The sequence below is a fragment of the Rutidosis leptorrhynchoides genome, chromosome 1 (genome assembly GCF_046630445.1).
Source record: "Rutidosis leptorrhynchoides isolate AG116_Rl617_1_P2 chromosome 1, CSIRO_AGI_Rlap_v1, whole genome shotgun sequence".
Taxonomy (NCBI): domain Eukaryota; kingdom Viridiplantae; phylum Streptophyta; class Magnoliopsida; order Asterales; family Asteraceae; genus Rutidosis; species Rutidosis leptorrhynchoides.
Genome location: NC_092333.1, coordinates 424,015,728 through 424,087,816, shown reverse-complemented (window position 1 = coordinate 424,087,816; position 72,089 = coordinate 424,015,728). Strand labels below are relative to the sequence as shown.

The following is a 72,089-nucleotide window of genomic DNA, read 5'->3' as shown; positions in this document are numbered from 1 at the left end:
CTCCGACACTACTTGCTCTGCCATTACTCGTTCCGACACCATTTGTTCCTTTCATTCTGTTAACCCCTGGTCCGTAGACCTCAAACTTCACCGCGCTATGACCATTTCTTTTACACTTGTTGCAAAATTTGGTGCAGAACCCCGAGTGATACTTTTCACACCTTTGGCATAGCTGCTTCTGATTGTTGTTGTTGTTGCGGTTGTTATTGTTGTTGGGATGATTGTTGTAGTTGATGTTGTTGTTGTTGTTGTTGTTGTTGTTGTTGTTGGGCCGTTTGTTGTAGTTGCGATTGATGTTGCGATTGTTGGGATAATTGTTGCGATTATTGTTGTAATTGCTGTTGTTGTTGTATTGGTGATTCTTATCACCGTTTTCCTCCCACTTTCTTTTAACTTGCTTCACATTGGCCTCTTCAGCAGTCTGTTCTTTAACTCTTTATTCAATCTGGTTCACTAGTTTGTGAGCCATTCTACATGCCTGTTGTATGGAGGCGGGCTCGTGTGAACTTATATCTTCTTGGATTCTTTCCGGTAATCCTTTCACAAACGCGTCGATCTTCTCTTCCTCATCTTCGAACGCTCCCAGACACAATAGGCATAATTCTGTGAATCGTCTTTCGTACGTGGTAATATCAAATCCTTGGGTTCGTAACCCTCTAAGTTCTGTCTTGAGCTTATTGACCTCGGTTCTGGGACGGTACTTCTCGTTCATCAAGTGCTTGAATGCTGACCATGGTAGTGCGTAAGCATCATCTTGTCCCACTTGCTCTAGATAGGTATTCCACCATGTTAACGCAGAACCTGTGAAGGTATGCATAGCATACTTCACTTTGTCCTCTTCAGTACACTTACTTATGGCAAACACCGATTCGACCTTCTCGGTCTACCGTTTCAATCCGATCGGTCCTTCGGTTCCATCAAATTCCAAAGGTTTGCAGGCAGTGAATTCTTTGTAGGTGCATCCTACACGATTTCCTGTACTGCTAGATCCAAGGTTATTGTTGGTATGTAGAGCAACCTGTACTGCGGCTATGTTTTAAGCTAGAAAAGTACGGAATTCCTCTTCATTCATATTCACGGTGTGTCGAGTAGTCGGTGCCATTTCCTTCAAAATAGTCAAATGGAACAAGTTAATCATACAGAATATTAAGAGTAGTTAATAGTATTTCGTAGCATAATATGAACTCATTTATAAAAGCTTTTTCTTCATATTAGCATTTTATAAGTTTAAATTCGGGTAGTACCTACCCATTAAGTTTATACTTAGTAGCTAATATACAATTCAACTACTACAATTCTATATGAAAAACTGATTATAATAATATTTCGCGTTCAAACTTTTATACAATATTTTACAAACTTACAATACCGCTTATTTTACATAAAGCATGAAATATAGCACACAATAACTTTGATACAAGATAGTTGTAAAGATAATTCTAGCTAGTACACAAGTTGTTCAGCAAAAGCAATAAAGACACGTAATTCATACGTCCAGAAACAAGTCATGCATTCTGGTTTTACTAGGACTACTTCCCATCCTTGGTATTGTGGAACATAACCATTATGGCCGTTGATAAGACAGCGTGTTGTAACGTCGTCAAAGGGACGAGGGTTACGTAATGTCCAACAGTCCCGTAACAATCTAAAAACCTTGTTTCTCACCCCAACTACTGAGTCCGTTACTTTTGGAAATGTTTTGTTTAATAGTTGTAGCCCGATGTTCTTGTTCTCACTTTGGTGAGAAGCGAACATTACTAACCCGTAAGCATAACATGCTTCTTTATGTTGCATGTTAGCCGCTTTTTCTAAATCATGAAGTCCTATGTTCGGATACATTGAGTCAAAATAATTTCTTAACCCGTTGCGTAAAATAGCACTTGGGTTCCCCGCAATATATGCGTCAAAGTAAACACATCGTAACTTATGGGTTTCCCAATGTGATATCCCCCATCTTTCAAACGAAAGTCTCTTATAAACGAAGGCATTCTTGGAACGTGCTCGAATGTCTTACAAACTGATTTCGCCGTAAATAGTTGTGCCGAAGAATTCTGACCGACTCTAGACAAGATTTCATCAATCATGTCTCCGGGTAGGTCTCTTAAAATATTGGGTTGTCTACCCATTTTGTGTTTTTATACTGTAAAATAGACAAGAGTTAGATTCATAAAAAAATACTTTTTAATACAAGCAATTTTTACATATATCATAAAGCATAAGCACACTATATTACATATATTACACCATACGAATACAACTATCTTATTTCGACTCGCTCGTTTCTTCTTCTTCGGTTTTGGTTCGTTTTGCCAAGTTTCTAGGGATATATGATGTTCCCCTAATACTAGCTGTCGTTTTCCACAACGGTTTAGAAAAACCTGGTGGTTTAGAGGTTCCCGGGTCATTGTTACAACTTAAGGACTTCGGGGGTTGACGATACATATAAAGTTCATCGGGGTTGGAATTAGATTTCTCTATTTTTATGCCCTTTCCCTTATTATTTTCTTTTGCCTTTTTAAATTCAGTTGGGGTAATTTCTAAAACATCATCGGAATTCTCGTCGGAATCCGATTCATCGGAGAATTGGTAATCCTCCCAATATTTTGCTTCCTTGGCGGAAACACCATTGACCATAATTAACCTTGGTTGGTTGGTTGAGAATTTTCTTTTACTTAACCGTTTTATTATTTCACCCACCGGTTCTATTTCCTCCTCCGGTTCCTCCTCTTCCGGTTCTGATTCTTCTTCCGGTTCTGATTCTTCTTCCGGTTCCTTTTCGGGAACTTGTGAATCAGTCCAATATATATTCGACTCTTCGTTATTATTAGGTGAGTCAATGGGATTTGTGCTAGAGGTAGACATCTATCACACAATATCAAACATGTTAAGAGATTAATATATCACATAATATATACATGTTAATAATATATAGTTTCCAACAAAAATGTTAAGCAATCATTTTTAAAGAAAACACGGTCGAAGTCCAGACTCACTAATGCATCCTAACAAACTCGATAAGACACACTAATGCAAATTTTCTGGTTCTCTAAGACCAACGCTCGGATACCAACTGAAATGTCCCGTTCTTATTGATTAAAAACGTTCCATATTAATTGATTTTGTTGTGAGGTTTTGACCTCTATATGAGACGTTTTTCAAAGACTGCATTCATTTTAAAACAAACCATAACCTTTATTTCATAAATAAAGGTTTAAAAAGCTTTACGTAGATTATCAAATAATGATAATCTAAAATATCCTGTTTACACACGACCATTACATAATGGTTTACAATACAAATATGTTACATCGAAATCAGTTTCTTGAATGCAGTTTTTACACAATATCATACAAACATGGACTCCAAATCTTGTCCTTATTTTAGTATGCAACAGCGGAAGCTCTTAGTATTCACCTGAGAATAAACATGCTTTAAACGTCAACAAAAATGTTGGTGAGTTATAGGTTTAACCTATATATATCAAATCGAAACAATAGACCACAAGATTTCATATTTCAATACACATCCCATACATAGAGATAAAAATCATTCATATGGTGAACACCTGGTAACCGACATTAACAAGATACATATATAAGAATATCCCCATCATTCCGGGACACCCTTCGGATATGATATAAATTTCGAAGTACTAAAGCATCCGGTACTTTGGATGCGGTTCGTTAGGCCCAATAGATCTATCTTTAGGATTCGCGTCAATTAGGGTGTCTGTTCCCTAATTCTTAGATTACCAGACTTAATAAAAAGGGGCATATTCGATTTCGATAATTCAACCATAGAATGTAGTTTCACGTACTTGTGTCTATTTTGTAAATCATTTATAAAACCTGCATGTATTCTCATCCCAAAAATATTAGATTTTAAAAGTGGGACTATAACTCACTTTCACAGATTTTTACTTCGTCGGGAAGTAAGACTTGGAAACTGGTTGATTCACGAACCTATAACAATATATACATATATATCAAAGTATGTTTAAAATATATTTACAATACTTTTAATACATTTTGATGTTTTAAGTTTATTAAGTCAGCTGTCCTCGTTAGTAACCTACAACTAGTTGTCCACAGTTAGATGTACAGAAATAAATCGATAAATATTATCTTGAATCAATCCACGACCCAGTGTATACGTATCTCAGTATTGATCACAACTCAAACTATATATATATTTTGGAATCAACCTCAACCCTGTATAGCTAACTCCAACATTCACATATAGAGTGTCTATGGTTGTTCCGCAATATATATATATATATATATATATATATATATATATATATATATATATATATATATATATATATATATATATATATATATATATGGGTCGACATGATAGGTCAAAACATTGTATACGTGTCTATGGTATCTCAATATTATATAATATATAATATAAGTTGATTAGGTTATGGTTGGAATAGATTTATTACTAACTTTCACGTAGGTAAAATGAGTAGTTTTTATCAATCTTGTTTTACTCACCATTTCTTCGTTTCTAATCCGTTTTGAGTGATTCCAGTGGCCACAGTTTCGTATTGAACTTAACTTTATGAATCTAAATAGAAAAGGTATAAGTTTATAGTTGGAAATACAAGTTACAAGTCGTTTTTGAAAGAGGTAGTCATTTCCGTCGAAAGAACGACATCTTGATGACCATTTTGAAAAACATACTTTCACTTTGAGTTTAACCATGATTTTTGGATATAGTTTCATGTTCATAAGAAAAATCATTTTTCCAGAAGTATAGCTTTTAAATCAAAGTTCTTCTTAGCTTTTAATTATCCCAACCAAAACAGCCCCCGATTTTACTACGACGGCGTATATCCAGTTTTATGGTGTTTATCGTGTTTCCGGGTTTTAAATCATTAAGTTAGCATATCATATAGATATTGAATATGTGTTTAGTTGATTTTAAAAGTCTAGTTAGAAGGATTAACTTTATTTGCGAACAAGTTTAGAATTAACTAAACTATGTTCTAGTGATTACAAGTTTATAACGTTGAATAAGACAGCTTTTTATGTATGAATCGAATGATGTTATGAACATCATTACTACCTCAAGTTCCTTGGATAAACCTACTGAAAATGAGAAAAATGGATCTAGCTTCAAAGGATCCTTGGATGGCTTGAAAGTTCTTGAAGCAGAATCATGAGACGAAAATAATTTCAAGTAAGATTTCCACTCGAAATAAGATTGTTATAGTTATAGAAATTGAATTAAAGTTTGAATATGATTATTACCTTGTATTAGAAAGATAACCTACTGTAAGTAAAAAAGGTTTCTTGATCTTGGATGATTACTTGGAATGGATTTAGAAAACTTGGAAGTAAACTTGCAATCTTGGAAGTATTCTTGATTTTATGAAACTAGAACTTTTGGAATTTATGAAGAACACTTAGAACTTGAAGATAGAACTTGAGAGAGATCAATTAGATGAAGAAAATTGAAGAATGAAAGTGTTTGTAGGTGTTTTTAGTCGTTGGTGTATGGATTAGATATAAAGGATATGTAATTTTGTTTTCATGTAAATAAGTCATGAATGATTACTCATATTTTTGTAATTTTATGAGATATTTCATGCTAGTTGCCAAATGATGGTTCCCACATGTGTTAGGTGACTCAAATGGGCTGCTAAGAGCTAATCATTGGAGTGTATATACCAATAGTACATACATCTAAAAGCTGTGTATTGTACGAGTACGAATACGGGTGCATACGAGTAGAATTGTTGATGAAACTGAACGAGGATGTAATTGTAAGTATTTTTGTTAAGTAGAAGTATTTTGATAAGTGTCTTGAAGTCTTTCAAAAGTGTATGAATACATATTAAAATACTACATGTATATACATTTTAACTGAGTCGTTAAGTCATCGTTAGTCGTTACATGTAAGTGTTGTTTTGAAACCTTTAGGTTAACGATCTTGTTAAGTGTTGTTAACCCAATGTTTATAATATCAAATGAGATTTTAAATTATTATATTATCTTGATATTATGATGTATAAATATCTCTTAATATGATATATATACATTAAATGTCGTTACAACGATAATCGTTACATATATGTCTCGTTTCAAAATCATTAAGTTAGTAGTCTTGTTTTTACATATGTAGTTCATTGTTAATATACTTAATGATATGTTTACTTATCATAATACCATGTTAACTATATATATATATCCATATATATGTCATCATATAGTTTTTACAAGTTTTAACGTTCGTGAATCACCGGTCAACTTGGGTGGTCAATTGTCTATATGAAACCTATTTCAATTAATCAAGTCTTAACAAGTTTGATTGCTTAAGATGTTGGAAACACTTAATCATGTAAATAACAATTTCATTTAATATAGATATATATATATATATATATATATAAACATGGAAAAGTTCGGGTCACTACAGCCTGCCTGGCTCACAAATGGCCTGCCAAACGACCACAGCAAACGGGCACCTTAAACGGCTTGACTTGCCAAACGGCCCCTGCAAACGGCTTGCCAAACGGCCTGCCAGCCGTTTGCAGGCAAACATCAAGTCTATTTAAATGGATTTCTCCATCCATTTCAACACACACTCAATTTGTAATTCACTTTATATTTTCAAGCTTTTAGTTAGTTTTTAGTAGTAGTTAGCTAAGCTTTTATCTCCCGGAGGATATCCCGGCGAGTCCCTGCGATCTCAGGCAGATTTCTTCGGCCTTTTCAGGTTTTTATCCGAAACGCTTGTCTCTTATATTAAACATGTGTTCTTACTTTTTATGTTTAATAATGCGTTCCAATATTACCATGATAGCTTAATTAATTTGTATGTTGCCATGATAGAAGTTTGAGCTAGCGTAATTATGTTAATTTAGTACGATTACTGTTATAATACTGAACTAGGAAGTCTGATAGATTTGTATGCTAGCATCTTAAGGATTGACCAACCTTGGTTATGATCAGGACTTGTCCACCTATATGAAATTAGCTACTTCATAGGATTTAGACCCCTGGTCATACTGTATCTGAAGATTCTATGAACTCGGTATGGCCGGAGTTCCCGAGAGGCATTTAATGCGCTTTTAGGACACGAAACTTAGGAATTGAGACATGAATGACCTAGTATGCCTATTGATTGTTTCAAAGAGACCTCTTAGGAGCTATTAAGATCTAATTAGTGCCTTTACTGTGTGACACAAGCCTATTGCATGTTCTTGTTTGATTGTTGCCTTAGGACTTAGTTATATCAACTGTTTAGGTACTCATTAGGTTTCTATCTGCTTTACTATCAGTATATCAACTGTAATGATGTATAATGTTTGAATTGATATGATCTCATTAGTATGATGGAATGGTTGTTAGTTTTCACTTAAAGTTTTGCCAACTTAAACCGGCGGATTCCTTTCGTTTGTGATCAGTGTTCATTCAACACGGCACGTTGTTATTCAGTTAACTAAACTGATAACGAGGGTTAGGATTAGAGCTCAACTCACTAATAAACCTAGTACTTTACTGAGGAAAACCTCCGAGGTACAGCTACCTTTCAATTATACTACCAAGTGACATACTTCTCACTGCTCAAAGAGAACTCCGAGAGTTCAGAGACAAGTAGGTCTGTGTAATTGGCTCATTCAACCAGATCTACATCATTCTAAGCATGGCTTTAACATAAGCATAATTACCTTTCCCTAACCCAACACTGATATCTTGGTCAACATTTCCCTGATCTGCATACTCCGGATATCCTTCCACTTATTTACTTTTCCGCACGTAGGACTTTTAGCTTAAACCAACTACTATCCTTTATCTAGGTAATTTAACTAAAAGATAAGTATCCACTTGATCTTCAATTCGTTAATCCATAAAAAAACACGACACTAGGTTAACTTACACCTTCTACACTTTAGAAAGTAAAAGTAAATTTAGGCCCCGCACAATATAAATAAACAAAACCATTGTGTGCTACATTGTTCCACCGAACCGGACGTTCTGCGGCCTAACGACACCGCACGAATAAAACCGTCAGTTAGTAGCATATCAAAGTTTTTTCTTGGCGCCGCTGCCGGGGATCGAATATTTTGATCGAGAAAGATTTTAAACAGACAAATGTATTGTTTGGTGGTGTCTAAGAAAGACAATTATACACGGACTTGGTTGTTGGATTTTTCGAACAGTCTCCAATTATATTGGAACCAAAAGGATCCTGCCTCTCCGTAGTCGGTCTGGCCACCTAGATACAAGTAATCTGTAAGAAATCCTATCAGTTAAGATATCCAATTTGGTTACCGACCGAATTGTAAGAATAATTGTTTTTATTAAATTATCGATCCTTTTAGTAAATTAATATTTTCTAAAAGTTACTTTTAAGTCTTTTAAACAGGAAATCTAAAAAAATGGAACGACAAGATACCCTTGCTTCTATGCATAAGTCATGCTTAGAGGAAAGAGGAGGACTAATCACCTTAGGAACCGAAGGAATTCCTGAAATTAGTTCACACATGATTAAACTAGTCAGTATGATCTGTAAATTTCAAGGATTACTGACTGACGATCCAAACTTTCACTTAAACCAATTTATCAGTCTGGTTGACTCTTTTAAGAAAGAAGAAAACGAGAAAAATATTTTTAAACTTCATCTTTTTCAATATTCACTTTCTGCACACGCTTTAGCATGGTTTGACGAACTTAACCCGAATTCAATACATTCATGGGAGGAACTAGCCGCCAAATTTCTAAACAAATTTTATCCACCCTCTCTACAAACCTGTTTAAGAAATGACATCACGAACTTTTCTCAAAAAGAAAATGAGTCATTGTGTCTAGCATGAAATAGAATAAAGATGATGCTTAAAAGATGTCTGAATCATTCGTTAAGTCAGGCAGACATAATCTGTACGCTTTACAATAGTTTGACCAATGATGATAAGTCTCTCTTAGACATGGCCTCACAAGGCAATTTTATGTCCCGAACAGCAGACGAAGCATGGAATCTCTTGGACACAATAGCTGCACAGCAGGAGGATTGGAGCAATGAAGCTGCTGAGAAGGATGACGTCTTCGCTCATACGGTAAAAATTCTGGAAACCAGGTTACAAGATCTCACCCTCACTCTTCAAAGTTTACCAATTCCTAGAAACTCCGATGCTACTAGAACCAATCTAAGGTATCCTTACCCTAGATGGGCACATAAACAGCAAAATAGCTCGGATCATAATATAGTCTTCCCATTACACAAACCTACTCTCCACTCTAAGGAAATTTTAGTTGAATTTATGAAAAAGCAATACATAATAAATCTTCAAGTCATTGAATGTCAAAATAAGTTCGACACTTTGATAAAGACTTTTGAAGATTAATCATAAATTTTCAGCTTACGCTTAAATGTTTAACCACTAAAGTTGATATAAAGTGTAGTGAGTTTGATGCCCTAGTAATTACTAGAGGAGGGAACGAAAAAAATGTCAATATACCCATACAAGATTTTTTTCGATAAGGAACCTGTGCCAATTGACCCAGTTGTCAATCCACCGGAACCTATCTCTCCTAAGGCCCCGGAAATTATTTCGCGCACCCGCATACCTTTTCCAGGTAGGCTTAGGAAGAAAAAACAAGAAGCGCAAATCGCTAAGTATTGGGATATTATTAAGAATTTGCATTTGAATGTACGACTAGTAGATGCTTTAGTAGAAATGCCAAACTGCGCTAAATTTTTTAAAGAACTGCTTTCAAACAAAGAGAGATTAAGAGAGATAGTTAGCTTTCCCTTAAGTGAAGAATGCTCGTTAGTGTTACAATATGAAATTCCCCCTAAGTTAGGAGATACAGGGAGATTTACGGTACCTTGCTCCCTGCAAGATGTCCAAATTAGCAATGTGTTAGCAGACTTAGGAGCCAGTGTAAACCTAATGCCCTATTCGTTATTCAAAAAGCTAGGATTAAATGACTTAATGCCTACCAGAATGACTATCCAACTCGCGGACAGATCAGTTAAGGTTCCTCGAGGAATAGCTGAAGATGTCCTAGTTAGAGTGGATAAGTTCGCGTTTCCCGTTGATTTCGTCATTATGGATATTGAGGAAGTTTGAGCTGAGTTGAGCTGAGTTGGTTGATCATAGTTAATCGAATTTGGTGATAATCGAAAAAGTGTTAAAAATGTATCAAGTAACTATTCACCCCCCCTAGTTACTTATAATACGATTATATAAGCGAATCGCCGAGTTGGAACTGAACCAACAACGATTCCCTGCGCGCTATGATTCGAAAAGAATCGATTCAGAATCCATTTATGATACTGAACCCGTCTGTGATACAGATGATGAAGATGGAGAATCCACCTATGATACCGAACCCATCTATGATAATGATGGTGAGGAATCTTTTTCTTTTTTTAAATCTGGTTATGAAAGCAATTTTAAGGTCGTTACTAACAAAAACACCAACATGTACAATGAAGATGTTGATGTTCATTTGAAAAACGATTTCAAAAAAAGTGATATTGGCCTGAAAAATATTGGTGTTGAGGACAGTCTCCATGTTGCAATACTTGATACTTTCAATGATGATATAGATATTTCAGTCCTTGAAGTTGTAGACTCGAGGACGAGTTTTTTCGAAGAATGGAAGAATGATGTAGAAACAAAGGTGGATCAAGGCCCAAATATGTTTACTTACTTTTGTAATTTGGGTTTGGGCCCAGGAGCCAAAGAGTGAGAATCGGTTAAGCTACAACAACTTGCAGGAAAAGAAAAGCATAATGAGTTGATTTTGTTTACAATTTGGTTCCTATTTTTATTGGTTGTTAGTTAGGAATTATTATATTATATTGTTTCCTTACTTTTATCTAGCCTATATATAGATGAGATATAGGATGAAAAAAGTCACTTGAATTATTGATATTATTATTTTACGTGAAGTATTAAAAATAAGCCGTAGGCTTTTGTATTATTTTAGAAAGTTACATCAAAAAATTTGAAGGTGAAATTTTTCCCACCAAACTTTACATTTACATTTCAATTATTTGAACCCTCAATCTTTTATAGGTTTGACAGAGTCAGTCGCCCACTAAAGACACTGTCGGTAGACAGTGTAAGGTTGATGTAAGTTGATCTTTGACCGAATATCGCTTCAGACAGTATATAAACGGGTTTCGTTTTCCATTTATTGTTTTCACACCCTACATACCGTAATCGTGCCCAACTGGTCTGCTATCGTATCCTACCTCCAACCCACCGAATAACACATTGTAGGCGCCGTTCTAATCTAGATTTAGGTCTAGGTTTGACTATTGAGGTCTCGTGAACAAACCGTTATTCAATTAAGCTTAGATTTATTGTTTTTCGCTTTTAGATCGAGTTAGAATGATTCTAAGATCCATACATAGCGTCTACATTAATTTTTACCTGGATGAATGAAAGAGTTGTACATGTAGGTTTCTAAACTAAAACATATCTCAAATTATACAGTCATCGCTGATGATATGTAGTATAGAATGCCATATATATCATGTTTTTTTATAAGCGTTATATTGTCAAGCATAGATATAATCACCAAATTGGCCCAACATGATCCTTGTTCTACAATAGCAAAAGAGTGTAGACCTTATTGTCCCACTTTTTCAAAAAATTTTGAAAAGGTTAAAAACCTAGAACGTGACCCAAAAGTACGCTGTTGCTAATCCAAGCTTTCAAAGAGTGCTAAGATAAATAACTTAAAGTCAAAATCTGGTAATCTTAACAAAGAGGCTTTCGAACCTAATTTACAAACTGTAAACGAAGAGGACGATTCTGACGGGTTCCCGGATGTAAAATCTAGGCACAAAGAGTCTAAACCAATTGGTAAATTGGTCAATCCTAACAAGCAAATTATTGAAATAAAAAGTTACGATGACTTTATAAGCGAAATGCACAAATAAGGTGAAACACCCCCCCCCCCTCTCCAAAAAAAAAGAAAAGGCTTGAGGATGAGGCTAGATTCATGAATTTAGAAGGGCCATGGTTGAAAGGGTAAGTGTAGTATGGTTGGGCGTATGGTAGTCAGGTATCAAGCTCGCCATCCACGAAATGAAAGTGAATGATGTTGGGGCTCCGGTTATGAACGATATTTGAATGTTTCATGTTTATAAAGGTGTGCAAGTTCCGTATGTAGATCGGTGGGTTATTTCTATATGGAGGAAAGATTTCTTCAAGCTTATCGAAGTTACTTTCGGCCAAGCATGGGTTTCATTTTTTTCTTTTTTCTTTTTTGAAAAGCCAACAAAATTATTAATATTACTTAAAATAAACATTACATGGTACAACCCGAGAAAGAAACATAAAGAAAAAACTCGAAACATATACATTTGAGAACCTATAATTCTATAAGTATGCAAAGGGAAACTCGAAAATTACAGTGAGGATAACTCAAGTATAGGTGTATGGGTGCAGGAAAAAAGTTTCGTCCATGGATAGATGTCTAGGAGTAGGACAACTTGTATAAAAACAAGCCGGGCAAGAGTAACACTCACAGAGTTGAAACCTCAACGACAAAGCAAGTGAACCCTCAACCCACTTAGCCCACGACCAAGAAAAACTACCCGAGGACTAGGCAAAAACCTGCATTAGTTAGCCAACACCTACCTTTGGGGGAGGATTAACATCAAGACTCCTCGGGTTGAAAGCCCATTGATGCCAATCAAGAGAACCTTTTTTCTACCGGCACTTTAACCACTCGAATGATTTGGATTGAATATCGGCAAAGATTTTTGGGATGCTTAGGATATTGTGCCCGAATACATGGTCGTTTCTATTTTTCCAAATGAAATAGCTAGTCGTCCACACTACCTCATAATGGGTTTCTACCATTATGATACAAAAGAAGATCAATTTTAAGTCTTTCAGACGGGTGTTTGGAGCTACGTGTTATTTTTATCAATTATATGTGTGATGACCCGGAAAATTTCAACTAATTTAAACCAATTCTCTATACGATTTATTATTTTGGCACGTTAAACAAAGTCTGTTAGATTGAGTCTCAAAATTTTAGAACTGTTCATATATACAATTACCTTTGATTACTCTCAACGATTCATGAACAATTATATGTATGTATATATATATATATATATATATATATATATATATATATATATATATATATATATATATATATGTACAAGTAAAAACGACTTTCCTACAGTAAAACCCTAGTTGCTACAGTAAAAATGACTTTGCTACAGTAAAACACTATTTGCTACAGTGAAACCGTATTTTGCTACAGTGCTACAGTGAAAACGTATTTTGCTACAGTAACACACTATTTGCTACAGTAAAACACTATTTGCTACAGTAAAACACTATTTGCTACAGTAAAACACTATTTGTTACAGTAAAACACTATTTGCTACAGTAAAATACTATTTGATGTCGACAAACTAGCAAACAAAAGGGGTTCAGGCGGCCATGCGATCGCATGGCAAAAGCACTGAAAATCCATGCGATCGCATGGGGACCAAAATCAGGAAACATGCCTATAAAAGGCCAGCTTACTCGACGAAATATAATCACTTTTTCTTTCTTCTATAAATTTATATTTATATTTATAATTATAATTATAATTTTAATTTAAGTTTAATAATAATAAAGTATATTTGAGGGTGTTTTAATTCGGGTTTCAAACCGCTTTAAGCTAAGGAAATATTGGGTATTGTTCGGGGTATTGTTCTTGAATCCAAGGCCAACCATACAGTCGTCTACCATCATTACGTCTACGCAATTTGCCTACAATATTGAGTCTCAATATTGAACTGTGAGTTTATGTAACAACCCAAACCAAAACCACGACAATTCCCGTTAAATTTCACAACTAAAAAAAAAAATTTCTGGTGCAGTTCATTTGCGCGGCGCGCCAGGTGGGTGCGCGGCGCGCCAGGTGGGTGCGCGGCGCGCCAAACCACCTGGACAGCCCGCTGTCCCCGGAAGTCAATTTAACGAAAATGTTTGACTAGTTCCCGACATTTTTAGCCAAAACGCTTTTAACCATAAATTCATATATATAAAACTAGCACGTTTAATTAATAAAATTAAGTTTACGAAGCGGGGCCCACATCGACCCAAATTACCCTTTAAGTATCAAAATACAATTATTGACCATAAGACTCTTAATACGAAACAAGGCCGAGCATGGAGATTGGGGATACGCTACCCAATCCTAAACAATCCAAAAGCAAGCCTCTAAAGCAACTATGCAAGTCTTCTAGTCCCCGCGCTTACCCGAGCCAACGTCCGCATGCAATCTATAAAAAGAGTCAACAACGAGAGGGTAAGCTAACGCTTAGTGAATGATAATATACTACATACATATATATGCATAAAATGGACACGCCACATAAATAAACAAATACCGCATACCGGAGCGTCCAAGCCTAAAGGCAAGCTAATCTAAGTATACCATACGATCACTAAGCAACAAGCTACTAATACCATCAATAAGGTAAGTTCACCAACGTCAATGTGAACAACGCCAATAACTACCCCCGGAGGGTTAACTACATCACGACAACACAACATTAATCACGAATTAGCAATTCGACAATCATGCAACATATCGTGCATATACCAATAACCGCAAGTCCACAATAGCTAGCAATACCAAAAGCATATAGTTCATAATTAAATATGCCAATACATAACTCATACAACCATGGTTAACCAAGTACACAAGAGAACGGTACATGAAAGTCCGTTGGAGTTCATAACATCCACTAGTGTTACTTACACACCGCGTAATCACTAGTCCCCCGGGTGATGTCTTAAACACCGCGACTAACTCACCCTTACAACAATGTGGCGTCTTAAACACCGCGACGAATCCACACTTCATTCAATACAATGAGTGGTGTCTTGAACACCGCGACACTTCCACTCCCATGACATTGTGGTGTCTTAAACACCGCGACAATACCACAAGTCAATTACACAATGAGTAGTGTCTTAAACACCGCGACAATACTACTCGTCAATTCCACAATGAGTAGTGTCTTAAACACCGCGACAATACTACTCGTTTCATAGAACGTGGTGTCTTAAACACCGCGACAATACCACATTCGTACAACACAATTAAATACATTACATACATACACGCATAATTATTCCACTCACAACCACGTGTGATAACGTACACCCAAAATGTGTACTTTGCCAAAGGTAGTCAACCAAGACGCACAACCGTGCCAATTGGACCTATGCACAAGTCCATCAAATCCACCTATATGTGAAGTGAGCTCTATAGCCGAGAATCACTTCACCGACCCGCACCCATCCTACACATACATATGCATATAGGATATTAACACTCACCTTGAAGTCTTGATGAAAGCTTCCAAATAATCTGCAACTCGCCAATGGAAAATACCTATTCCATTATCATAATTACAACAATACACTTAGAATGGATTCACAAATCAACCCAAATTGACACTTAGTGCAAATTTGACCCAAATGCACTTCCAAGTACAAAACGCGCCCAAAATTAACCAATAATCACTAACACAAGTGAGAATGGTCTTAATACGCCAATTAAACCCGATCATAGGTGTTAAACACCTATCTTGCCCAAAATGACACTTAAACCCTAATTTTGACCCATAAAGGTCAAAATCTCATTCTTTACAAGTTTTGACACCAAAACACATTTAACTCGGTTTTATACTTCAACTTAATCCATTTTAAGTTTATAAACTTCATTAAATCGCCAATTGGGTCATAATCACCACCAAACCCTAATTTGACCCAAAGTCAAAGTTAGTCAACCAAATAACCCTAAATGGGTTCCAATACTTCCATAATCACTAACTTAAGTGATTAAACTAAATTTCAAGTTCTAAACATGGCCAAATAGTTCACCAACCCGAAATCCACCAACAATTAACAACAAACCCGATTACTAGCATCACTAAACCCATTTCATCACCTAAAAGGGTTTTACAACAAATTAACTCAAACCCTAACTTGAGTATCAAATCAAATAATTGAAATTCGGAGTTTGAGCTTACCAATACTATCACCGCGTAGCCAAGAACGAAAGGAACAACTTTAGAACCCGAGCTTTGGTGAGAAATCGACTCCTTCTTCCCCAAATCAAGCCCTCTCTCTCTAAACCCTTACTCTCTCTCTAAAAATGGTTGAGAGTGTTTTTGGTTGGTGAGAATTTGATCCAAACTGATCAAAGGATCAGTTTTGATGACCCTAAACCGACCCCAAGTGAAAAGACCAAAGTACCCTTCATTTAAAGCCTTTAAAAAGGCTGAAAATTGCTTCTGACCCATTCGGCGCGCCGCGCCACATGGTGGAGCGCCGCTCCAACCTACAGTTCAGTTTTCCGAAACTTGTTTTGGCCATAACTTTTTGACCGTAGCTCCATTTTCGATGAATCAAATATCGTTGGAAACGTAATAAGATTTCCTTTCCAATGGTAAGGCTTTGAAATATCAACACAAACTTTATTTGGGGTTGAAAAGGTACGTACACACCTTGTACCTCAAACAACGTCCAGTTTCCTTCGACGGTCGAGCAAGCAACACCTACATGCTGTGCACACTCCATACACACATAGTACACCTTAAATACATTATGTACAATAAATATTTGGGTCTTACAACTCTCCCCCACTTAGAATCGATCACGTCCTCGTGATCCTCGTCACTTGACCAAACGGACCACACTCCACGGTCCTCAACATAAGTCCCAATCCGACTTTCCTAAGCAATTCTTCCCGACGAATCGCCTTCCACAACATTAGGTGCCTCTTTTATACCTACTAGCGTGGTGTTCGACTCCGATTGTGTTGCGGTACGCTTTCGTTCAAAGTGTATAAGGATTGGTTAAAATCCTTCGTGAACTCGAGGTTAGAGCGAGATGTGGTGATGGGTCGTGTGTACCCAATCGTTGGTAAAGTCTACATTTGGTAGCACTGTACGGTAGTACGAGTTATGGATATGGAACGTAGTTCCAAGTGGGGGAGTTACACTCCCGCACGAGGAAGTTTTAGGGTGAGATTTCGGATAGTGCTTATGGTAGATCCGAAACTTGTGTTGGGACCTAGTTTTTGGTCGATTTGTGGTGGAGTACAATTTTGGTTCAAGTTGTACTATTGGTTTGGATTTAAATTACCACCGAGGTGGTAATGTGGTAAATCTCATTGAGAGATAATGGATGTGTTTGGCGAGCAAGGTGAAATCCCTCGGTCAAGGGATGTGTGTGTGTCGGATTCTCTTTTAGAGAATTATTGTTTGGTTCCTATGTTTGATATAGGTGGTTCTTGCTCGATTGTGGGTGGTTAGTGGTATCCGTTAGGGTTCACTATAGTGTAGCGAAGCGCGATGTTGCACAACTCGTTGGGTGAGGTATTGTTATTATGGTGAAGCATGACTTTCGGGTCCGCTGACTTCATCATGAGGTATTGTTATCATGGTGAAGCATGACTTTCTGGTCCGCTGACTTCATCATGAGGTATTGTTATATCGGTGGAGCATGACTTTCGGGTCCGCTGACTTCATCCAGTGTTGAGTGATCTATCAGTTGTTTTATACTCCTATGGTGGGATCGTGAGGACCGTATTGTGTGATTACTGATGCGATAGCCGTATTTCGCTCACATGTCGTTACGGGCGTGACAATGGTCGATTTTGTACGCCTAGGGTTTTAAGTTGTTATAGTCGATTGGACGCTAGTGGTTCTAGTCGTTCGCTTATGATGTTACGGTAGTTGCGTATTGGTCGTATTGCGCGCTACAAGGGATGTTTAGTGATTGGTGTTATCCACGGTCAAAAAGTTATGGCCAAAACAAGTTTCGGAAAACTGAACTGTAGGTTGGCGCGCCGCGCCACATGGTGGAGCGCCGCTCCAACCTACAGTTCAGTTTTCCGAAACTTGTTTTGGCCATAACTTTTTGACCGTAGCTCCGTTTTCGATGAATCAAATATCGTTGGAAACGTAATAAGATTTCCTTTCCAATGGTAAGGCTTTGAAATATCAACACAAACTTTATTTGGGGTTGAAAAGGTACGTACACACCTTGTACCTCAAACAACGTCCAGTTTCCTTCGACGGTCGAGCAAGCAACACCTACATGCTGTGCACACTCCATACACACATAGTACACCTTAAATACATTATGTACAATAAATATTTGGGTCTTACAACTCTCCCCCACTTAGAATCGATCACGTCCTCGTGATCCTCGTCACTTGACCAAACGGACCACACTCCACGGTCCTCAACATAAGTCCCAATCCGACTTTCCTAAGCAATTCTTCCCGACGAATCGCCTTCCACAACTAAATCGTCATCCACGATTTTTTTCTCAAATCCACAATCCGAGCACTAAAACCATACTCATTCCCTCGCATCGGGAAACTCATCACATTTCTAACCGAGATATCACTCCTCTAGCGTACCATTACCAAGTACCGTGCTAAAGCAACCAAGTCTCAACCTAAGGTCAACAACCCGAAACGATGAAGACCGAACCAAACGAATCCTTACGGATAACACCAATCACTAAACATCCCTTGTAGCGCGCAATACGACCAATACGCAACTACCGTAACATCATAAGCGAACGACTAGAACCACTAGCGTCCAATCGACTATAACAACTTAAAACCCTAGGCGTACAAAATCGACCATTGTCACGCCCGTAACGACATGTGAGCGAAATACGGCTATCGCATCAGTAATCACACAATACGGTCCTCACGATCCCACCATAGGAGTATAAAACAACTGATAGATCACTCAACACCGGATGAAGTCAGCGGACCCGAAAGTCATGCTCCACCGATATAACAATACCTCATGATGAAGTCAGCGGACCAGAAAGTCATGCTTCACCATGATAACAATACCTCATGATGAAGTCAGCGGACCCGAAAGTCATGCTTCACCATAATAACAATACCTCACCCAACGAGTTGTGCAACATCGCGCTTCGCTACACTATAGTGAACCCTAACGGATACCACTAACCACCCACAATCGAGCAAGAACCACCTATATCAAACATAGGAACCAAACAATAATTCTCTAAAAGAGAATCCGACACACACACATCCCTTGACCGAGGGATTTCACCTTGCTCGCCAAACACATCCATTATCTCTCAATGAGATTTACCACATTACCACCTCGGTGGTAATTTAAATCCAAACCAATAGTACAACTTGAACCAAAATTGTACTCCACCACAAATCGACCAAAAACTAGGTCCCAACACAAGTTTCGGATCTACCATAAGCACTATCCGAAATCTCACCCTAAAACTTCCTCGTGCGGGAGTGTAACTCCCCCACTTGGAACTACGTTCCATATCCATAACTCGTACTACCGTACAGTGCTACCAAATGTAGACTTTACCAACGATTGGGTACACACGACCCATCACCACATCTCGCTCTAACCTCGAGTTCACGAAGGATTTTAACCAATCCTTATACACTTTGAACGAAAGCGTACCGCAACACAATCGGAGTCGAACACCACGCTAGTAGGTATAAAAGAGGCACCTAATGTTGCATCATGTAGACTCCATTACCAACACACATCGAGATTAAAAACACTCGATCTCAAGGGTTCCAACCACCCGACGAACCTCATGGTTCATCACTTCAACATAAAAGCGAACACGCGCTTAACAATCGAACACCAAAACCATTTCCGTGGCTTGGTAGAAACATTTCTCAAATATCAAGGAATGCTTGGTTGCACCAAGTCTTACGCCCTTCGCCCGACAATCAAACGTCACCATAGGGTACTTCCATTAGGAACGTCACCCATAACAACAATAGGCACAACACAAGGCATTTAACAACTCAAACTTAAACGGCATCGAACATTCCCAAGACTTGTGACCCCTCATGCCACCATTGTAACATCTAGACGCGCTAGAATTCGATATACTCGTCCGCGTACCACCCGTGCTCACACTCGGACCCTTAGTCCTCTTACTCGGAGCACCATAAGAAACAACCCTTCTATCCCTTGAAGGCTCACCCTTCTTCGCTCGTGTATGCGACTCGAAACCCCTAGCCAAGTCGAATAATTCCGAAAACGATTTCGCTTGACCACGTCTAATTTTTCTTTTCAAGTCGTCATTCAAAGTCCGATAGAAATCCCCCATTAACAAACGATCACTTCCCAAATACTCCGGACAAAACGAGCCTTCGCCATAAAGGTCGTCTTGAGAGTACTCAAATCCATAGATCCTTGTCGCAAGTTTCGCAACTCATTACGCAATTCCCACAAATCGGCCGAAGTCCGGAACTCCTCGAAGAATTCCTCCTTAAACTCGTCCCACGATAAAGCCATAAACGTTTCACCACCGACAAGATCAATCTTACCATCCAACCAATCCCTCGCCCTACCCCGCAACAAACTCGTAGCGAGTCTCGTCTTTCTCTCGGGAGGACAATCAATAGTACGGAAACACCCTTCGACGTCCGAAATCCAAGTTGTGCTCACCAAAGGATCCGGTTTCCCGTCGTACATCGGTGGTTAAGTCCTCATGAAGCTCTTAAGATAACGCTCCATTTCGCCACTACTTTGAAGTTTGGAATACTTCCTATCCCTTTCTTCTCGAAACGCTCTCATTTGCTCCGCAACGGCGGCCGCAACTCTAGCGTTAAACTCCACGTTATTCGCCTCGATCTCGTTTCGCGTCGTCAATCTCAAAATGCAAAACGATTAGATCACGAACGTATAAAATCGCACGCACAACTCCGTCCCATCTTGCTAAACACTCGTCGTACATCACTCGTTAGACGCGATTTGCACCCGTAATAAGGTTTGCAAGTTCTTATTACGCACACACGCCGCATCGACTTGTTAGTACAACGACCGTCTCGCTCGATGATATAAACAAACACAACAAGATTCTACGCGATACAAACATACGCGAGAATTATTTTCACAACACAAATAACATATTAATAATATCCGTATTACTAATACAAACGTTAGTCAACCTATAACAAGGCACTAACTAAACCCATTCCGACCCGTAATCCTACAAGTCCCGCAACAAATTAAGCACACACAAAAGTCTAAGTCTAGGCACCTATCTCAAGTCACCTAAATCCCTTAGACCATGCTCTGATACCACTTGTAACAACCCAAACCAAAACCACGACAATTCCCGTTAAATTTCACAACTAAAAAAAAAAATTTCTGGTGCAGTTCATTTGCGCGGCGCGCCAGGTGGGTGCGCGGCGCGCCAAACCACCTGGACAGCCCGCTGTCCCCGGAAGTCAATTTAACGAAAATGTTTGACTAGTTCCCGACATTTTTAGCCAAAACGCTTTTAACCATAAATTCATATATATAAAACTAGCACGTTTAATTAATAAAATTAAGTTTACGAAGCGGGGCCCACATCGACCCAAATTACCCTTTAAGTATCAAAATACAATTATTGACCATAAGACTCTTAATACGAAACAAGGCCGAGCATGGAGATTGGGGATACGCTACCCAATCCTAAACAATCCAAAAGCAAGCCTCTAAAGCAACTATGCAAGTCTTCTAGTCCCCGCGCTTACCCGAGCCAACGTCCGCATGCAATCTATAAAAAGAGTCAACAACGAGAGGGTAAGCTAACGCTTAGTGAATGATAATATACTACATACATATATATGCATAAAATGGACACGCCACATAAATAAACAAATACCGCATACCGGAGCGTCCAAGCCTAAAGGCAAGCTAATCTAAGTATACCATACGATCACTAAGCAACAAGCTACTAATACCATCAATAAGGTAAGTTCACCAACGTCAATGTGAACAACGCCAATAACTACCCCCGGAGGGTTAACTACATCACGACAACACAACATTAATCACGAATTAGCAATTCGACAATCATGCAACATATCGTGCATATACCAATAACCGCAAGTCCACAATAGCTAGCAATACCAAAAGCATATAGTTCATAATTAAATATGCCAATACATAACTCATACAACCATGGTTAACCAAGTACACAAGAGAACGGTACATGAAAGTCCGTTGGAGTTCATAACATCCACTAGTGTTACTTACACACCGCGTAATCACTAGTCCCCCGGGTGATGTCTTAAACACCGCGACTAACTCACCCTTACAACAATGTGGCGTCTTAAACACCGCGACGAATCCACACTTCATTCAATACAATGAGTGGTGTCTTGAACACCGCGACACTTCCACTCCCATGACATTGTGGTGTCTTAAACACCGCGACAATACCACAAGTCAATTACACAATGAGTAGTGTCTTAAACACCGCGACAATACTACTCGTCAATTCCACAATGAGTAGTGTCTTAAACACCGCGACAATACTACTCGTTTCATAGAACGTGGTGTCTTAAACACCGCGACAATACCACATTCGTACAACACAATTAAATACATTACATACATACACGCATAATTATTCCACTCACAACCACGTGTGATAATGTACACCCAAAATGTGTACTTTGCCAAAGGTAGTCAACCAAGACGCACAACCGTGCCAATTGGACCTATGCACAAGTCCATCAAATCCACCTATATGTGAAGTGAGCTCTATAGCCGAGAATCACTTCACCCGACCCGCACCCATCCTACACATACATATGCATATAGGATATTAACACTCACCTTGAAGTCTTGATGAAAGCTTCCAAATAATCTGCAACTCGCCAATGGAAAATACCTATTCCATTATCATAATTACAACAATACACTTAGAATGGATTCACAAATCAACCCAAATTGATACTTAGTGCAAATTTGACCCAAATGCACTTCCAAGTACAAAACGCGCCCAAAATTAACCAATAATCACTAACACAAGTGAGAATGGTCTTAATACGCCAATTAAACCCGATCATAGGTGTTAAACACCTATCTTGCCCAAAATGACACTTAAACCCTAATTTTGACCCATAAAGGTCAAAATCTCATTCTTTACAAGTTTTGACACCAAAACACATTTAACTCGGTTTTATACTTCAACTTAATCCATTTTAAGTTTATAAACTTCATTAAATCGCCAATTGGGTCATAATCACCACCAAACCCTAATTTGACCCAAAGTCAAAGTTAGTCAACCAAATAACCCTAAATGGGTTCCAATACTTCCATAATCACTAACTTAAGTGATTAAACTAAATTTCAAGTTCTAAACATGGCCAAATAGTTCACCAACCCGAAATCCACCAACAATTAACAACAAACCCGATTACTAGCATCACTAAACCCATTTCATCACCTAAAAGGGTTTTACAACAAATTAACTCAAACCCTAACTTGAGTATCAAATCAAATAATTGAAATTCGGAGTTTGAGCTTACCAATACTATCACCGCGTAGCCAAGAACGAAAGGAACAACTTTAGAACCCGAGCTTTGGTGAGAAATCGACTCCTTCTTCCCCAAATCAAGCCCTCTCTCTCTAAACCCTTACTCTCTCTCTAAAAATGGTTGAGAGTGTTTTTGGTTGGTGAGAATTTGATCCAAACTGATCAAAGGATCAGTTTTGATGACCCTAAACCGACCCCAAGTGAAAAGACCAAAGTACCCTTCATTTAAAGCCTTTAAAAAGGCTGAAAATTGCTTCTGACCCATTCGGCGCGCCGCGCCACATGGTGGAGCGCCGCTCCAACCTACAGTTCAGTTTTCCGAAACTTGTTTTGGCCATAACTTTTTGACCGTAGCTCCGTTTTCGATGAATCAAATATCGTTGGAAACGTAATAAGATTTCCTTTCCAATGGTAAGGCTTTGAAATATCAACACAAACTTTATTTGGGGTTGAAAAGGTACGTACACACCTTGTACCTCAAACAACGTCCAGTTTCCTTCGACGGTCGAGCAAGCAACACCTACATGCTGTGCACACTCCATACACACATAGTACACCTTAAATACATTATGTACAATAAATATTTGGGTCTTACAGTTTATAGTCCCCCTTTTTAAATACTTTAAATATTTTTGGGCTGAGAATACATGCAATTTATTTTAAACGCAATAAGACACAAGTACATACAAAATTCTACACTGAGTTAAACCGAAAATCCCTTAGCTTTGGTAGCTAGTAGCTGCCAGTACATAGGATATGGACTGGTGGGCGCGAATAATTGTATATGGATCCATAGGGCTTGACATCCCCGTCCGAGCTAGAGCGCTAGCCTTTTAACGGACGTATGTTATTTGAGTTTAAGACACGTTGGTTTGCGTGTATTAAAACGAATGGGGTAATTATCACTATAGCGTTAAGTTTAGTTACCAGGGTGCTCTGTTACGTAGAATCTATTGATAAACTTTTGATGAAATCTTGTGGTCTATCTTTATATATGTTTATGACTCGAGCAATTAAACCTATAACTCACCAACATTCGTGTTGACTTTTTAGCATGTTTTATTCTCAGGTCCTTAGAATGCTTCCGCTGTGATGTGCTTGTTGCCTGCATGAAGTCTCTCATGCTTTGTACAAAGTTTATTGCATTCAAAATAAAACTGCGTTGTGTAATAAATAATTGGACTGTGAAGTCAACCTGTAAATTAAAGACTTATGTATTTTGGGGTTTTGCTTATACCTAAGCACTCGCCTACATGTTTATAACTTTCTATGTTTAGAAAGTCACTTATTTTAATGAATGCAATATTTTATCAAAACGTATCATATAGAGGTCAAAACCTCACTGTGGAATCAATGATTAACGTGCTGCGTCAATAGCGATTTTGACGGGTCGTTACAAATATGTCTTTGATACAATCTTTTGGATGAGATATTGCTGTAAAGTATGAGTTTGGTTTGAGGTGTATGACTTTGAATGTTTTTTTGTTCTTGTATTCCTTTTAGTTGCTCTAGTTTAAGTATTTATGTTTAATGGGCTTTATGATCGGTTGGGCTTAAAGATTATGAAGGTGCCTTGTTTTGTACTTGGACTAAATCATGATTTTCTTCTTTTATTTATATATTTATCTTGTTTTATAAATAAAAAAAAAAAAGAAGAAAAAAAAAAGAAGATATAATATACTCCGTACTTATTACTTGAATGTGGTTGACTTGGGTACACCTTCAAGTCAACTTTTTCAAGGCTTTAGCCGGTCAACTTTTGAAGCATGTTTCACTACAATGAGCAACACCAATGACGAAGTGGTACGTGAAGTGCTTTATAATTATAATAACAACAACATCAACCAATCCCGCCCGAAAAGAAATATGAAAGATAGGAAATAGACAATCATCTCTAAAACCAAGAGTTAGGAGAATGCTTCCATACAGACTTACGATATTATAAATTTATAATAACCTACACATAACTTATGACATTATAATAACCTACACATAAATTGTAATTACGTGACAATAAAGGGTACTGTGGAAATGATCAACCGTGTTACCTTACGAACGCATACTTAAACATTCATATAGGTAATTACGTGACAATAAAAACAGCATATGAATTCAGATTAAGATTTTTAGAGGTAGCACTTCCAAAATACCACTCATTTACTTATTAAAGGGCTGACAGTAACGTGTCAAAATTGGGACACAAATATATTCAAAACAGGGTTTAACAAACCCAAAATATGATAACAGAAGTGATATGAGACCTAATCATCAGTATGAAGGGTAGATAAAGATAGGGGAATGCACGTGCACGGATCAACTCGTCTAATGAGAAATTAAAAATTGCATTTACGGATACCTAATTACCAAAAAAATACAGATTAAAATACAGATTATCCAGAGTGTATCAGGATTTGGCCTAGAATGTGTATGGCAACATCGAAAAGTTTCACCACTACCATGCAACATGACGTATTGACGTTTATGACGAATTTTTAAACATAATAGAGACATTATAATTCCACATATATGCATATGACATACACATGGTATACACAAACATTCGGCATGTACCGAGATTTTGAACATAGTGATCACATTATCGTATCCAGACTTGTAGATACGAGCCCAAGAAGTTTCTAGATCTTAAGCAATCATCAATGCGCAGACCACTCATAGAAATAAACCTACACATGTGTCCTAAGCAGAACTATATAATATTCAGGCTTGCTTATAAACCACATTCATCATAAAGTACTCAGAGGAGAGACTTTATGAAGTTTTTGTAAGAACAAAGCCATACTAGCACAAACAGTTGCCAACAATTAGCTTCTCGGAGAGGGTTTTCTTAACCTTCAACCGTACTGTCAAGGTTGTTGCTTTATGAAGTTTTTGTAAGAACAAAGCCATACTAGCACAAACAGTTGCCAACAATTAGCTTCTCGGAGAGGGTTTTCTTAACCTTCAACCGTACTGTCAAGGTTGTTGCGATTTGGGTTTCTTCCTAACGCGTGTGTGGGTGGCATATAATCGCGAAGGTGGTTAAGTCCCTTCTGAGTGATGCCGATACTGCCATTAAAAAAAAAACATAACCATACTAGCACAAATGGTTGCTTCTTTAACCCATGCCCCCATGGTTGAAATTGTTTCTATACCAAGTGTCAGCAGCCAAGCAAGATGTCCGTACAAATTATAACACCAATCTTACAACTGAATTGAGAAGCTTCATCACTACTTACTTGGCAATTAGCTCTTATCAAAAGGCAATACATACAAATGCCCAAACTGAAGTACTGTTTCACAATGAGTACCTCTCTGCAGTTCTAATCCTATAATGACACGACGACGCAAGAGAAGATACAACAAGTCGTCCTGATACCTAATCCACGGCCAAAGACAACACTTACCCTGAAATCCTCCTCAATCTAGACTTGCAGCACAATACGTATCACATCATATAAGAGTTAAGCAATGAAATACAGAAAGATGCTGATACAAATTTTCAGCAACAAGTCACGAGGTAGCATACTATATCAATTTCAATTATTAGTACTCTATTCATATTCATAATAATATAAATATATACATACATTAATACATGGCAAAGAAGAGAAACAACACATAATCAATAACACTTCAACAATACTAATTGTATAAGCACACCATACCCAAATTTACACCTTTCATGGTATCACAACAATGCCATCACCATCACCATCACCATCACCATCGCCATCACCATCACCATCTCCTCTCAAATTCATACCCCAACTAGACCAACCAGAGACACCCTCTGCGCCATTGTCCAGTTCCGAATCAGACAACACATCAACGTCCACAGTCTGCCCGATATGAGTATAATGAAACGCAACATTCGGAGTATCAATGGGTCCCAAATACTGATTATTATGAAGATTACCAAATCCAAGCCCCAACATTGCCTCATTGTCAACCTGTCTCATTAAATCGCCTAATCTCAAAACCCTAGACCTACTCCTTCTCCTAATTCTAACATCCACAACCTCTTTAGGTAACTGAAACCGACACACGGGACACGAATTATGATTACAAAGCCACGGAAGTATACAATCAGAATGATACATGTGTTTACACGGTAACTGTTTCGTTTCATCATTGATAACAAACTGATCTTTACAAATCGCACATAAAACGACAGGATCGATTTCAAGGAATGCGGATGTAATCGTAACAATCGGAATCGATTCGATTGCAGATTTCGACGTCGGAGAGTAGTGGCGAGATACGGCAGTAGTGGTGGTGGAGATTGGAGATGAATCGTTTGAATGTGTGAGGTGGTGGATTAAACGCTGGAAGTAAGGGCTGCCGAGACGGAAATTGTCATCGGACGGAATAGTTCTAAATGTAGTTGATGGTACGGATGGATTGATGACGGATTGCGGTGGTGATTGTGAAGGATTTAGATTGTTGGGATTAGGGTTAGGGGTAGGAGGAAGGGTAGAGTTGCAGCGATGGTATGTGAATGGAGTGATGGGTGAAACATCGGTGTTGCAGGAAGGGCACCGGTAGGTCTGGTGGTCCATGGCGGTGGTGGTTCCGATGGAAGCGGTTTTAGTAGACCTGATTTTAATCAGAGGGAATTTAGGTTCGGTGAAAGCGTTGTTTTATGTGACCGTTATCTATTTTTAATCTGCTAATTTATAATGTTACAGTTAGATGCTTGATATAACGACGCTTTGGCCGAGTGGTTAAGGCGTGTGCCTGCTAAGTACATGGGGTTTCCCCGCGTGAGTTCGAATCTCACAGGCGTCGTCTAAAATTTTTATATTCCATCCTCCAAAAGATTAAAAATGCACATAACTAAGAAGTTGATACCCGAATCTATTTGATCAGGTGATCCCCGAGCTGATCTAAAATAAAATGTATTTTTGGAATTCTTAATGCTGACACATGAAGACTCCGTATGGGGCAGACATGAGATTTTTTTTCTTCCCTAAGGTTGGGTTTGGAATTACTTGTGGAGTTGTGGGGAGCGAAAACCATCAACCCGATAATTTTTCACGCACATACGCGTTTTTGGCCGGAACTCGAACCGCATAACAAGGACCCGATCATCAATCCATACAGGCATGTGAAACGAGCCGAATTTCTGTGTACGAGTCAGTGAATCCATCACAGACTTTTTACAAAGCCAGAGATCAAACCGTTGACCTCTACAGTGCCCAATACTTAAAGTTTTGGGGTTGAACCATTGGATTGAGATCGAACCCTTGACATGGTCCATGGATATCTTTTGAAAGTGTGTGACTACGATTTTCTATTTTCTATTTTTAAGAAAAGGAGATACATATATACTTGTGATTTGATCAGGTAATTCTTGAAGAAAGAAATTTCTTACTTCTTAATGATTAAAAATGAAGATCGAGTTTTGGGCTGACATGTGACACCTTTAGAAAGGGTCCATATTCGGTACCAAACCCGTATTCAATCGTTACTCAGAGTTATGAAAATAGTTTAGGAAATTGGACTTGTGGCGTGTGTATAAAATATACGGAGTAGTATTTTTTAAATAAAGTCTTTTTCAAATTCATAAGTAACCGCTATTTACAACTATCTTATGCAAATTAAAGGTTACCATTGACAAAATTCAATAGTTTATGAGCACCTGGTATAAGATGCTTTGGTGATTTTTTTTTTACTTATTGTCTTTTTCTTCAATTTATTACTTATTTATTTTGATTTATGAAACCGTATTAGTTTTCACATTTAACAAAAATAACCTTCATACACCTAATACAACGTCGTTATTTCTATTTGAATCTAACCGCGAGACAATTAGAGCACTGGGAGTGGTGACTGATGTCACTTGGCATGTCAGGCCTGACTTGCTGAGTCAGAAAAAGTGGGGAGTGGTGACTTATGTCAGTTGGGCATTTCAGTTTATATTTTTATTATTATTTTAATGATTTTAAATATAACACATATTGATAAAACTATAAAAATTAACATAAATGAAAATAACTTTCATTAAAAATAAAAAAAACATTACATTTCCTAATAATTAAAAAACATACGATTCCAAAAAATTAAAAAAAAAAAACAATACGTTATCGCGATTAAAAAGTTACAATTCGTTAACTATTTCGTCATCGCGATTATGCCATAGATGCGAAACTAGAGTATGTCGAAGATACCCATGCTCGTCTTTGTCACGCAGCTCTTTTGTCTTCTCGGCATATACATCACACCTTTCGTACCAAGTTGATCCTTGTAGGTTGTTGACAGGCAAGTAGTAAGATTTATTTTCAGCGATGTTAACACCATTGTCTTCAATTATCATGTTGTGCAATATGATGCAACCATACATGATTCTTTTGATTTTGTTTACGCTATATGCCCTAGCAGGTTGTCTTAAAATACCCCAACGACCTTGCAAAATTCCAAATGTCCTCTCAACGTCTTTACGAGCTGCAGATTGTTTCTTTGTAAAGTATTTCCTTTTTGCGTCAACAACACTTGAGAATCCCTTAACGAAAGAAGCCCACGAAGGGTAAATCACATCGGCAAGATAGTAGCCTCGATCAGTTAGTAAACTATCAAACAATCAAACAATGGAGATGCATTAAGGACATTCAAGTCATTGTTTGAACCGGCCATTCCAAAATATGCATGCCAAATCCAATTGTCATACGATGCAACGGCTTCCAACATGATTGTCGGGTAACCGTGATCGCCTCGGGTGAAATGCCCTTTCCATGCATTTGGACATTTTTCCCAAGCCCAATGCATACAATCAATGCTTCCAAGCATTCCAGGAAAGCCGTGAAGTTCTTCATGTTTATGATACAACCGACGTTGTTGAAAATAAGTAAACCACTTTGGTGCATCGGGACGAGTAGAGTAAGAAAGTATACCTTCAATTATTTTTTCAAGAAGACTTTGTGACATTCGATAACGCCGTTTGAAATATTCAGGGGGATACTTCGGATCTTGAACAAAATAATCGTTCATCAAACGATTGTGCGCTTCTACACGATCACGACTAATGTAGCGACGTTTTCGTCTTGAGCTTTGAGCCTCATTTTGTTCCTCGACCTCTCTACGTATTACCACGTTATTTCGATAAGCAAATATACTTTTCATTGCGTTCACCAAACTTTCTTCATCGGAACTACTTATTTTTAAAGATATTTTTTATTTTGATGAGAGAATTTGGATTTGATTGTGTGAGTATATGTTGAGTAAAATAGATGTAAAATGATATGTGTTTGTGTTTGTATATGTGTTGTGTATATATAGAATTGAAAAAGAAAAAAAAATCCCAACGGTAAGAAAAGAGCCGTTGGCAAGTTTAATTTCTTTTTTTTTATTACACCGAACCACCTCGTCGCCTATGCGACTGACCAGGCCGGGACGCAAGCTCGAAAATAAAGCGACCCGTCCTAATCCATAAGGACGAATACAATAACATATGATACATTGCGAGGTATTTGACCTCTATATGATACATTTTACAAACATTGCATTCGTTTTAAAAAAAAAACAACTTTCATTATAACGATAGTTGACAATATGCATACAATTTCCCAATATATCCAAACTATAAATGACTTAATAATAATCTTGATGACTTCAACGACTCGAATGCAACGTCTTTTGAAATATGTCATGAATGACTCCAAGTAATATCTTTAAAATGAGCAAATGCACAGCGGAAGGTTTCTTTAATACATGAGAATAAACATGCTTAAAAATGTCAACCAAAAGGTTGGTGAGTTCATTAGTTTATCATAATCAATCATTCCATAGTTTTAATAGACCACAAGATTTCATTTTCATAGTTAACTGCAGGAACACTCATCTGCAAAAATTCATTCATATGGTGAACACCTGGTAACCGACATTAACAAATGCATCTAGAATATCCCCAAATATACATGTACACTCATCTGTATATAAAATCGAAGTGCTAAAGCATCCGTAACCCGGATGGGACGTGTCAAAGTCCATAGATCTATCTTTAGGATTCGCGTCAATTTGGGGGTCTGTTCCCAAATTCTTAGGCTACCAAGCTAACAAGGGTCATATCCGGTATATAATTCCACCATAGAATGTAGTTTCAAGTACTTGTGCCTATTTCGTAAAACAGTTATAAAAGCAGCGCATGTATTCTCAATCCCAAAATATATATTGCAAAAGCATTTAAAAATAGAGCAAATGAAACTCACAATCCAATATTTTGTAATAAAAATATTCACACGACGAAACTGAATAATGCAGGGTTGGCCTCGGATTCACGAACCTATATCAATTGTATATCTATTAAAACATATAATGAAAATCAGATAATTTCTTTTATTAATTATATATTATTTATGTGTTTGTAGTTATATAATTTTATACTAAATTCTATTAAAAACATATACTTCATTTATATTTATTATATCTTAACTTATATGTTATATATATTACTTTAAAATAATTATTATCTATTCATTTAGTTATTTTAAAATATCTATATATATACATATATGTTTAGTGTTATATCTAAAAATCAATAGTTTGTTATATGTAAGTATAATGTTAATAGGTTTGATATATATATATATAGTTATGTGAAATATTAATATAATTATAGTATATGTAATAAGTATATTTTATGTACAAAATATTTATTTGTAAAAAAAAATGATAGTATTAATATTAATGATTTACTAATAATAGTCATACTAATAATAACTTTGTTACTAACGATAATACTAATAATAAAAATGATAATGATAATAATGATAATACATATGTTAATAATGATTCTAATAATAATAATAATAAGTACATAATGATACTAATACTAATATTAATAATAATAATAATAGTTTGTGTTATTTTGATAATAATAATAATCCTAATCATGATAATAGTAATAATACATATATTAGTAATAATAATAATAATAATAATAAAAATTATAATTTTAGTAACAATAACAATAATAATAATAATAATAATAATAATAATAATAATAATAATAATAATAATAATAATAATAATAATAATAATAATAATAATAATAATAATTTTGGTAATGAAATCTACCTTCAAAAGCCTTTCTAAAAAAAATATGCCCCGAACCGAGTTTGAACCCGAGACCTCTCACTCACCCACAAACCCATCAAACCATTCTTCCATTTCTATCTTTCTGGTTTATATTACAACCCAAATATCTTATCTGGTACTTGTTTCATCTAGTTCATCTTCTTCACTCTAATTAAAATCAAACCGAGGCAAATTAACAATAACAATCTAAAGGGTTTTGAACTTAGGACTTATAAACAACATGAAACAAAAAAAATAAAAGTGCTCTTGAAAAAAAAAATTGAAAAAAAACAGCAATGAGCTTACTGCTGAAGCTCGTAACATTTTTAAAATTTTTTTTAATGTTTTTCCATTTCGAATACGTTTTGGACAATTCTTACAACACGAATTTAGTTTCAAATCATTCCTAAAAACTATTGGAATTGTCAATTAAACTTGAAACATCAAAACGAGCTCTAATTTCTTGATGAACAAAACAGTTGACTTTTGACAAATTAATTTTGACTCGCAAATTCGAATTCGTTATCAAGAATTGGAACTTGAGATTTTACAGGAAGTTTGAGTAAAAGATTCCTAACAACTCTGCATTTTTAGTTTTTAAAATTTGTTTCGAATTCAAGTTTTTGTATATCACTGTCAAGAACACATGAACTCAAAAGTTGATTTTAAAATTAAGACTGTTATAGATTATGATTACAACATGAATTGTGTTGAAAATCATTCCTATAATCTTTATGGATTATCAAGTTAACTGGAAACATCAAAACAAACTCGAATTTGATTCAAGAACACTCAGTTGACTTTTAAAACCAAAACTTTGACTCTCAAATTAGAAATTAATAGAAAGAATTGAGGATTGAAAACTTACAGATAGTTTAGATAGACGATTCCTAACAAGACTGTATTATTACATTTTGAAATTGATTTCGAAATCGGGGTTTGAGCAAATTGAGTTCAAGAACAGGGTACTTGGTGAGTTTTCTATCTTTTCTGTTTTCCTATCTCAATTGCAATACAGGATAGCATCATATATAACTAGTAATCGAATAATTGAAGTTAGTAAAAGTGATTTGATCAGTTTTGCTGGCATTGAGAAATTTATGTCATCGGGTACAATTTTTACACACAGGAAGGACAGCCCAACTTCAATCAAGAGGAATAAAAAGAAGAAAAAAATATAAAGTAGATAGAGATGGGTAACTGAATATGTACTTATCTGTATTTATATATTTAGTATTATTACATAATAAATATAAATCTAATAAATAAGATAATAATAATAATAATAATAATAGAATTAACAATAATCATAATAAGAGTAATAATAATGATAATAATAAATCACAATAATGATATTAGTGAAAATGATAATAATAATAATATTATTAATGATAATTATAATAATACTAATTATATTAATATTAATATTGTTAATAATAATATTAGTAATAATAATATTTATATATCTCAAATTTCATATCTATATGTTATATATTTAAAATAATAATATTAAAAATATTAATGTTGATATTAATATTGAAAGTGATAATAATATTACTATAGTAACTATATTTTAATTTTTAATTAAATTTAATATCTTAATATTATATTATTTGTTATTAATTATGTAATATAATATATTACATAATAACATATATTGAATATTTCATATTTACACATTTTATATATTATTATATAATTGTGTTTGCATCTTAATTCTAATAATTAATATTCCAATTTATTGTATATAAATATTTATGCACATGTCCATTAACAAATGGTTGTTTGTGAATTGTAGGTTAAAGTCCAACGAATAAATAAATATATGAAATTATTTTAATGTAACACATTAATTTGCTTATCTTGTCGACATCCATTATCTCAATCATTTACACTCCGCATTTCCACTTGTAGATTACTTTACCAATTATTCCGTATACGGTTAAAAAGGAAAGATTTCTCAAATCAATGTGGACCTCACAACAGAGACCCGTAATCATCTTATAATGTTCATGGAATTGATAAAAGATAAAATATCTTCTAATTCAATCATTTGGCATTCTCTTTAAGCTTCGATAGTTCGATATATCAAATAGATATTGAAACCAATAAGTTTAATGTTTCAATTAATATATATATATATATATATATATATATATATATATATATATATATATATATATATATATATATATATATATATATATATATATATATATATATATATATATATATATATTCACATCTAGTCAAATATAATTGTTCGTGAATCGTTGAGAATAGTCGAAGGGTAATTGAATATATGAATACAGTTCCAAAATTTTCGAGACTCAACATTACAGACTTTGCTTATCGTGTCGGAAACATATAAAGATTAAGTTTAAATTTGGTCGGAAATTTTCGGGTTGTCACAGAAAATTGGTTGGGGAGTGGGGTGACTTGCGACGGGGTAGGTGACTAAGGGGAGACGAGCTCCCACTCCTGATGCTCTTAACTTAGTTTTAAGTTTTAAATAAAGAGAAGACTTAATTATGTCAAAGGTCCCTAAGGTTACTTTTAGTTTCATCCTGAACCCTAAACTCTTTTTTTTTTTTCATGTCAACCCTTAAAGTTCTTATTTGATTTCATTTTGGTCCCCCAACCCTAACTTCTTTTAACTCGGCTCCGTTAGTTTAAAATATAGGAGGGTAGTTTGGTCATTTTGTCATTAAATAATTACAAATCCTATTACCGCCTAATGTGTAAACAAACACATTTGGTGGTTATCGAGTCTTCCTATTCATATTCATTCACGTATAACATTCATCCAACAAACCATGATATCTTCAATCTAATATGGATCAACCCATGGATGTTCCAACGTACACTATACGGAATCACGGATTGAGTATTGATACACCTATTTTGGATCAATTATATTGCAAGGCATTTCAAATTTTTTTTTATGCAACTGTTTCATGAGTTTTTTTACAGCGAACTATTTCATCGATTATTGTACGGTTGTAACCGTTTTAGGATGAATGTTATACGTGAAATTGTATTATTATGACAGGAATGTGTTTCAGATTGTACCAACAGATATTACACATTAAGTTATTTTTAATATAAGATTGCAGTAATAGATCAACTAATATGTTCATCGATTTTTATGAAAATAATATGTTTCGAATTTTGGGTGAAAGAAAAGAGTGGATAAACAACATGTCTTGAAAGGAAAAAGCAAAATGTCAAAAAAAGGTGGTATTTATCGTTGTGGTAATTGCAAACAACCTGGGCATAACAAGAGACGTTGTACTAATGCTAGGGTCAACACTGGACACAATCAATGAGGGTCAAGATTGCTACTTTAAGTCAAGATTGTTAATTTGGGTCAAGAATGCTACTTTGGGTCAATGAGGGTCAAGGGTGCTATTTTGATGTTATTTTCATGTTTTTTGGGTGTACTTGAATAATGATGCTACTTTGGGTCAATGAGAGTCGAGATGTTATTTTTATGTTTTCTTCATGTGTTTTGGTGTACTAGAATACTGATGTTATTTTGGTAGGTTATGTTATTTTCAAGTTATTTGGTCAGTTCTTTTACTTAAATACTGATGATGTTTTGATTTACTGGATTACTGATGTTGTAAACTGTATATAACCTGGACATACTTGTACAAAATATACTATCAACTGATGTTATAAACCGATACAAGGTTTACAGAACATACTTGCACAAACTTACTGCACATAAATCTACAAAACATACTATCAACTGATACAATTGTCGATTACAAGACAAAACTTGTATATATAATTTATTATTCTGATACAAAGGTTCAAAACATACTATCAAGTGATACAATGGTCAAAAACAAATTTTAAACCAACCTTAGTTTACCATTAAAAGTCAAACTTACATGATTATTTCAATATCCTTCACTTTCCGGTGGACTTCTAAACTAGCCACATATGACCAAATCCAAAGAGTAAAATACTTACCCGTTACACCCACTACCCCAAAACTAGCTAATGAGACAGTTCATGAATAATAAAATGTCCATCCTATATTAATACTTGTTGAAATAACTAAGAAAAAGTATAAAGTTTGACTTTTAAAGTCAAACAACTTCAAAATTTATATGTGTTCACCAAATATAAAACTCAAAATCCATATGAATTCAACAAATTTAAAGTTAGACAACTTCAAACTCAAAGTCATATTGCACAAATTTTATATCTTAGTGCGTCGATGTTGACTACACAAACAAACATTACATTTGTGCACAAACATTACATATTAGTGCACAAACATACATTATCATATTATTGCACCAAAGTTGACTGCACAAACATTAAGAAACTGAACATTTCATTCACAAATTGAAGCAAAATTTAAATATCTCATCATTGTACATTGAAATAAACAATCTTAAACTTCTTGTTTTAACAAAAAAAATAAAAATAAAAATGACCTAGTACTCTAGAACATTATTCAATAGATAATACTTATTAATACCTAAACATAATAATACTAATAATATAAACCAGAGATGTCTTCTTTTTCGTTCCTCAATCTTGAGTTTTCAATTCAAGCATATTCTTTAACTCCAATAATTCTTATTGATCCATCATAGGTGGGTCATAACATTGTACAAACCTGCAACTGCAATTCGACCACTATACAAGAATACTAACATTACTTCAACCATAATTCACATTTACAACAATTTCACATTCACAAACAGAATTATAATTCAAAACAAAATACATACCAATATTGAACAACTATAGAATCTTCTTCCAGGGTTTTTCGAAGTCCTTGATGTGCGAAGTACAACTTTTCTACCACACCAACAATTATCCATTAACCATTTTCGTAATTTGGAAATTAGGGTTTGGGAAGTGACAATTGAAATTTAAGAACTAGGGTTTGCTACGGGACGATTGAAAAAGTGCATTTGGGATTAACCTGTATACGTTTCATAGTATGTTATATTAATAGTATGTTATATTAAACATATAAACACAAAAAGACTATTTATGTAAGCATGTGATAAGGACCTAACAGAGATGATGTAACTGACGTTAGAATTGGAGATGAAATTATTATTATTATTATATTATATTATTATACCTACAGACTAATGGTCACCCGAATTTTTGTAGTTTCAGTTATATCGCATTGTCGTTTTGAATTCGCGCTCACACTACAAAGGGTCCCCAAACTTTTACACAAAGTACACAACGCCCCCTCAACTTTACACTTTTTTAGTATACCTACAGACTAATTGTCACCCGAACTTTTGTCGTTTCAGCTACATCGCATTGTCGTTTTGAGTTCACGTTCACACTACAAAGGGTCCCCAAACTTTTACACAAAGTACACAACGCCCCCTCAACTTTACACTTTTTTAGGGGTAACAAATGTAAATATATAATTTTTTAAAAATAAAAAAAACTTACTCCACCCGAAATTATAACGGGCCCCATCTTCTCGCTCGGTGCGAGTTAAATTTTTCCTAATTGTCACCCGATTTTTGGTCGTTTCAGTTATGCATCGTCGTTTTGAGTTTGCGTTCACACTACAAAGGGTCCCCAAACTTTTACACAAAGTACACAACGCTCCCTCAACTTTACACTTTTTTAGGAGTAACAAATGTAAATATATAATTTTTTTAAAATAAAAAAAACTTACTCCACCCGAAATTATAACGGGCCCCATCTTCTCGCTCGGCGCGAGTTAAATTTTTCCGAGGCCACCGTTCAACTCGAAAAAAACTCACGAACACAACGGGACTAACTATATGCGAAACGGACATCGTTAAAAAAACACTAAATAATGGGCCCTATATTCACGCTCGGTGCGAGTTAAATTTTTTCAAGACCACCTTTCAACTCGAATTAATTTTACGAACACAACGCGACTAACTATACGCGAAACGGACATCGTTAAAAAAATTAAATATTTCGGGCTAAATTACATACATATACATACACGTACAAAAAACAATCCAACCTACTAGATATGTTAGGTACCAAACAACGTATATTCAAATTCGACCGCGCGCCGAATACAACTGCAGCAACGCGCGGTCAAATTTTTTCTAGTTGAAACTAACTCAAAACTTTAAGGGTTAGTATGAAAAAAGAAAACTTTAAGACTTATGGTACATTTAATTGTAAACTATAAGTACTGATTTCTTTCGGCGAAAAAAAAAATGAATATCATTTTTTTTGGGTAACGGTGGAACCCCAACTACGAAGCAGGCACATTGACCCCAACGCAGCGGGTAAACCCCCGGGTAAACCGCAAGCCGACCCTCACGGTTACCAGGTAAAGCATCCTCAGGTGAGCTCCCTTTTTGAACGAGATAGCAGTGCCAAGAATCGAACCCGGGTGGCTCCCTTCACTGGAAGTGTCGGTGGCCATCCAGGCTATGCCTGGATGGTTAAAATGAATATCATTCATAGCAAGAAAAGAGTTTATTCATCAAAAAGATGAAGAGAACCCATTACATTACAACAAAAATAACAAAAGAGTCACTCGGATCTCGTTCTAGCAAAAATAAGTATAAGCACTAATACTGTAATTAGTAATGGCGTAAATAAGTCTAAAGAGAATTAGAGAAAGCGAATGATTAATAGCCGCTTTGCAAATCATGTGCCTTAACTAAATGAATTTGATTATTTTACCATTTTATAGTTTTACTATTGGCCCTATTAGTTAACAAGCGCCGATTTATTAGCAACTTAACTATCGATTAGAGTTTAAATCGAAGTTCAGACAAGTTTAAACCCGTGAAAATTTGATTCTACTATTTTCATAACGTCTCACACTTTTTTTATTTTTTTATTTTTTTTCTAACTACTTATTGGCAAAGAGTCCATTTAGAAACAATGTCTCTATTCATAGAATATTGAGAGTAATGACTTTATCTATTTTTAAATGAAGAAATAACTTCTCTTTTATTTTAGAATAGAAGAAAGATTCTACATTTTACCTAAATCATTATTTGTTGTTGTTGTTTTATAGTTTTAATGTAATTTTCAAGTTGTTTACCGTAGTTTGTAGGGGTGAGCATGGTGCGAGTTGGGGCGGTTTTAGGTCAAAACCACACTCATAACCAGTATTGTGGTTAACTAATTTTCTTAACCATTGGGTGCGGTTAAAAGCGGTTTGGTTAATATGGTTAAATTGGTTAACGATTAATTATAAAACGGTTAATTTTGTTAACAGCAAGCGTCGATTTATTGGCGTCTTGACTGCCGTTTAGAGCCTAAATTGAATTCCAGGCAGGAGTTAAAACCCATGGAAATTCGATTCTACCATTTTCGTGGCGTCTCAATTTTATTTTTAATTTTATTTTACTTTTAAAAAAAAATTTCCTGCTTATTGGCCGGAGGTCCACTCGGAAGCAATCTCTTTATCCGTCGAATAGAGAGAGAGATGACTTTCTCTACTTTTGAGAGTGTTTCACTCTGGGTGAAGAAATGACTTGTTTTTATTCTAGGATAGAGGAAGGATTGTCTACATCTCACCTCCCCATACACCACTCATGTGGTATTGAGTTTTGTTGTTGTTGTTGTTGTTAATTTTGTTAACCATTTACGGAAAAATTTACTAAATAGATAACATTTTAATATGAGACTAGGTCATTGTCTCATAATTCTAATCGAAAATAAAAGTAGATCAATGTAGTTTTTTACACTCTAAATTGATGCAAAAGAATCATAAAATAAATTAGACAAAACATAAGTTCATGTAAAGTTCTTAATAAATAAACTTTCCTTCAAACTTATTCTCCCTCCATCCGAGAGTCATAGGTCAAAGTGTCTTTCATTGGTGTGTTCCCCTTTGATATAATTAATATGTATGCTTAATTTTCTCAACATAAAAGTCAAAAGAACGTTACACATTCATCTACAAGGTTTAATATTTCAACATGTTGACCATCTTTCATAAAAATGATTATATATGAAATATTAAATGGTGCGAGTGCGATTAATTCGGTGCGGCTACCTATTATTTCCATAACCGATCCACAAAATGCAGTTAATTCAAAAGTATTAAATAAACCCGCGGTTATCCATTTGGTTTGATTAATTTGGTACGGTTGTATCGGTTAATATGATTACGGTTCGGTTAATGCGTGGTTTTTTTTCTCACCCCTAGAAGTTTGTAGACATGTGTCACGTGACACACACACACCGTCACAGAATCCAATCAAATTACAGTACAACTATGAGTTTTTACTTTTTATTTAACTTTGATAAATAAACACAGTAACACAACACGTATCGACTAGTACTGTACAAGTTATACATACAGCAACAAAACATTGGACGTGATCAACTACTCGCCGATAACTTGGCCGCTTCTAAATCGGCCGCCTGTTTCAAAAAACTCTGATCATCATCTTCAACCGCCATCTGGATCGGCGACGAACCTAATCCGTCAGCAATCGCCAGCATAATCTTCTTCATCTCCGATCTAAATTCATCACGATCAACAGTACCGTTATGATCACCGTCAAAAGTGGCGAAAACCGAGTCGTAAAGACGCGTGAGTTCTTCCGGCGGCATGGCGATGTCGACACCGAAGTGCGTTTCCAATAATCGCATCGATTCAAAGGCTTTACGCATCTCAGATCTGGATAAAACGCCGTCGTTGTTGATATCGAGTGAGGAGAATTGAGTGTCGACGCTTGTTTTGAAGTGAGGTTCGTCGTTAACGAAGGAACGGACGGTGGATCCGTCGATGATTATTACACCCATAAGTGTGTGCGTGATTAAATGTGAAATTTTGAGAAGCGGTTGTTTGAAGATGAATTGAATTGAATTGAATTGTGATGATCTTATTCTTATTCTTATTTATGATGGAAAGATAAGATCGGGGATGATCACTTGCATCGATATATGGGCCACAGTCTTCCATTTTTTATTTATATTTATTATTTATTTATTTTATTCTTTTGAAAAACGTAAAAACCAACACACAGGAATCCGCAAGACCGCAACCAAGCCAAAACAAGTGGCAGTAAATACTATTCTAAATCAAAATCTAGTTAACACGGCCGAACTATAATTTATAAACAAGCCTAAAAAGCTAATAACGGAAAAAACATATAAAAAAGCTATATACTAAGGGCCTGTTTATTTTTTTTTAAGTTTTATACGGATATAGATGACAATATGAATACAGATGTCAGTATGGAGTAATTATTTAAAGAATAAAGTTGTTTAATTTTCATGTTGAATGTGTGGACTGAATGGTTAAAATGACTAATTTGCCCCTAAATATAAATTGGAATATATAATCAAATTCAATACGGTATATATCTTTAACTGATTACCAAATAAAACATCATTTTTGAAATCACAACTCATATTTTCAATACTCCGTAACTGATTGTCAGATACAATACTCCACTATTTTTTGGGGAAGAAACAAAAGTATTTATTTTTCTTCATCAAAAAAGGTTACAAACTGAATAGCACGTTTTCAGGATTCGATATGCAAGAAGTCTCTAAATCTCTAATCTTTTAGTAATATTCAATTTAATAACCAACATGACGTTTTTTAAAATTAGGTTTGAATAACCCCCAAATCGAAAACGTAAAAAAAAATATATGACTGGAGATGTCTGATTTCTTGAGAAAAGGGATGAAGAAGATGAGTAATTTTGTTAAAAGAAGATGAATATTGAAAGAAAGATAATGGGTACGTATGTAATTATATCGTCTATACCTGGAGGATACTACTTTTATGGGTGAGCGAAACAACTCTTCTAAGGGACCTGGTGGATCATAAATTCGTAAGTAAACAAACACCCAAATTGACCGAATAATCATTTAAGACAACTCAGCCCATTAAGCCCAAAAGAAACAGGCACTAAATAACATATACAACACAGATGCAATAAACAGCGATGACAGTCAGAAGAACACCAATCACGACTACAGCAACAATAAAACACCAACAACTGACATCAATCCTGACTGTCTGAAAATTAGCCCAATCCGCAAAAATCAAATCTCCAACTGAGAGATTGTCAGTTAGTCCAAACTCGAAGATTCTCCGAAAGGAAAAGACCTGCAACCAAACTTGGGGCGGTAAACCACCCAAATCCACCCCGGTCTCAACATCCACCACCTTCCACCCCCTACAGAACCTCCTCCAACACCCGTCAACAGCCGTGAATGACCACCGCAAACAGGGCCGGTCCGGATATTTTTGATGCCCGGTGCGATTCGATAAATGTATGCCCTAATTCAAATTTGTAAACAAACATCACTCTATTTTTATCAGTTTAAATATATTTCAAGCTGAACGACAATGTACATATCAATTTTTACTATATATTTAAATAAAATGTTATTATTATGATAACTTTGAAATAAATATCTATAATGCTTCTTAGGTAAAACGAGGTAAAAGGATATATGGACGTTGTTGCAAAAGCGCACTATGTCCCATATACCCTTTAGTATATAGTAGTATATAATATAACATAATGAAAATATGATTGTAGTATAGAAATTTTCACTATCTAGCTAATAAAATTTAAAATATTAGTTTTAATTAAATTGGAAAGCATGTGAATTATAAAAAGTGTAAAACAATAGGATTTTATATCTGATCAGTCGATAACACTTTTTTTAGTTTGACTTTTAAAATACGTCATCTTTTTTCTACAAAAGATAAATGATTGACTAACACTTGATATTACTCAGTAGTGGAAAATGCTTTAAAAAAATTTCTTCTTGAATTCGAGAATTTGTATTTTTTTTTTTTAACAGATAATTTAAATTTATGAGAGATATATAAGTGAGGCATGTTGTGTAACGATCCAACCCATTATCCGACCAAAAACACGCCTAAATTTTTTTTTGTGAGACTGTGCATCTGGACGGCGTCCAGTTATCTGGACAGTGTCCAGCTCTGAAGGACTGGACGGCGTTCAAATGAACTAAAATATTTTGATCAGTTTTACAATTTTATGCGAGCGGAAAACCCACTTCCTGACACTTTCACACGAAAACACTTTCACAATATGTTATAATAATTAAAACTAAGAGTTTTTCACAGTAAAACCGAGTTTTACGACACCGGGCCCACATCGGCCGTTTTACGACTTTCGTACAAAATCACAAGTTTTCGACCACGTGAGTTTTAACATAAACTAAAGACCGAGCATGGTGATTGGGGATACGCTACCCAATCCTAATCAAATCCAAAAGCAAGATCTTCTAATCCCCACGCTTACCCGAGCCGCCAACACGCGAACCTATAAAAATATCAACAACGAGAGTGTAAGCTAATGCTTAGTGAATGTAAAGATACTATACACATACATATGCATAAAACGACTACGCATCACCAAGCACAAAGAGTAAACACATACCACCAACGCATAGCAAGCAAGCTATAAATAGGCACATACACAAAGTAGCTACACGCTACGAAAACTCCAAGCTAACGCCACAAGATTAGCTACAACACAACAATAAGTATATACGTGCATACACAAATCAATATACTCAACAACATCAATAAGGTTAACCCCTTAACCTCAACCACATGAAGGTTGGCCGAACATTACGCGCCTTAGTGAATCCGAACATCAAGCGACTCACTACCTCCAAACAATTTGACTATTAAGGATGGCCGAACTTCACGCGCCTTTATGACTCAGAACTTCGCGTGATTCATACCTTAGTCATACATCACAATAGGGTTGGCCGAACTTCACGCGCCTTAGTGAATCCGAACATCACGCGATTCACTACCCGAATCATCACCACGACAAAAGCTAGCAAAACCCATCGCCAAAGGGTTTATCCAATACACTAGCCAATCACAACATCAAGGGTGGTAACCCAAAACGCATAAGCGTATCACATGGACCCGAAGCACAAGAGGAGTCCATTCGCCCACACATACATAGAGCAAACCCGAGCAAGGGTCATGAAACAACCCGTCCATATTACTATAAACGCAGTACGCTATTCATTGGTCCCATAGCGAGGTATTTGACCTCTATATGATACATTTTTGAAAATATTGCATTCGTTTCATAAAAAAAACACACCATTATTATACATAATGCATGTTTTAAACAATTGGGCGATTATTTAAGGAATAATCTCCATAATACATCGGTTTTCAAATACTACACACTTGACATAACAGTCAAATATAATACATGACATATGTTTTATTGAATGCAACACTTTATTTAATTAAAAGCATGAGACTCCATGCACAGCTTGCTCAGATAATGCAATAGCGGAAGACTTTCTTAAGGACCTGAGAATAAACATGCTTAAACAGTCAACACCAAGGTTGGTGAGATATATAGGTTTAGCATCGATATAAATATAGACCACAAGATTTCATAGTTATAAATATATGTACACTCGCAAGTGTATAAATGTATTCTATAAGTTGTTGAGCGCTTCGGTAACCATACTTAACCATTAATGTAGCATATTCTCTTTATTATGAAATCTCCCTACACTGTACCAAGTGTAGTAAAAACGAAGTACTATGCAACCGTTTACGATACTAGAGCGACTAGCCCGATTGGGGTTGTCAAACCCGATAGATCTATCAATAGGATTCGCGCTTACATGTTCTTACAACATGTAAATATTAGTTATCAAGCTATTAGGGAAGATATGCAATGTGGTACAACTCAACGTAGAATATATTTTAAGTACTTGTATCCATGGCGTAAAACATAAAATGCATGTATTCTCATCCCAAAATATTTTTAGAGTTTAAAAATGGGACTATATACTCACGGTAGTAAAAGTATATTAATAATAAGTTTTCAGCTTACTAAAAATATGGCCATCGTCCTTGGATTCACGAACCTATAACAATAATAATGATTCAGATAATAATACGACATGTGAATAAAATAAAACAAGTTCATAGAATACTTATATATTAATTTTTAACATTTTTATGTTAGTAGTCCTTTGTTAGTAGTCCAAAATAGTCCGAAATGTCCAACAGTCCAATAATCGGTATATATATAATCTTAGAATTACCCCACGACGTATTGTATACGTATTGTCTTTGCATCAACCCAGAGACGTATTGTATACGTATTGTTTTAGAATTTATCAAAGCGTATTGTATACTTATTGTCTTAGGATTTATCAAAACGTATTGTATACTTATTATCATGGAATGTACCAAGATTATTATTATTATATATATATATATATATATATATATATATATATATATATATATACAATCTCGGAATTAACTAAGATTATAATATTTTGTTACACTAATGATAACATGTCCAAATATATATAGGATATAGGAAAAGTTAGCAAGTATATGGTTAATATAGTTTTTACAATATAAATTTCGTCCATACAACGTTAATTTTAGCAGATTTTGTTTTGCTCGCCAAATATTCATTACAACTCCGTTTAAAGTGAATCAAATTGCTATGGATTCCTTAAGAAGTTAATTTTTCAAAAACAATTCGAAAAGTTCAGCCCAAGTAGTAATTTTTAGAGCTTTACCCTCTTTTGGTGTCAGTGGAAAGATTTGAAAAAATCCCGACATCCACCCAATATATGATTTTTGATAAAATACTCCCACTTTGTCTAAAATCATGAAAAAATACTGAAAGTCTTATTTACATATATTAACATATTTTCAAAGTCTTAGCTTCAAACTCAAAGTCTAAGATATATTTTTAATTCCCAACCCAAAATAGCCCGTTTTTTACCGAATGGAGATTAAACGATATATGTTAAGTTTCAAGGTGTTCTTCATATGTACAAGTTATAAGTTCTTATATTAACTTAATATAACATCATAATACATTTAAATAAGTGTTATTAGAGTTAAGTTAGAAAGATTATATTAGTTTTTCAAATAAGTTTAGAATCAACTAAACTATGTTCTAGTTTATAAATTCTTATATAGAAAGCTATAAACATATGAATTGAACAAGAATTTAGGCAAGGTTAATACCTTGATTTTGAAGCTTGAACTTGCTAGAAATAGATGAAGAACAAATAAAGAGATACTAGAACTAGAGAGAGTATGTGTGTGTAAGTAAACATGAAGTAAAAATTAGAAAATGAAATAGTAAAAATTTGATCAAATATGGTGTCTTTATATACTAGTTGTAATTTGTTATTTTGTGAATAATATCTAGTATAAGTTAAAAATAATTAGGTCATGCATGACATATTATTCCATTATTGAAAATTTCTATTGGTATATACTAATTGTAAGTACTTCTAGAAGCTGCGTATAATACACGTATAAATACCGTATAAATACGAGTAGGATTCTTGATGAAAAACGAATGGGAATATGAGTATAGCTATCTTTGTTGAGTATAAGTATGTTAATATATGTATTCAATACTTTTAAACATGTATTAATACTTCTTAATACAATACATATATATTCATTTTAACATAAGGGTTATTACGTCGTTAAATGTTACATATATATATTGTTTTCGAAACCCTTAAATTAGTAGTCTAAATTTATATATAAAACCCATTATTAATATACTTAATGAGATACTTAACTATCATATATTCAAGTTAAATATAATCAATATATCCATATATATACATAAGTATATATTTAATACAAGTTATGATGTTCATGAATCGTCGAACAAATGGTTGGTCAATTTTTTGTATGAAACTCATTTCAAAAGTTTTAAAACTTATCAAAATTTATTGCTTATCATGTCGGAATAATGTTATCATATAAAGATTAAGTTTAAATTTTGGTCGAAAATTTCTGGGTCGTCACAGTACCTACCCGTTAAAGAAATTTCGTCCCGAAATTTGATTGGGATCGTCATGGCTGACAATAAGTATGTTTTCATGACGCATAAGAGATGAAAATTAGAGTTTTATCATCATTGGGTAATATAGATAAATCAATTTGATTTGTGAAGAGTACGAGTGACGCTATCGCAAAAGAGTGAAAATGAGTAAATACATGTTCGTCTTATCCGGTGACGTAGCCACGGTTGATTTTTGGAATTCAAGGAATTTTAGAAGAAAATCTTCGAAATCTAAATAAGATTTGATTCTTCAAAAATTAAGGAAATTAGGATCCTCTTTGGTTAAATGCGATAATCTGTTTTGATTGCCCTGTCGGATATTTCACTATAAATCCACCCTCTTCATTTCCTTATTTTCACAGCTCATACCTTCTATTCTTCCTCCCTCAATTCATACTTTAAAGCATTCGTCAATATGCTCCATCCAGTTCTGATTCTTGATATACTCCTAACTTTCATATCTGTCATTCTTCTTTTTCATCTGCCGCCGGAAGAATCTATTTACTTCTACTATACTCTTGGTTTTTTAGTTTTTTTAGTTCTCCCGTGTCTTTATATTGCTACATGCATCGATATACACGGTTTGTAATTTCTGAGTGGTTGTTGGGCTTTATTTCTTCTCTTATATTTCAGAATCCCTGCTTCTGTCTTTCTATAATCATTGACATCCACAGTTAATGCTCTCTCCTATTTGCTGCTATTTATACTCCCATTTCTATTTCAGAGCTTCATGCTTTTATTTTCTCTTCGCAAGTAATGGTCCAGAATTTGTAGGTATGGAGTTTCGAATGAACAATGACAAATGTTCTAAGAGAGAAATTGTAATAGTACGATCTTGATTGGTTAAATTACCAGAATTCAAGAGAAAAGATAGAATTATCAAGAAATTATATTCTTGATATGTTTATATATTAGATAGAATGTAAGAGTCGTGTAATCATGGCACATGATGACGTTATGATATGTGAATCATCACGTTCCATTAGAAACTCAGCATGACTTACTTTAATATAATCACGTTGATCAAGTGTCATTATATTATACTAACTCATGCTTCAGTTCCCAACATTACTTCAAAAACATTCATACTTTACACTCAGAGGTTTCAGATGTTTAGAAACTAAAACAGTTTCCTTTATGATGTGATACATATAACGCGAGGAGATAAATGATTTTAGATAAGAATGGTTATGAAGATATCTTTAAAAATATCGAGGATATTTATAATGAAAGATATGATGATATATTAGAATATCTAAGATCAAAGGATGATGAAGAATATTGTCTGCAAGGGTTTAGAGTAAGGAGTAAGGTATTCGCTAAAGACTTCAGCAGGCACTGAATCATTTGGATTCTTTGAAGCCAGATTTAGTCTTTATGATTTGTCCACAGCCTCCTTCATGGTTTGCTCAATCCATTTTCCAGTTCCAAACTTTCTCTTTTTCTGAGTTTTGCCAACACACTATTCTTTATCATCAAACTTTTGACTGTTACGGTTGTCTACAGTTTCTGCTGTTTCATTCAATTTTTTTTTCAATATTTAGGGTATTGATTTGTAGACTGGGTGTGTAACAACCCTGATTTTTCCGTTACTTCCGTTAACCTTCCGTTAGTTTATTAACAGCGATTATTTAACTTTTGTGCGTTTACGTGTAATAAATGCATACTTGATCTTTGGAGGGTTACAATAATTAATATGGGTTGATATTAATTCAAATAAATATTTCGGATGATGAAATATGATTAAAACGATACGATTTTGATATTAGCTTTTTGAGCAACGAAACGCTCGGGTTTATTTTAATAATTAATTTTATTAATTATTAACTTTTTAAAATATTTAATTTATTGGGTTTTTAATAAATTAAGCGATTGGTTGCGTTTAACGATCGGGTTAGCGTTCCGGGACTTCGGTACGACTAAACAACACTTAAAACGGACCACGATTACACGGAATTGCAAAACAAGAGCCCGGGAACCCCATGTGGGCTATGTTCGGCCGAACCCACACCCACACCCCCTTAGATTTCTAATTTGGGCCACTTACTTGCTAAATTCATAAATTAATTTATTTAGGGCCTAATATATATGTAAACAAGTAAACCTAATTCACTACACAATAAACCCTCACAAAAATTAACCAGTCGACTGCTCCTGGCCTCTCCCCATCGTCGACCTCCACCACCAACAATCCACCATCAATTTTTGCTCTTTGATCAATCTTGTTTCACAAACGTTGCAATTCTCGATCTCCTCTACGCATTGATATAATTCTTTTTGCGATCTAAGGTATATTTACATGAACCCTAATATTAAAAATCTGATTTTCATTAAAGTTTCATAGTATTGTTGTCAATTGCTCAAGTCTATACGCGTATGTGTTGATTGTAATCGTTAATTTGATTGTTTGATGCGTTAGGGTTTAAAAACGAATTTGTTTATGCATGATCAGAAAATATGAGTTTTTCAAATGTTAATTATTATGTTATAATCAGATTCCTTGCGAAAAACTATTGAGTTTAGGCTTTGGATTCGCTTGATTTCGTTTCCGTATGATTAAGTTATGTCAATTTGAATTATCGTTGTGTTTTTGTTGCTTGATCAGAAATCTGGAATTGTTAGACAACGAATTGACATGTGAAACTTATACCACTAGAAAGATAATTTAAAAACACTCAATTTAGACTAGGATATCATGTCGTTTGTTTATGTATAGCTCGAGATATGCTTGAATTAGTGTAAAAGTAGTTTTATACAGCACTTGCATGAAAATAACCTTGTATGATAAAATGTGTTAACTTCTGTGATTAAAGCTTTTCATATTTGAAATATACACAAAAATTAATTCATCTTTCATGTGGATATCATAGGCTAATTGTATCTATATCTTCGGATAATCGCGTGCGAATGTGACTAGCTAAATGAGAATCGAATCTGCAAATTGCTCACTATTTTGTACTCTGTGGATTGTGTGTATTGCATGAGCATGTATGCTTCTGTAAAATGAAACTTAACATGATATGTGACTTATTTTTTGTTTATGTCAATCTCTGAAACCTTATGCATTGGGCACAATAGAGCCATACTTTATGTGAATTCTGATTTGAGCAGAAAACTCAATGTTCAACTTGCACGAATAAACTGTACAAGTTGGCTAAACAAAAGTTGCTATATTTTTGATATGTTTTACTTTGATTTGTCTTTGAACTATGTCCACTGGTCTTGTATCAATTTCATGTTCCTAACTCCGGTTATAGCCAAAATGAAATCAGTGCGCGGTCAGAAACTGACTTGGCAAACCCCAAATGTATCCCTTCTGATTCCTGACTTTTAATTGTCGTATGAGTCCCTGGATGGACTTTTTGGAATCTATTTTAAGTATATTTATGATCTGGAGTTTGTCATGTTTACTTGAATTTTGTACTATGAGATAATGTGCTAAGTATGCTACGTGTTCATGAACTTTGTGCATAACGATAAACTGAAATTGTGAAAATGATCATTCATGACCTGAAACGTATTGTTTGACTTAGGTTTGACATGTTTATCAACATTTGACATGAACCTACTGATGTTGACTTTAATTGACTACTTTGACCAAGTTTGACTTTTGGTTTGACTTCGGTTGACTTTGTTGACTTGCATGATATAGTTGACTTCCACTTTAAATCGCGTCTAGTAGAGCAATAAGACAACTTATACTATGAAATCACACTTGTTTAAGATACATATTTATTGACCAACCTAAATACATATAATTAGGTTACATTACTCGGGTCTAAACCGTACAAGTCGTTTGTCTTTCAATCCGAGCTTTATTCAAAGGTGAGTCTACAGTCCCACTTTTTTGCATGTTTCCAGGGATGAGAATACACGCTGTTATACTTATATTTTCAAATGCTTTTGTATTGACATGAGTACTATATATGCATATTGAGTTTATTCAAAAAGCCTCTAGCTTGAATACTTTTAATACCATCGGTTTAATACTTTATAACATACTTTAGATGGACGGATCCGTTAGGTTGACAACCTCACCCGCTATAAAACTGTGGTGCATTTATTTTGAACATTAAATACATTTGAACAAATGTATAACATTGTAGGAGGTAAAGGCGGGTATAGTGGCTTCTATACTCGGGTCATTGCTAGTATTCAGGTGCTCATATTATGCAAACATTTTACGACTTTGTGTTGTACTTGTAAAATCTCGTGGTCAAGGAACTTAAACTATTTTCTGACAACTGTTTTTCAGATACTATACAATGTTATTTATAACTGTGGTTTACGAACAATTGAGATAGAAACTTGTCTTGGTATTGTCTACAAATATTTGAAGCTTGACATGATAGTGTCAACAAACTTTTTAAACGGGACACGGAGTTGTTTAGAATATGTTAACATTGAACCTTGGTGGTCTTCCACTATTAAACGTTTTCGAAATGTATATCTTAAACATACCGTATTATTTACCTAAAACCTGTAGATTCACTCAACATTATTGTTGATCCGTTTTGCGTGTTTTATTCTCATGTATTAATTGCTTCCGCTGTAAATTGTTGCCGTTACGTAGAAGTCAAGCCAAGCACTGGGACCAGAGTTAACGTTCCATCAAAGGGATTTTGACGGGGCGTTACATTTGGTATCAGAGCTTTGGCTATAGGGAACTAGAATACATTAGTGTGTCTAACCGTAGGGCGCATTAGTGAAGTCTAGTCTATAGTTGTGTGTCTTGGATGACTTTTACACACCATACTTGCACTATTTACTTCCCAATACTACATGTAGGGCTATATATTACATCAAGTACATATACACCTTATACCCAGATGATATGAACTCGAACTAGATGCTACACTACGAATCACATACGTACACGCGACGCGAGATTTAACTAAATTAAGTTGACTACGCCATCTTGAACTTATGGAGTGATGTCGAATGGAAATGTGAGATAGCGTAATGTAATGACCGGGATTACATTACGGTGACTCATATAGAAGTTCCGACATCACAAGATAAGGAATTGGGGGCCGAGTCAAGTAGGTTACTTGGATAAACAACGTTTAGAAAATAAACCGTGTAATCGCAATTGTGAGAAGAAACTTACCATGTGCAAAGTAATTGTTATTATAACTTATAAGTAACTTGTAAGCATGACACAACTCCTCACTGCTCGACACTTCCTGCCACCACCGATCACTACTTGTCACTACACAGACACTACTTAAACACACCTGTCATTTCATACCACTACTCAGTACTGTTTATCACTGCTAACTACTACTCAATGCCGCCTCTTACTGCTAGTCACGACTGAACACTATTTCTCACTGCTTGTCATTACTAAATACTACTTACTACTACCCCTTGCTACTTGCTACTACTCAATACTACTCATTACCACTACTAAGTACTACTCGTCACTACTCGGACCTCCACGTTTTACTGCTCGCTACTGTGCATCACAACTCATTTCTGATACGTCTTTAGAGGAGGAATTCCTGATAACAACCCGCACAATGCATAGTAGATATTGTCCACTCGATTACCAACTTACCTATCATTCAGCCACCCGCCATCCATGATTTTTTTTTCCAACACGAGCCTGCCGACTATTGACCATTATGCCTTATTGGGTGCATTAGAGTACATGTGCATATACTTATGATGCGAGCATGCTATCTAACAACTTATACGTCACTACTATCATCACTGCTTATCATAACCCATCGCTACTTATCACTAACGCCATCACTCATTGCTACTAGTAATACTACCCGTTACCATATCCCTCCTCATTTTGTTCCAACGTACTATTCTTAAGCGACAATCATTTTCATCATATCCACAAACATTACCAACCAACTTTGAACACAACGACGTGAACTACACTTCATATGTTCCCACAAGACACATGCCTGGGAGTTTGTACCGACCCTTTTCGATAAATATCAGATTTTGTTTGAGTTGTTATACACCTTGTTCATTTTCGTTTTCGGAACTCGTCAAGTCCTCACTCATCAACCATAATGTTTATATATGCTGTCAACACCGGTGCTGGGAGAAGCTTTAGCGTTAGAGAATTTGGTCGCAACTTTTATAACCCTGCACCTTCCTTAGACAACGTGTACTCTGTAGAACTATTAAACTGAGGAGTTTTTAACCTCGTGTGTGAAACAAACTGGTTATCTGACGATACAACCAAGGCAGCTACAACCAGAAGGCTATTCGAATTCCTTTCACCGACGGTAATGGTGTACGGAGAGGAGATTAGTACACCGTCATGTTACACTAATTACTCGAAGGTCCAGGAGTACATGAAATGAGAATGTCTCGCAATTCTGACACATGAGTAAAGATGAGCCGACACTTAAGAGACCTGAATATTTTCCAGACTATTAGAGATTACCCTGAGGTTGCACGTTCACCTCACCGTGAAGACGAATTTTGGATTAATTTGGTGCCAGCACCTGTACCCGTTACGCGTACAATATACGGACTTGCACCTTTGGAACTACAAGAGCTTCCCATGGTGAGGAACATCATGGTTGTAGTGCCCTAATTTGTGACAGGTACTAGAAGGTGGGACACATAACCACGAATTTCCGAGTTGGAGCTCCGTTCTTGTTTGTTAAGAAGAAAGATGGGTCGATGAGATTGTGTATCGACTACAGAGAATTGAACAAGTTGACAATCAAGAATCCGTATCTGCTACCAAGGATTAATGACTTATTTGATCAGCTACATGGATCCAGTTGTTATTCGAAGATTGATTTGAGATCCGGGTATCATCAATTGAGAGTCAAAGAAGCTGATGTCCCGAAGACAGCGTTTAGAACACGTTATGGACATTATGAGTTTACAGTGATGTCATTTGGTTTGACGAATGCACCAGCGGTTTTTATGGACCTCATGAACCGTGTGTGTAAGCCATACAAAGTTAAATTTGCCATTGTGTTTATTGATGATATATTGGTGTACTCCAAGAACAGAGAAGAGCACAAGCAGCATCTTCGTTCGATATTGACTATGCTTAGAGAAGAGCAGTTGTATGCAAAATTCTCTAAGTGTGACTTTTGGTTACCAGAAGTACAATTTCTTGGCCATGTTGTAGGGGCCAATGGAATACAGGTCGATCCAGCAAAGATTGAGTCAGTTAAGAATTGGGAAACTTCAAAGACGCCAACGCAGATTAGGCAATTTTTGGGTCTATCTGGTTACTACCAGAGATTCATTGAAGGATTCTCTAAGATTTCCCGACCATTGACCGCGTTGACTCATAAGGGTAAAAAGTTTGAGTGGTCAGAACCGCAAGAGACTGCATTTCAGTTGTTGAAAGAAAAGTTAACAACTGCACCAGTATTGTCTCTACCCGAGGGAAGTGAAGATTTTGTTGTTTATTGTGATGCCTCACGTCAAGGAATGAGTTGCGTGCTTATGTAACGAAACAAGGTTATTTCTTATGGATCACGTCAATTAAAGATTCACGAGCAGAACTACACTACGTACGACCTTGAGTTAGGAGCTGTTGTCTTTGCACTTAAAATGTGAAGACACTACCTGTTTGGAACCAAGTTCACTATCTTCACTGACCATAAGAGTTTACAGTATATATTCGATCAGAAACAGCTCAACATGAGACAACGACGTTGGATGGAACTACTTAACGATTATAACTGCAAACTTCAAAACCATCCGGGCAAGGCGAATGTTGTGGCGGATGCCTTAAGTAGAAAGGAGCAAGAGAAACCTCTTAGGGTTAAAGCTCTTAACATAGTTGTCCGTACATATCTCACATCACAAATCCGCGAAGCACAACAAGAAGCCATGAAACAAGAAAATATCGATGTTGAATTTCTCAGAGGAATGGATAAGAAATTTGACATCAAAGAGGACCGAACACGGTACTTTGCTAACCGAATTTGGGTACCAAAGTTTGGTGGATTGAGAGAATTAGTGTTGGAGGAAGCACACAAGTCAAGATACTTAATTCATCCGGGATCAGATAAGATGTACCAAGATTTGAAGGCATTTTATTGGTGGCCAAATTTGAAAGCTGACATTGCTACCTATGTCGGGAAGTGCTTGACTTGCGCTAAAGTCAAGGCTGAACATCAGAAGCCATCAGGATTATTAACTCAACCAGAGATTCCCCAGTGGAAGTGGGAAGGTATTTCCATGGACTTCATTACGAAACTACCAAGAATGGCGGGAGGTCACGATACTATTTGGGTTATCGTGGATCGTCTCACTAAGTCCGCACACTTCTTACCGATAAGGGAAACTGATAAAAAGGAGAAGTTGACTTAGATCTACATTAAGGAAGTCATCTCTAGGCATGAAGTGCCTATATCTATTATATCCGACCGCGACAACAGATTCACTTCCAGATTTTGGCAGTCATTACAGAAATCAATGGGAACTCGTCTAGATATGAGTACAGCATATCACCCCCAGACGGATGGCCAGAGCGAACGAACTATTCAGACTTTTAAGGACATGTTGAGAGCGTGTGTCATTGATTTCAGAAACGGATGGGATAAGTATTTACCACTGGCTGAGTTCTCATACAATAACAGCTATCATGCGAGCATTAAAGCTGCACCTTTCGAAGCGTTGTATGGAAGGAAGTGTAGATCTCCCGTTTGTTGGAGCGAATTGGGAGATAGTCAATTAACAGGTCCTGAGATTATTCAGGAGATAACTGAGAAAGTCCTACAGATTCAGGAACGACTGAGAACGGCTCGAAGTTGTCAAAAGAGTTACGTCGATGTTAGACGGAAGGACATAGAGTTCCAAGTTGGTGACAAGGTTATGCTTAAGGTATCACCTTGGAAGGGTGTTGTACGATTTGGGAAACGAGGTAAACTGAGTCCTAGATATGTTGGACCGTTTGAGATAACTGAAAGAGTTGGACCGGTAGCTTACAGATTGGAATTGCCACAAGCACTAAGCGGTATTCATGACGTTTTCCATGTATCCAATCTAAAGAAGTGTCTAGCCGATGACAATTTGATTATTCCTTTAGAGGAACTACGTATCGACGACAAACTTCATTTCATTGAGGAACCTGTTGAAATCTTGGGCCGTGAGGTCAAACAGTTGAAGCAAAGCAGAATTCCTACCATTTCGGTAGAACGCGAGAAGAGGACCAGAGTTCACGTGGGAGCGTGAAGACCAGATGAGGATGAAATATCCGCAATTGTTTCCCGAGGAAACTACTTCAGCGGACGATCACTAAAATTTCGGGATGAAATTTTCAATAACAGGTGGGTAATGTAACAACCCTAATTTTTCTGTTACTTTCGTTAGTTTATTTAACGGCGATTATTTAACTTTTGTGCGTTTACGTGTAATAAATGCATACTTGATCTTCGGAGGGTTACAATAATTAATATGAGTTGATATTAATTCAAATAAATATTTCGGATGATGAAATACGATTAAAACGATACGATTTTGATAATAGCTTTTTGAGCAACGAAACGCTCGGGTTTATTTTAATAATTAATTTTATTAATTATTAACCTTTTAAAATATTTAATTTATTGGGTTTTTAATAAATTAAGCGATTGGTTGCGTTTAACTATCGGGTTAGCGTTCTGGGCCTTCTGTACGACTAAACGACACTTAAAACGGACCACGATTACACGTAATTGCAAAACACGAGCCCGGGAACCCCATGTGGGTCATGTTCGGCCGAAACCACACCCACACCCCCTTAGATTTCTAATTTGGGCCACTTACTTGCTAAATCCATAAATTAATTTATTTAGGGCCTAATATATATGTAAACAAGTAAACCTAATTCACTACACAATAAACCCTCACAAAAATTAACCAGTCTACTGCTCCTGGCCTCTCCCCATCGTCGACCTCCACCACCAACAATCCACCATCAATTTTTACTCTTTGATCAATCTTGTTTCACAAACGTTGCAATTCTCGATCTCCTCTACGCATTGATATAATTCTTTTTGCGATCTAAGGTATATTTACATGAACCCTAATATTAAAAATCTGATTTTCATTAAAGTTTCATAGTATTGTTGTCAATTGCTCAAGTCTATACGCGTATGTGTTGATTGTAATCGTTAATTTGATTGTTTGGTGCGTTAGGGTTTAAAAACGAATTTGTTTATGCATGATCAGAAAAGTTGAGTTTTTCAAATGTTAATTATTATGTTATAATCAGATTCCTTGTGAAAAACTATTGAGCTTAGGCTTTGGATTCGCTTGATTTTGTTTCCGTATGATTAAGTTATGTCAATTTGAATTATCGTTGTGTTTTTGTTGCTTGATCAGAAATCTGGAATTGTTAGACAACGAATTGGCATGTGAAACTTATACCACTGGAAATATAATTTAAAAACACTCAATTTAGACTAGGATATCATGTCGTTTGCTTATGTATAGCCCGAGATATGCTTGAATTAGTGTAAAAGTAGTTTTATACAGCACATGCATGAAAATAACCTTGTATTATAAAATGTGTTAACTTCTGTGATTAAAGATTTGCATATTTGAAATCTACACAAAAATTACTTCATCTTTCATGTGGATATCATAGGCTAATTGTATCTAGATCTTCGGATAATCGCGTGCGAATGTGACTAGCTAAATGAGAATCGAATCTGCAAATTGCTCACTGTTTTGTACTCCGTGGATTGTGTGTATTGCATGAGCATGTATTCTTCTGGAAAATGAAACTTAAAATGATATGTGACTTATTGTTAGTTTATGTCAATCTCTGAAACCTTAAGCATTGGGCACAATAGAGCCATACTTTATGTGAATTCTGAGTTGAGCTGAAAACAGAATGTTCAATTTGCACGAATAAACTGTACAAGTTGGCTAAACAAAAGTTGCTAGATTTTTGATATGTGTTACTTTAATTTGTCTTTAAACTATGGACACTGGTCTTGTATCAATTGCATGTTCCTAACTCTGGTTATAGCCAAAATGAAATCCGTGCGATGTCAAAAATTGACTTGGCAAACCCCAAATGTATCCCTTCTGATTCCTGATTTTAATTGTCGTATGAGTCCCTGGCTGGACTTTTTGGAATCAATTTTAAGTATATTTATTATCTGGAGTTTTTCATGTTTACTTGAATTTTTTACTATGAGATAATGTGCTAAGTATGCTACGTGTTCATGAACTTTGTGCATAACGATAAACTGAAATTGTGAAAATGATCATTCATGACCTGAAACGTATTGTTTGACTTAGGTTTGGCATGTTTACCAACATTTGACATGAACCTACTGATGTTACTGATGTTGACTTTAATTGACTACTTTGACCAAGTTTGACTTTCGGTTTGACTTCGGTTGACTTTGTTGACTTGCATGATATAGTTCATGTAACATCTCAGGTAACACGTTCCCCGTAGCATGATATTGTCCGCTTTGCCCGTAGGCGCACGGATTTTTCTAGGCGACCAAAGACGACGAACACTTTCCCAGGAGGTCACCCATCCTGGTAGTGCACTCATCCGAGCACGCTTAACTGCAGAGTTCTCATGAGATCTGCTGCGCTTGTGGTCCCAAAACGCGTCATGCTAGGAAAGGTCTCCACACCCTTATAAGGCATGATTCGTTCCCCTCTCCAACCGATGTGGGACGGATGTAATACGGATGTTACAATCCTCCCCCTAATGGGACACAGCGTCCTCGCTGTGCACGTTTGGTCCGGGGCCTGGCTCTGATACCATTCTGTAACACCCCAGCTTAACATGATCACAATATTTTCCGCTTTGCCCGCAGGTGGAACATCCGACATCTGAACAAGGAAAAATAAATTTTCCATGTCAGTATGTTATAAAGCAAGCAAATAATAGGCCAACAGTTTAAATCATGTATAACGGTAACTAGCATGTCAATAACAGTAATTCGTATGAAAGTAGCATGCAATCGAAAGCAAGTAGCATCATGCAGTAGTGAAATCATGTAGTAGCATACGGCATATAGCGGAAAAAGTAAGCAGTAGCATGCAGTAAATTCAGCGGAAACAAGTAAACTAGCAAGTTGTAGATTAGTCCTATTAGTGAATCCTACTCGGGTCGGTCTTAGACTCACTAATGCAACCTAATTCCCTACAACCAATGCTCTGATACCATTCTGTAACACCCCAGCTTAACATGACCACAATATTGTCCGCTTTGCCCGCAGGCGCACGGCTTTTTCTTGGCGACCACACACAAGAAGCACTTTCCCAGGAGGTCACCCATCCTGGTAGTGCTCTCGCCCGAGCACGCTTAACCACAACGTACTCGCACTTCTACTCAGCCTGTGATCCCAAAACGCGTTGTGTCATTTAAGCGTGAGTATTAACTTATAATCCCATGATCACTCATGTTCGTGGGCGATGTGGGATTTGCCTAGGGTGTTACATTCACCCCCCTCAGGGACTCATCGTCCTTGATGAGGTTTGACCCACCACTCCCAACGGTACATGAGTGGCTCTGATACCATTCTGTAACACCCCAGCTTAACATGACCACAATATTGTCCGCTTTGCCCGCAGGCGCACGACTTATCTGTAACATCTCAGGTAACACGTTTCCCGTAGCATGATATTGTCCGCTTTGCCCGTAGGCACACGGATTTTTCTTGGCGACCAAAGACGACGAACACTTTTCCAGGAGGTCACCCATCCTGGTAGTGCACTCATCCGAGCACGCTTAACTACAGAGTTCTCATGAGATCTGCTGCGCTTGTGGTCCCAAAACGCGTCATGCTAGGAAAGGTCTCCACACCCTTATAAGGCATGCTTCGTTCCCCTCTCCAACCGATGTGGGACGGATGTAACACGGATGTTACAATCCTCCCCCTAATGAGACACAGCGTCCTCGCTGTGCACGTTTGGTCTGGGGCCTGGCTCTGATACCATCTGTAACATCCCAGGTAACACGTTCCCCGTAGCATGATATTGTCCGCTTTGCCCGTAGGCGCACGGATTTTTCTTGGCGACCAAAGACGACGAACACTTTCCCAGGAGGTCACCCATCCTGGTAGTGCACTCATCCGAGCATGCTTAACTGCAGAGTTCTCATGAGATCTGCTGCGCTTGTGGTCCCAAAACGCGTCATGCTAGGAAAGGTCTCAACACCCTTATAAGGCATGCTTCGTTCCCCTCTCCAACCGATGTGGGACGGATGTAACACGGATGTTACAGTTGACTTCTACTTTAAATCGCGTCGAGTCGAGCAATAAGACAACTTATACTATGAAACCACACTTGTTTAAGATACATATTTATTGACCAACCTAAATACGTATACTTAGGTTACATTACTCGGTTCTAAACCGTACAAGTCGTTTGTCTTTCAATCCGAGCTTTATTCAAAGGTGAGTCTACAGTTCCACTTTTTGCATGTTTTCAGGGATGAGAATACACGCTGTTATACTTATATTTTCAAATACTTTTGTATTGACATGAGTACTATATATGCATATTGAGTTTGTTCAAAAAGCCTCTAGCTTGAATACTTTTAATACCATCGGTGTAAGCACAATTTAGATGCACGGATCCGTTAGGTTGACAACCTCACCCGCTATAAAACTGTGGTGCATTTATTTTGAACATTAAATACATTTGAACAAGTGTATAACATTTTAGGAGGTAAAGGCGGGTATAGTGGCTTCTATACTCGGGTCATTGCTAGTATTCAGGTGCTCATATTATGCAAATGTTTTACAACTTTGTGTTGTACTTGTAAAATCTCGTGGTCAAGGAACTTAAACTATTTTCTGACAACTGTTTTTCAGATACTATACAACGTTATTTAAAACTGTGATTTACGAACAATTGAGATAGAAACTTGTCTTGGTATTGTCTACAAATATTTGAAGCTTGACATGATAGTGTCAACAAACTTTTTAAACGGGACACGGAGTTGTTTACAGTCTTTTAACATTGAACCTTGGTGGTCTTCCACTATTAAACGTTTTCAAAATGTATATCTTAAACATACCGTATTGTTTACCTAAAACCTGTAGATTCACTCAACATTATTGTTGATCCATTTTGCGTGTTTTATTCTCAGGTATTAATTGCTTCCGCTGTAAATTGTTGCCGTTATGTAGAAGTCAAGCCAAGCACTGGGACCAGAGTTAACGTTCTGTCAAAGGGATTTTGACGGGGTATTACAGGGTGCTATTCAGAATTTCAGAATTGAAGGTCAAAATTTCCAGGAGTGACACGTTATATGTATATATATAATTATTGAGGTGAAAATGCTGCGAGAATCGAGATTGATGATTGATGATTTTCGGTAGTTGGTATGAAAATTATTGTTACAGGATGTAGATGGGGTTTCATGAATAATATAGATATTTTTCAGAGAGACTAAAGCCGAAGTTGCTGGAACATCTGCTGATAATGTGGTGGAATATAAAAGGTTCCCCGGTAACGATAGCGAAAGGGCAACGTATATATCGAGGTTATAATAAGGCTAGTCTGACTGAAAAGTCGAAGTTGACTTGCTGGAGCTGTGACAAAACTGGCTACTTTGAAAAGGGATTGAAAAGTTATTTTTGGTAATAAATGCCAAAAGATCTGACCCAGATGAGTGTTAAACTTCTACTTAGGTTCCGGGAGTTTTCCAGATGTATGAATATATGCATAAATCTTTCTTTTTGTAGGTAACGTGTGGTTGGATAATCCTCTCGATTGTTTCTTAATTGAGGTGTTTTCAAGAATCATGAAGGGTTTGAATGCTGATGTGAGAAACGTGGTATATGAATTTTTGTATGAAATAGTATGGAAAAATACCGATTAAAGATTGTTACACACTAACGGGCAGTGTACCCGATCGTGTAGTAGTATAAATAATGTTTTAGTTTCGTGTATCGTTCCAAGGACAGTTGTATTAGTCAAACTAGAATTAGAAACTATATTATGATTAACTAAGTAAATGAAACTTAAAGGTACAAGATATTATGTTTTTGTGGCTATTTAACGATTTAGCCAAATCAGAGAAGATTAAAAGTAAAAATAATATTTTTGGTCTTTTAAGTTTATATAATGAAAACAAGTGCAAAGAAAGCAAATAAGATAGTTTGATTTAGATCAAAGAGACGAAATGTTCATCTAGATATTTTACCCTCGGTATTAGATGTAAGTTATATTGTTAAGACCCGACTGAATGAATATGTGTGTAAGTTACCTAATAAATTTACCAAGAGTTCTCTTTATTAAACACGCAAACTCGATTACAAGATCAAGGGTTCCCTTTTCTCTATAGTTCTCATGTTTGTAACCAAATAACTATGATATATATGCTAATCACCCAAATCGACTTGCCAAGAGTTCTCTTTAGCAAGTACTCAAACTAGAATTACTAAGTGGAGGGTTCCCTATCACCTAGACCTTTTCGTTTGTGACTAGTTGATTAGCTAGATCAAAGACTTGAATACCAATTGTCTTTTGCGTTCGCTCTACACAATTCATCCCTATATCGTCTAATCGTTTTGATCTAATTTACCCCCTTGGTCCGGTTTAGTAAACAATCAATCTAAGACAAGTTGATTGTAAATCAATATGATACATCAACAAGAGTCTCTTTATCAACAACATATCAATTAACTAGATACAAATAATTTAACATCAATAAGCATGGTTCTTTAATTCAAGCTTTAATCTATCACACATAATACATTCAATCAATAAGTTTACATCCAATACTTTGGTTATTAATCTAGACAAACATTATAGAGTTTAGCCAACAATCATGATAACAAGTAAAATAACAATCAAATGATAAGTAGAATTCATTGTTAAGAACAAGAAATCAACCTAATTGAGAATGAATCTTGAATGGCGAAGGTGTTGAATCTTGATTCTTGGATGTTTAAGCCTCTTCAAAGAGCTTGGAGTTCTCCAAAATAGCTCCTAAAAATCGTCTTCTAACTCCTCTGGTTCGTATCTCATCGTATCTCTTCAATCATTCACTTTTTTAAAGTAGTTAAAGTTGGTCAAAAAGCAAAAGTAGGCTGAAACCTACTACTGGACGGTGTCCAGTTGTAAAGGGCTGGATGGCGTCCAGATTTCTGGACGGCGTCCAGTTGTGAAGGGCTGGACGGCGTCTAGATTTCTGGACGGCGTCCAGTTGTGCTGAATTTCACTGTCTCGTTTTTTCATAATCTCCCTTCATTTGGACGGAGTCCCAATCATTTTGGACGACGTCCAACATATCTGAAGCCTTGTTTTTTCATTTTAGAGCGCTAATTTGACCATAACTTGTATCGGAATCAACTATGATGAAATCACAACTTATAGTACAATCATAATTCACCAAAACTCTTTATAAACCACTTTCCGATACACTTTACATACCTTTATGTATTACTTGTAGAAACCGCCTTAACTATCCTTGATTCGAGAGTATTTCACACGATATTGCGAGATATATATATATATATATATATATATATATATATATATATATATATATATATATATATATATATATATATATATATATATATGATGTATTTGAGCAATATCAAAACACCCCACACTTAAACCTTGCTTGTCCTCAAGCAAATCTTTCATACAAAGTAGAACAATATCAAACACACTTACACAACATAGCGTACACACATCACACCAATCATGCGAAGCACACGAAATACACACGTTTATTTGAAACGCAACTCACGCTAAATGAAACACACGCTTTAAGTACACCACACCTATATTGGAATCACACTCAGGCTATATACACAATGAGAACACACGCAAACATTTTTGAGAGATTAGAGCCAAGTATCCGAAAAATTTGGTTCTAGGGAAATCAGGACCTTAATGAAAACGTTTTATGGTTTTGAAAATATCATGCTAGTTTTAACACTAGGCACGTTTTCTGATTTAGTCGGATTTTCTGAATTTTGAAAAATGAGTGCGGGTTTCCCGCTATTGGTCAAGCCAATCCCTCCCACAGTACCTAACATTACGAGATGTTGGTAAGAAAATAATGTGCTTAGGAGGATACACATTACGTCCGGATATCATTGATAATCATGAGGTAATCATCTAATTCGTTAAATCAATCATGAAGATTGAGGTTCATCAGTCTTAAAAGCTAATATTTTACCTTTTCGGAGGTTATCCACTGAGGATCCGATCAATCACAGATATTTTGTGTATCATGGTGCGCTCCCCATTTGACAAGATAGATCTCCCTCATCGAGATAAATCTGACTACCAGTTTCCCTGTTTGATGTTGTGTAACAACCCGTCCTTATCCACCTGGACGAAGTCATCAACATTTGGTCCCATTGCAATGATCGACTCCAAGTAATGTCCTTAAAATGAGCAAATGCACAGCGGAAGACTTAATTCGCACCTGAGAATAAACATGCTTAAAAGTGTCAACCAAAAGGTTGGTGAGTTCATAGGTTTATCATAACAATCTTTTCAATATATTAATAGACCACAGGATTTTATTATTTATAAACATAATACACTCGCAAGTGTATGTAAAGCATTCTAAGTGGTTGAGCACTTGGTAACCATACTTAACATTTAATCACGTCGCATGTTCCCTTTATTATGAAATCTCACTACACCGTACCAAGTGTAGTCACCGAAACGAAGTACTGTGCAACCGTTGAATACTGGTCGTCCAGTCCGGTTGGGGTTGTCAGGCTCGATAGATCTATCAACAGGATTCGCATTTACAATACCCATGTAAATAGTAGTTACCAAGGTACAGGGAAGTATGCCAGTGGTACAACTCAATGTAGAATATATTCTTAAGTACTTGTGTCTAATTCGTAAACATTTATAAAAGCAGCGCATGTATTTTCAGCCCAAAAATATATATTGCAAAAGTAATTAAAAAGGGAGCAAATGAAACTCACCATACTGAATTTTGTAGTAAAAATACATATAACGGCATTGAACAATTACAAGGTTGGTCTCGGATTCACGAACCTATATCATTTGTATATCTATTAAAACATATAATCGTAATCGAACAATTTCATATATTATAACTTATATTATATATTTAATTTGTGTATATACATTTATAATGACTAATATTTATATAGTTGTATTAATATATATTTGATTAATTTTATATTAAAAATACTTAATTTGTTCTATATGAATATACATATAAAAATGTTAATGTGATTAATACTTACTTATATGTAATATTACTAAAAGTTTATTTTTATATGCGAAATGTTTATTTGGTAACATAATATTAATAATAGTAATAAAAGTTGTTTTTGATTATAATGATAATACTAGTAATAATAATAACTATAAAAATAATGATTTTACAAATAATAATAATACTAATATTTATTTTAATATCTATAATGATATTGACACTACTAATAATACTACTAGTACTTATGAATAATAATAATAATAAAAATAATAATAATAATTAATATTAATAATAATAATAATAATATTAATGATAATAATGATAATAATTAAGACTACCTTAAAAGCTTTCCTAAAAAGATTTGCCTCTGCCCAGGCTCAAACTCACGACCTCCCGCTCAACCACAAACCCATCAAACCATTCTTCCATTTCTATTATTCTGTGTAACTCAGTGAAGTAAAATATATAACCTATATCTTGACTGTTTCTTTTTCTACTTCATTAATTCATCATCAATTATCATTTCCTACTCATCTAACCATCTTTATGTTTATTATTTAACTATCATCATGATCATCCTTATCATGTTCAACATCATCATATTGATCATAACCGTGATCAACCATCATCATCTTGAATGCTTTTAAAAAAAATAAACGGCTCTTGGCCCAATCGTTGCAAAGGTTTTTACGGCCCAACCTGCTTAATCCAAAAAAATACCTTTGGCCCAACAGAAAATAATGGCCCAATAGAAAAGGATTACGTCCCAACTATGAAAAAAAAGATTCTAGCAGGCGGCTCATAACAGTTTTTGTGGAATTGCTTGGTTTTCTTTTCTTTAAACTATTTTTCTAGAACAATAACATGTCACCCATGATATATTGTCGGCCAAAGAAATTATAATTAAAACAGCCACAACAGATTGATTTATCTTCATTCTTATCTCATCCTTCTCCTCATCTTCATTATTTTAACAGAATTATAGAAACAGATACGGTAAAGCAGCTGCAGGTGGATTTTAGGGTTGTTCCCAACGGTTTAAACACAAAAAAAAAATTAACTGGAGCAGCGTGGCAGTTGATGGTTGTTTAATGGTGGTTTTCTATCGGAATAGAAGCAAACAGACGGGTTACAGTGGCGAACAGAAAAGCAAATAAATTGCAGGTTTTATTAATGACTTGATGAAGGTGTTTGCAAGTTGTGGTTGTAGTGGTGATGGATATAGTGAATCAAAAACAGAAACGATAAAGATGATGGATTTGTGTTTTGGTTTTGATTCCTGAGTTTGTTTTGATGTCGACAAAAAAAAAATTTTTTTTTATATAGTTGTAGGGTTCATAGAATGGTGACGGATGTAGTTTTGTGATTTAAATAGAACTGAAAACGAAGAATTAACAAGATGAGTTGTGTTGATGGTGTTCATTGATGTTGGTACACGATTAGAAGAACAAGAAACAATTTGAGTTTCGTTTTGTAACCGGATTTGAAGTAGAAACCGAGGGTGGAACTAGAGGGTGGAGGAAAGTGATGGTCGTATGGTGGTTATGGAGGGTGGGTTTGATGTTAGTTTTAGGGTGTATCGATTCATAACAAAAAATAAGAAGGAGTAAGGGTAAGCAATGATGGTTAAAAGGATATTGTACAAGAAGTTGTTGTGGGTTTGTTCTTGACAGGAAATAGAAGTGGAAGTTGTGGTTCATGGTGTTGGTTGTCTTTGATGTACTGTATCGAGCAATACCAGAAGGGAAATTTCAGAAGGTGATGAGTGGTGATGTTTGTTGATGGTTAGTTTGGTGGAAGATGTTAGAGGATGGTGATGGTGTTTTGTTATGTTCTTGGACTAGATTTCATGTTGAACTAATCAATAGGGGAAGGTGGTTGTTAGTTGATGGAAGGAGCAGGAAGGTGTGTGGGTTTATTGACATGGTTCATGTAGTATAAGTATATACATATATAATTGAGTTAGTTAGTTTGACACCCACTTTAATTTACATGAATTCACGGGAAAGAAATAAAAAGAAAAGTGATAGAGATAGGTATTATATTATATATGTATCTTATATCTGTATCCAGCTATATCGATATCTTTATATCTATGTCTATTTTTATATATATATATATATATATATATATATATATATATATATATATATATATATATATATATATATATATATATATATATATATATATATATATATATATATATATATATATATATATATATTTGTATTTTATTTAAGGAACCACAATCATAATCATATTATCATTAATATTACAACATTAATATTTAATATTAATATTCATATTAATAATAATAACACAATTAGTAATAATAATAATAATAGAGGTAATAATAATATTTAATGACATTAGTATCATAATAATACTAATAAGAATAATGTTAATAATGATTTTAAATGAAATGATGATTGAGTTTTGCCGCCGTTTACTAAATAACTTCGAAATCCTATATATATATATTCTATATACTTTATTTATAGATACTTTTTAAATAAAATTTATTATTTTACAAAATTAATTATAACACTTACAATAAATAATATTTCGAATAATATTCCAAATTATTATTTATATATACATTTAATTATATATGTATTTATTTACAAATAGTTGTTCGTGAATCGTCGGGAATAATCAAAGGTCAAATATAGTTTCAAAATTTTTGAAGCTCAACATAACAGACTTTGCTTATCAATTCGGAAAAACATTAATTATGTAAAGATTAAATTTAAATTTGTTCGGAAATTCCCGGGTCGTCACAGTACCTTCCCGTTAAAGAAATTTCGTCCCGAAATTTGAGCGAGGTCATCATGGCTAACAATAAAAATGTTTTCATGACGAATATGAGTTGATAAATAGTGTTTTATCATTTTTGATTAATGTAGATAAAACAATTCGATTTTTGTGAAGCGTACATGTGAAGCTATCACAAAAGAGTGAAATGAGAAAATAAAGATTCGTCTTGACTTTTGACGTAGTCATGGTAGATTTTAGGAATTTAAGAAAATCTTCTAATCAGAAAGAAAATAAAATAGCACGATTTATTAGCAAACCGTTGAAATTTTGGAAGAACAATAATATCATGGAAATATTTTCTGGATATGTTTAGAGGTTAAATAGAATGAAAGAGTTGTGTAACATGGCACATGATGATGGTACTGAGAATCATCACGTTTCATTAGAAACTCAGCATGACTTACTGTAATATAATCACGTTGGCCTGACATCATTATATTATACTAACTCATGCTTCAATTCCCAACACTTCTCTAGGAAATCATTCATAATTCAAACTCGAATTTTAAAGAAATTTAGAAACTAAAATAGTTTCCTTTATGACGTAACACGGATAGCACGAAGATATAGATAATTTCAGACAGGAATATTTGTGAAAATATCCTCAGAAATATCGAAGATATTTTATGATGATATTTTTGAATTTCTAAGTTCGAAGGTTGATGAAGAAAAATTTTTCGCAAGATTTTAACATGACCTTGGAGCAAGATATTCTCTAAAGTTTTCACCGGATCCAGAATTATCTGGATTCTTTGAATATAGGGTTTGGTCCTTGTATTTGTTCTTTGTTTCCTTCACAGTTAGCTCAATCCGCTTTTTAGTACCAAATTTTCTATCGAGCGTTCCCAACACTCCATTCTTTTATCATCACTTTTGGCCATTAAGACCATTTACTACATGCTGCTTCGTCAGCATTTTCAAAGTTAACGGATCTGGATCATTGGTTATTAAATCGAGGTGTTTCAGGAGAATTGTGTTTTTAGATGATTAAACGCTGGTGGTAATATGATGGAATATGAAAGGTTACCTGGTAATAATAAAGAGCACGCATATATATCAAAGTTATAATAAGATTATTTCAAATGAAAAGTCGATGTTGATTTGCTGGAGCTGTGAAAAAATTTGCTATTTTGAAAGGGATTACCAAATTATTTTGGGTAATAATAACACTAAAGGAATTAGCACAGCTACGCGTTAAACGTTTACTCAGTTTCCGAGGTTTTTTTTTCCAGGTGCATAATTATATGCATCAATCTTTTCTTCCGTAGATGAAGTGCGGCTGGTTCATCCTCTCGATCGAGGTGTTTTCAAGAATCATGAAAGATTTGAACACGGATTGGAATTGTCAGGATACAAATGAGGTTTAAGATGAAATCAAGTGGCAAACTTGAAGAATTGTTTAGTTTCATATGTTATTAATCAATATTTTAATTCATTTTTAATTGTCCAATCTTGACAGTCCACAGTAACAGTCCAATAATTCATATATAGTTATATATATATAATATTCGAATTAATTAATACGTGTCATGACCCGTATACGTCTCAGACTCGATCACAACTCAGACTATATATATTATTGTAGAATCAACCTCAACCCTGTATAGCTAACTCCCGCATTACTGCATATAGAGTGTCTATGGTTATTCCAAATAATATATATAGATGCATCGATATGATATGTCAAAACCTTGTATACGTGTCCCGATATTTAAAGTGCGTAAAAATAAATAAAAGAAATTAAATGGCGATAATTAAAATTGCGAGAATCTAAATTGCGATAATTAAAATGCGATAAATAAATTGCGATAAATAAATTGCGATAAATAGATTGCGATAAATAAAATGTAATCAGTTAGCTAGGAACAGTTAGCTAGGAAAAATTAGCGTGGATTCTTAACAGAATTCTTCTCATAGTTAAATTGTTTGTTTCTATCAAATTTTATTTTGTCCAATGTTTTCTTCATTATGCCACTTGTTGGATTCTGATAGGTCAAAATCCAAATATGAAATTAAATTTGAATGAGAATAGTTATTCTTTGGTGAACGGATACGTATATCGGTGGTTGTAATTAGGATAGTAAATGACTTGTTGAATCAAATTCGAAGAATGTACAATGTAACTTATTAATGCGAAATCTAAATATTCCTCGGGTATTACCTACCCGTTAAAATATTCTCATCATTAACAGTTTGTACAAAAGAATTACAATCTTTATGAAAATATACATACATATATATTTTCTTCAGATGTAATCATGGATTTAATGAGTCAATAAGATATTAAACTCATTTGATTTACCGTTAATACTAGATTACATAATCTCTAAAACTTTTGAAATTACATAATCGCCATGTCGAGCGAAGATAATCGATGTAGAACGATATGTAGAACAAAGATAAAGTAGATAGAACGATACGTAGGACGATGATTAGGCTCGAGGTACAGAATGAGATGTTGAGGAGTGTGATGTTGAAACTTGGGTTGTTGGTGGTACTGGTGTTGATGTTGGTGGTGCTGTTGGTGTCGGTGATGCTGCTGGTGCTGGTAAGTTTTGCACCATATTCTCCAACGCCACGACCCGAACGCGAAGTTCATTGACTTCTTCTATTATTCCGGGATGATTGCCGGTCGGAACGAGCGGATGAATAAGGTTTAGAATTGTGGATAGAATATAATCGTGGCGAGATATTTGGTCAACGAGAGTGAAAATGGTGTTTCGAACAGGTTCGCCGGTAAGTGATTCAGGTTCTTCGCCAAAAGGTGAATTCGGTTGGTGGAAGGGATCGCCTTCTTCTCATCTCCATTGGTTAAGTCGACTACGAACCCATCAGATAAATTGGGGATGGCTGATTGATTGATTCATTCTGGTGACGCTGCTTTCGGAGCTGGAGTGGGACTCCATATCGGAATAGCTGTCGGAATCCGAGGGACTTGATCTATTGGTGAGTTCCATTTCGTATGATTGAGTAAAGAATTTTTCGATAAGAAATAATTTTCGGATATCGGATGATATTCTAATTACATAGAATACCTATACATAGTACAAGAGATCCCGTAGATTACGGAGGAAATTAAGGAAACGTGTCAGATAAAGTCTACAGTAATAGATGCGCTAAGATATGTATTTATCTATAAACTATCTATCAAATAAGTGCAGGAAGTCGTGTCTAGACTTAGGAATGATAAGCAGGTAATTTTTTTTTCACTAGGAATGATAAACAATACTTATAATATGCAGCTAAGGTCGAAGTCCAGACTCGCTAATGCATCCTAACAACTATCAGTTAGACACACTAATGCAAGACCCGGTTCGCTAAGACCAACGCTCTGATACCACCTGTAACAACCCGTCCTTATCCACCTGGACGAAGTCATCAACATTTGGTCCCATTGCGATGATCGACTCCAAGTAATATACTTAAAATGAGCAAATGCACAGCGGAAGACTTAATTCGCACCTGAGAATAAACATGCTTAAAAGTGTCAACCAAAAGGTTGGTGAGTTCATAGGTTTATCATAACAATCTTTTCAATATATTAATAGACCACAAGATTTTATTATTTATAAACATAATACACTTGCAAGTGTATGTAAAGCATTCTAAGTGGTTGAGCACTTGGTAACCATACTTAACATTTAATCACGTCGCATGTTCCCTTTATTATGAAATCTCACTACATCGTACCAAGTGTAGTCACCGAAACAAAGTACTGTGCAACCGTTGAATACAGGTCGTCCAGTCCGGTTGGGGTTGTCAGGCCCGATAGATCTATCAACAGGATTCGCGTTTACAATACCCATGTAAATAGTAGTTACCAAGCTACAGGGAAGTATGCCAGTGGTACAACTCAACGTAGAAT

At 35.5% G+C, this 72,089-nt stretch overlaps 3 protein-coding genes and 1 non-coding gene across 4 annotated transcripts; 1 reads left to right on the top strand and 3 right to left on the bottom strand.

Moving 5' to 3' along the window:
• Positions 1–26,898: 26,898 nt before the first annotated feature.
• Positions 26,899–27,965, bottom strand: LOC139872287 (uncharacterized). The gene has a single exon (XM_071860132.1). It carries the CDS (start codon positions 27,925–27,927, stop codon positions 27,049–27,051), a length of 879 nt encoding a protein of 292 aa, XP_071716233.1. The 5' UTR covers positions 27,928–27,965; the 3' UTR covers positions 26,899–27,048.
• Positions 27,966–28,074: 109 nt separating this feature from the next.
• Positions 28,075–28,156, top strand: TRNAS-GCU (transfer RNA serine (anticodon GCU)). The gene has a single exon. It is a non-coding gene; the product is annotated as a tRNA-Ser (tRNA).
• Positions 28,157–29,468: 1,312 nt separating this feature from the next.
• Positions 29,469–30,487, bottom strand: LOC139902128 (uncharacterized). The gene is made up of 2 exons (XM_071884782.1): positions 30,036–30,487; positions 29,469–29,937 (listed from the first exon to the last, which is right to left on the bottom strand). Exons 1-2 carry the CDS (start codon positions 30,485–30,487, stop codon positions 29,469–29,471), a joined length of 921 nt encoding a protein of 306 aa, XP_071740883.1.
• A 10,146-nt stretch (positions 30,488–40,633) lies between these two features.
• Positions 40,634–41,287, bottom strand: LOC139872278 (uncharacterized). Its single transcript, XM_071860120.1, has one exon. The coding sequence runs from the start codon at positions 41,195–41,197 to the stop codon at positions 40,772–40,774; it is 426 nt and encodes a 141-aa protein (XP_071716221.1). The 5' UTR covers positions 41,198–41,287; the 3' UTR covers positions 40,634–40,771.
• Positions 41,288–72,089: the final 30,802 nt, after the last annotated feature.

Coding starts and splice junctions, on each gene's coding strand:
- LOC139872287 (XM_071860132.1), bottom strand. CDS start 27,927: ATGGACCACCAGACCTACCGGTGCCCTTCCTGCAACACCGATGTTTCA.
- LOC139902128 (XM_071884782.1), bottom strand. CDS start 30,487: ATGAAAAGTATATTTGCTTATCGAAATAACGTGGTAATACGTAGAGAG. Junction 29,938..30,035: donor ATGTTGGAAGCCGTTGCATC/GTATGACAATTG, acceptor ATTGTTTGATAG/TTTACTAACTGATCGAGGCT.
- LOC139872278 (XM_071860120.1), bottom strand. CDS start 41,197: ATGGGTGTAATAATCATCGACGGATCCACCGTCCGTTCCTTCGTTAAC.